Source organism: Contarinia nasturtii, unplaced genomic scaffold (genome assembly GCF_009176525.2).
Source record: "Contarinia nasturtii isolate CC-2019 unplaced genomic scaffold, AAFC_CNas_1.1 Cnas_scaffold_1371, whole genome shotgun sequence".
Classification (NCBI taxonomy): Eukaryota; Metazoa; Arthropoda; class Insecta; order Diptera; family Cecidomyiidae; genus Contarinia; species Contarinia nasturtii.
Window position 1 is genome coordinate 3,989,249 of NW_022198708.1, and position 72,089 is coordinate 4,061,337.

General features: G+C 34.2%; 2 protein-coding genes across 6 annotated transcripts in view; both read right to left on the bottom strand.

The window, feature by feature from the left end:
- LOC116345896 (protein insensitive-like) overlaps positions 1 to 4,267 on the bottom strand; it is a 7,600-nt gene extending 3,333 nt beyond the window's left edge. The window contains exon 1 of one of the 2 annotated variants that reach the window (XM_031775633.1): positions 4,108 to 4,267. The gene's annotated coding sequence lies outside the window, so the exon portion shown is untranslated. Of the gene's footprint in view, positions 1 to 553; positions 771 to 4,107 lie in introns of those variants that run through there. The other variant, XM_031775634.1, reaches the window with a different exon arrangement.
- An 11,019-nt stretch (positions 4,268 to 15,286) lies between these two features.
- On the bottom strand, positions 15,287 to 54,429 carry LOC116345768 (zinc finger MIZ domain-containing protein 1). Of its 4 annotated transcripts, none has more exons than XM_031775439.1 (20): positions 53,730 to 54,383; positions 53,172 to 53,631; positions 21,672 to 21,930; positions 21,232 to 21,556; positions 20,846 to 21,001; positions 20,510 to 20,634; positions 20,091 to 20,374; positions 19,737 to 19,926; positions 19,553 to 19,641; positions 19,317 to 19,379; positions 19,004 to 19,139; positions 18,442 to 18,611; positions 18,320 to 18,360; positions 18,000 to 18,182; positions 17,755 to 17,897; positions 17,487 to 17,634; positions 17,230 to 17,381; positions 16,956 to 17,100; positions 15,671 to 15,982; positions 15,287 to 15,583 (listed from the first exon to the last, which is right to left on the bottom strand). In XM_031775439.1, exons 4-20 carry the CDS (start codon positions 21,541 to 21,543, stop codon positions 15,449 to 15,451), a joined length of 2,784 nt encoding a protein of 927 aa, XP_031631299.1. In that variant the 5' UTR covers positions 21,544 to 21,556; positions 21,672 to 21,930; positions 53,172 to 53,631; positions 53,730 to 54,383; the 3' UTR covers positions 15,287 to 15,448. The 4 variants fall into 4 exon arrangements, with proteins under 4 accessions (XP_031631299.1, XP_031631298.1, XP_031631300.1 ...); XM_031775438.1 differs by adding an exon at positions 34,336 to 34,513 and having other exon boundaries at positions 53,172 to 54,383; XM_031775440.1 differs by lacking the exons at positions 53,172 to 53,631; positions 53,730 to 54,383 and adding an exon at positions 54,406 to 54,429.
- Positions 54,430 to 72,089: the final 17,660 nt, after the last annotated feature.

Below are 72,089 nucleotides of genomic sequence, written 5' to 3' on the forward strand. Positions count from 1 at the left end.
TCCAAAAAAAAATTTTCGTTCTTTTGGTATTGTAAGCATTTTTCTTGTTCTGTTCTTTATGTGCATTATCTTTTGTGAACGAAATGAAGGAAAAACAATCCAAACGAGGCAACGAAATACACCAACATATACACAGACACACAGTATGCCAGTGATGCATAAAAATCGTATTGGTAAAGCCATTCCTTCTACTCAAATCGTTTTTTCGATTTTCTTCTTAAGTTTTTTCTTTCGCTTTGTTTTATTGTTGAATATGCTCGACGTATGTTACATTTCTCGGAATGATGAAACGAAATGGGTTTTCTCCCTCTGTGCTCACCAATGGAAATCTACCTGAGTGGTAATTCTACTTAATGTGTCAAACAGAAAAGGAATATGATGAAAGATCAACGCAAAATGTCAGAACATGCGTTTAACAGCGACATTTTGGGTTCGAACACAAATATTTTACTTGAAACATTTTTTGTGTTCACAAACAATAATATTTTAAAAAATATTTTATTGAACATTTTTTACTTATTTTAAAATCTAATATTGTGAGCATCCCACTTACTTCGAATAATCGCTACGATTCCGCCAATTGGAATTTAATTCGTTCTGCGCTATATAACGGTGTGTGACAACACGCGTACCGTTCTTATTCAAAATTCTGAGTATCTAAATTCAATTTATATACAACAATTTCTCGATAAAGTCACTTGTTATTATTATTTTTTTTTTTTTGAAAAAAGTGGTCAAAACACAGCCGATATGCATAAAGTATTCACGTTTAAATTAAAAAAAAAAACGAATAATTTTTAACAAAATAAAAATAAGTAACAATGAAACAGATTGGAGAAAAAATGGATTTTTTTTAAATGTCTTCACCGGTTGAATTCAAGAGCTAAACTGTAGAGCAGTTGTCAAAGAAAATAGTTAAGTCAGCTTGTATGGGCACAAAGGTGGTGAGAAACGAAATAAGAACGCACTAATGTTTTTTTTAAGAATAAGAGAAGTATAGAAGGAAGGGAGACACCACTACCTAATTGCATGTATTTGGACAATGTCAATACAAATACAATTACACTGATCTGTTGCTTTTTGGTCGATGAATGAGACGAAGAGAAAAAATGTATTTGTATGGGTGATCATTTGGAATGGAAATTCCCTCGCATACACGTACACAAACACACACACACACATGTACTCACATTCTTATAGACCGACCAATATGTATAGGCGAATATGGCAACATTACAAATACATTTAAAGAGAACTGTGTAAGGGATCAAATTCAAGAAACAAACTCGGGGCGAAACAGATTGACAGTTGAGCGAAACGAAAAGAAGAAAGAAAGAAAAAAAAACTATAAAGAAGACTAATTGGAAAATATCGGGCGAATGTTTGTGTCGAGACTGGAATTCAAGTATGGCCACGGTACAGGTAAAATTCGTATAAGGGCAAATTGAGATCGTCGTCGTTTAGATTTTTCGCTGGTGAAATCAAATACAAAATTCGCTGCACACACCGAGATGAAATATGACTTATGAATAATATACGACAAGACAAGAATGAGAACGACAACGTCTTATTCTCGCCAACATTTGGCATTTAATATTGATTGCACGTTGTTCTGCATAACGCTTCTTTAAAGATATATAGTATTTTGTTTGGAATTGGAAATGTGGCAAATGTGTCGATACGACGAGTAGCAACGCGACGGCAACACAAAATTGTTGGGTTAAAAAAAATAAGACAGAGACACGAAGTGGGTATGAAGTGAGATAGAAATGGGCGAAATGGTACGGGATCGAGAAAGAGATAGATCGAATGTAAAGAAGCGTATACAAAATTCTCAATGCATTAACGCTATGCAATGTTTTAAACCATCATTCATTGTTATATGTTTGGTTGTGTTTCGTTTTCTCTGTCTCGCTTTGCATGAATTGTGAAGCTTATTTTTGCCGCCAGAATGATAAAAAAAAGGAACACAAAAATGGAGAATACGCGATTTAGTTGAACTTAAATATGACAATTAAAAGTAAAATGTAATAAAAAAAAACACACAGACACAGACAAACGGAGAAGCAGAAGATACGACAATTCAATAGATTGTATTTTTTGGGTGTAATTTTTTGTTTCTTTGAATTTTTGAAAAGAAGGACATGCTATTTTATTACCTTATTTGAATTGTTGAGAAAAGAAAACATGGCACATTTTACAATAGAAAACCCAAAGAAGATTTTATGCAAAGCAGCACAGCAATTTTCAAGACCAACCGAAAACTTAAGGTAAAAGGTAAACAGAAGAAGTTGAAAACTTTCCTTTTGTTATTTTCATTGTATTATTTCAGTTGCTGTGCATGTTTTTTCATATTTAAGCACCATAAAATCCAGAGTAAGATTGATATTTACATATATTCCTTCTTTTGCATCTTCTTCTTCTTCTTCTTATTGTTCTTCATTTCGGTGTTCTTACTGTGGAGGATTTTCTTATTGCGTTCAGGTATGCATTTCGAACAATTAAGAAAATTTGTTTGACTAATGAAAGAAGGATAGCATTTTGTGTGCTGTTTTTTTGTATTGTTTTTGTGTTTTTTGTTATTCTTATTTCTGGAACACCATACGAATTTTATGGCATTTGCAAAAAATTTTGTTTGGATTAGCAACAGATAAAACAATGGATCTTTATCTTTTCGATTCGCATCTTCTTAGCTCATACTCTCATCCCTTGTCCTGACCATAAAAAAACAACAACAATGTAAATACTTTTTACATTATTTGATGTGTTTTCTCATTTTAAGCCATTTTCTATTCTCGGTAGAAACGAATATTTAAGTTGGCGTGAAATGAAATTTTCCTTAAACTGCAACATATTCTGACAAACAAACCAAAAAATTCGTTTCATGCTTCGTGCTTACCAAATGGCAACGAACATCAAAATATCAGAAACAAAGGATGAGTCTCCATGGCTCTGATCATTATTCAAAGGGTGAATCGAATCGAGAAATTAAAAATATTTCATTTATTAAAGTACGATTAAAAAAGAGGTTCCAATTGGAAAAAAATATTATGCAAAATTCGATTCACTGCAATTATTTTTAGATCGCTATACATGCATTTTATTCCATGTTATTACGACATGCGTGTGTCGATGGTTTATTTTGCTTCACATTCTGCATTCTTACAGTTCAGAAACATGCATTCTCTTCTTTTTTTTAAGTATACAAATCGCTCAGGTGATGGTGGTAATCATCACATCTGCTTGCTTATTGCAAATCAATAAACCCAATTGATGTACTTTGAAATGTGAGAACAAATGAGCAAATCGATAGCGAATCGAATGAAGTAATATTCGCATTGAAATAAAACCGTTTCTCTTTTTCTTTTTTTTCCAACATATGATTACTATTTTTTGCTGCTTTTTTATTTCTCCAACTGACAATTCGTTTTGATTTGATTTTATTAATTTTCAACATAATAAATTCGAATTTTGAAATCATACGTCATTTAATTCATGAAATGAAATTCATTTTAGACATTAAATGGAAAGATAAAAAGTGTAGGTCTATAAAATGAAGCCTAAGAAATGTGTCGGCATTTGTGCCGACTTTATGATGCCGATGCAACAAGTCAGAAAATTAATGTAAAATGTTTGCTTCATTTTTCCTTCTTTCTCTTTATCTATCTCCTTCTTACTCGATCTCTGAATATCTCAATATTTAGCCCTCTCCCTCTCTCTTTTGCTCTTCCTTATCGAATTGAAAATCGATTGTAACATTTCTCGGAAATGAGAAATGATCTTTTTCTACTTTTTCTCTAAGAAGCAGTCTACCTGAATGGGCACTCGAATCGAAAAATTCAAACAAAGTGGCGACGATGAAATGAGAAAATAAATTGAAAATCAAATATACGGGGTGAATTTTTTTGAGACCAAAAAATTCTATTTCAAATACATTAAATTAGATACTTTTCCATTCAATATTATTATTTAAGCCAAAAAAAGATGGGAATTTATTTAATGCAAAATATTTTTCAAAACCTCAAGTTAAATTTCAGCAGTAACAATTCAAATTAAATATACATGAGGATCTTGTATTATGGCATAAAACAACGCTTGTGTACTTACTTTGAAGGAACGCCGCTACTCTGCCGCCAATTGGAATATAATGAATTAACTTGTTGTACGCGCACTGTTGATTTTTTGAATCGACTTTACAAACACCTTTAAATAATATTTTTGTTTTAATTTAAAAAAAAAATTGATATTATCGGACAATGTTTTGTGAAAAATAGCAAGTAAAAATTACAATTATTCAATTTAAACTGAAGAGAAAAAAAACGTTCAATTACAATGTGTTTACAAATGGAATGTAAGAATCACACTGATCGGTAACTCAAGAAAGATAGCTAGCTTCTGCCAGTGGTGATGTTTGTCGTTAAGGATATATATATGCAAACAACAACAACGATGGTAAAAATGAAATACATGTTGCGGCGAAGAATGAGCGAGACAGACACAGCAGAACACAACACTAATTATGGCAACACAACGAAAATGTACATTGTACACATACAATTGCAGTGCAGTGATCGTAAAGGAAGTGTGTATGATCAGTTATACATTAAAAAAAATTCCCTCTCATTATCAACACATATGTGTAGATTTACTCAATGCACACGCATACAGCCAAACATGTTTTTGTTGCTCTGTATGCTGTCACATACAGTGCGTAAGGGATTGCATCGAGAGAAATGTGAAGAAAAGAGGAATGAAAACGAATATATGCATTTAGAAGAACGACTAGGGCGAAAATATAGAAATATACGATGCCAACGACAAATACAAAGACCAATTGGAAAATACCGCGAGAATGTTTTGATACTGGAATTCAACTGCGACGACGAATACAGGTATAAAATTCGTATTAGGGTCGTTTTCAATGTGATATTTAAAGCGAATTAAAACAACAACAATCATACACATAAACAACATTTTATTAAGGACGCATAACACACTGCCATTCTGTCAATCTGTATGTATTGTGTGTAATACAAGAATTTTTTTAGCCGCCAGAACATATACCATGAAAAGAAGGCGCGCGTCCAAAAATTCAATGAAATTTAAAAGAAAAAAAAAACCACCAAAATTTAAAACAGTCAAGAGATAAATTTAGCGAAAAGTGTGACAATTCGCAGATTTGAAATGACATACAAACACATATGAAATACCATTGTGGGCGCAGGACGCTGTCTTTTTTTTTGTTAATAAATAAAAATGGATAATTTTTGTGTTGTTGGTTGTTCCATATTTTTGTCATGTGAATAATGATTCTTTTATTCATGCTCTGTGGAAAAAATGAAGATTGAATTTTACATACACTTTGCCTAGCATTAATTGTTTTCAGGTATGTTGTAGTAACAATTCAACTTCAACACATACAGACACACTCACACAAAATCATCCCAATAAACCCGACAGGATAGGCGACACGAGAGAACAAAAAAAGATGAAAAAATAGCCATAAAATTTATGTGCATTTCACCATGTATGTCGGTTCTCATGTGCTCATAGTCACACTTTTTCCAACAACACAAAATTAATGCAAAAATATGCATTTGCCTGAAGGATTTTCGTTTTGTTTTTCTACCGAAATCATAAGTTAAGGATAACAATTGCATGGACATTTCAACAATAACACCATCACCAACTAAAACAACATCTACCTGACTCGATTTGCTTTAGCCGAGATGAATTTTTTTTTCAACCAAATATTTCATGCGATGACCAAAAAAAAAACATTTTATTTATTCATCTCGACTGTTTAATTTGCCCGCTTGATATCCTATCGTTAAATGTCAAAATTCTAATCAAATTACATTTCTTTTATCGCTCGACGAAACGAATGTCAAGACAGAAAGAGAAAAAAAACAACATCCGATATCGATAAATCGGAGAAAAAGAAGAAAAACTAAGCAGACATGAAATGGACAGAAGAGAATTATCGACATTTCGACATTGTCTAGCCGGTACCCAGTTAATCGAAATGGAAACGAGAACAAAACTAAAACTTATTTGCAACTCGGGGAAATTCCATATATTTTCTTCTAGCAGTATTCTTAGCTCAAGTTTTGTAAATAATTAATAGAATGATCAAACGAATACAACATATTTTACACTTCTATGAATAACGAACAAATATTCAGATTTGAACATGAAATAGAAATCTTGGTAAAAAAAACCAGACAATATATTGAATTAACTGGTCAGTTGAGCTGACAGTACGTTAGCCAGCTAAATGGGCTAAAACAATAGACGTTATTGTTTTAATGATGAATCACTTTTCGTGTTTTAATAGAAGTGATTGTTCATTATAACAATAACTTCTATTGTTTTAGTCCATTTAGCTAGCTAACGTACTTTCAGCTCAACTGACCAGTTAGTTCAAAATATTGTCTGAAAAAAACAGACATTTCACAACGGACAATATTCGTTATTAAGAATGAAATTGAATTGTTTTCGTTCTTCATGCACGATTTGTAGCAAAACGACATCATATAATTTAAATGTTATTGAGTAACTTGCATCATTTGATGAGTTTTGATAATGTAGCATTTTTGCCATTACACCAATATGATGTAATTCAAAAACGAAAGGAACTATATGTCTGCAGTTGCGAATTAACAACCTTCCATGTATATGGAAATTTCCATAGTAGAGAGTAGAAGATGACATCTCTTAAATCATTCACAGCTACTTATATATAAAATTATTCAATAATATATTTATCATTTCAGAAGAAAAAAGAGTATATTCAACATATGATGACTTTTTTTAATTGTATATTTTATTTTTGACAAAAAAATGTTTGAAAATAAATGACTTTGTTTTGTTACATTTGTTGTCTTTTGTATAATTTGAAATGCAAACGTCAAAAATATGTATGCGAAGTTGATTATTACAATTTTTTGACTGAGTTTTTTCATTGAATGAAGATTTCGGCCGAATTGTTTAGAAAATGTAAGCGCAGCAGCACCTCCAATTAGATAAAACAGAGCGGTTCATGTTATACATTTAAAATGCAAACATCAGTCAACCATCAGGCATTCTTACGTTCAATACATGTGATATTTATGTTGGTGATTCATTTTGCATTCTTATACACTCGAAAATGTTGTGCTCTTTCTGTTTTGACTCAGTTCAGCTCAGGTGATTGTCGTTTAGCTGTGGACATCTGCTTCACATGCTCACTCATACTCACATACACACACGACATGCGGATATTTCCGAGGGGATATAATACACGAAATTCAGTTATTGTGAAATATAAAAGGAATGAACACAAAAAGAGAGAGAGAGAGAGAGAGAAATTGTTCAGTTGTCAGACTGAAATTGAGCTGGAAACAAATTACAAACAGCATTGAGATAAAAATTCATTGACTTAAAATGTGCCAAAGTGTATGTTTACATTTAAAATTCATATTCCGTATACGTTCGTACTTCCGATCGATATGTGTATAAGTTTGCCGGCACCAAAATTCTGTGCCGAATCAGATGGCAATGTTCCACTTAAAGATTTTTTAGATTTAGGATGTTAAATAAATCTGATTAATTAAATTAAAAAGTTTTTGGATTAAATTTTGCGAGTCTAATCTATTTAAATCTGTTCCAAAGGGATACATATAGATGTAAAGAAATGGCGCGTCAAATTAGCTCAGTCTATGAGAGCACATATGCTTTTCTTGAAGTTAGAAAGTAAATTAGGATTGAATATGCAAATTCATTCTTTGTGCTCCATTTGCACGGCGTGTATGTACATGTATGTACAGCGAGTGAATGTCTCCGTGTAAAATTCTACAGTTTCTTTGCAGAATAATTTTTTTTTTCTAAATCTAATTGGCAACAAGTTGATATAAAAAGAAATCATGCAAATCACCTCGAGCAGATTTTTCGATTAGTAGACACAATGTACGGAATATGTTGTAGTTTTATCAAATGGCATATGCATTTGGTTTGATTAAATCAGCAGTGGAACAATGGTGAACAGATTTGTTCGCTCCTCGCATTTTGATGATTAAATTTTCATTTAAAATCCTCGAAATGTCATTTATAAAAGTTTGAGAAAATCAACAATTTCAGCTCTGAATACACAAGAAGTGAACAATAATTAATGTAGGCATGCATGCTTGCATGTGTATGTGACAGATTTATCAACAAAGTAAGTAATGCGATGGGTTGGAAAAATGCCGAAGAAAAATGTGTCCCATTATATCATTTCCCGTACGAGATTTGCGTGATTAAATGCTATCATTGGAGAGAGAGAGAGAGAGAGAAAAAAAACAACACAAATTATAAATGATTAGAATAATCGAATTGAATACAACGTTTGTTTGGATTTAAAATAAAGTAGCGAAAACATGTGAGACATCTTGGATATGATTATTTCAAAAATTCATCACATTCGAAAAATTCTTAAAGTATTGCGCTTAAGGCTATGAATGCCGTATAAACCGTAAATTTCGTTGATTTTTACTCAAAATATGTTTGAATCTGTACTAAAACAAAACGATATTTTCATTCCAACGACTCTCGAAAATTTCTCGTATTGATTTTTTTCTTCTGATGCATAACACGAATTGAATTTGTTTTGAAGATTCGATGTGCAGATTTGATAACATGATAATTCAACACTTTCCTCCTTTACTGAAGATAATTTAAAAAAACTCTCTTTGCGGGGGTAAAACGCCATAATAGGCTTAACGTTAAATTAAAATATCTTATCAAACCTGCGAATACATGTTTAATGATACGAAAAAAAGTATGGACAAATACATACTTCGGCAAAAAGATCTTCTCGCCAAAATGTTGACTATGAATTTGAAGAAAAAAATATTCTAAAAAGTTTTAAAGTTAGTAAAAACCTATTTTGTTTAGTTTTTCCATGATCTTTCCGAGGCTTAAATTCATTGTTAAAGATTTCCAGGACTCGCTGTATAGGCGAGGCGCAAAATTGACAATTTTTGCACTGTCATCGTTGATCGGGAGCGTCACTTGTCGAACTAATATATCAACGCTAATGCTTTTTTACGTTTGCAAAATGTAATATACCGCGATTTTATCGAAATAAATAGCTCTGAGATTGCAAGATTTTCAAGATTTTACATACTCGTCGAAAAAAGTTTGCATTTAATCCTAGAACCATCGTTGGTCGATCTCCCTCGTCTTTGAAGGCACTCAGTATCCTGCTTAGGCCTAAACTATAGTTTATTTTGTATGGATTTTTTTTTCAGAAACCATGGCATGAAAAAATATATATGTTATATTGTTGAGTAGGTACGGAGACCGTAAATATAATAAATCGGGATTTTTGTGATGTGTAGTAGAAATAATTTGTTTCATTTTTGTTTAAAATTGGCCTTGGGCACTGAGTGCCCCAAAGACAGTTAAAATACATTTGCTTACTTGCTTGATGATTATTACGTTGCGAAGAAAATCAAAGGTGGATTCAAGAGAAGGGCCGAACGGGACCCAAATACATTTCGAAATACTCTAAATTGTTAAATCGGTAACAAATCGAAATGTTTATTCTCGTATCTATAATTTTATAAAATGCAAATTATAGCAAAGTAGTGGAAATTAAATCGACTGTGATTGATTTCCAAATCTATAGCTGCAATTAATTGTCCAAAGCAACGAAACAACTGCAAAAATATTTGGCTCAGTACTCAAAACTTCGCGAGCTTGTTATTTTTTATTATCAATACCCCTCCCTAATCATCTGTACAAGATGTGCACTTTCCTGTACAACATTTTTTTCCGAAGTGTACAAAGATTTTTTTTTTCGAAGGTCCAATTCGCAAAAGTTTTCAGTGTACTCGTATTTCGATTTTGATGCTATTTTGAATATTCCAATGAACAATACTTCTCGTTAGTTTTAGAAAAAGTGTACGCCATATGTACAACAGAAATCACAAGCGTGTATTAAATCTGTTTTGAACGATCACTGTTTTGGAAACCAATGACACTGCGTATGAAAAATATCAGCAAATTTTTGTTCGACCATTTTTTTGAAGGAAAAAAACATTCCGCAGCCTTTTTTAGTCGTTGATGCAACATTCAAAAGATCACTAAATTTCAAATAATCCAGTATACTTTCATGGCAAATAATGTTGAGATCAGTTAGTTCCATTGTGTCAGTTTCTGTTAAATGAGAAGAATTTCATAAAAAGAAACATTGAAGGAACAATCTACCAATCAGACTATTCTCATTGTAAAATTTGTTCTGCAGATAGTTCTTTTCACTTATATTGCATGTTACAATTGGTTTAAGCAAAAGAAAATAAATAGTCACGTTACAATTTCCGACACATAAGGCATCTATGTCTTATGGCATATGTACGTGTGGCAATAAGAACAAAACAAATATGTGCTCACTGCACACATGTAAGCGACACCAACAATATGTTTTTTTTTAAATTTGTATATTTTGGCCTTTGAAGAGAAGAAAGTGGTCTTTACTAATAAATAGTAATCTCATCTATTGCATTTGTAAAATCGTCACTGACTTTCTTTTCACTTGCTTACAAAAATTCCATTTTGTTTGCCAAAAAGTAATATAAGAAAAACACAAGACCGAACGAGCACACACACACACACGTTTGTTATCCCAAAAATAAAGAATAGTTTGATATATGACTTTGGATGCGGAAAATAATGTCTATAACTTTCAACAAAGTTGTCTTTTAGCCGGCATAAGAAGCTTTCGGAAGCCGGAAAATCAGTATATATTGGAGAGAATTTAGACTTGAGGGAGAAAAATTGTCATACGGGCCGCACAAAATAAACATAATGCTCACACTCAGTAAGGTAGCAGTCGCTTGTATATGAATTTTTAATGATTTAGTATGCACATTAAATTTCCACTTGTATGGCAATCTATTTCAAAAGTATGACAGTGACAGTGGTGGATGCAGTTTGCATGGTGAAACAAGAAAATAGGAGAATTTTTTACTTGTTTTTTTTTTTACTTTTAGTAAAGAACTAAGATCAGATTTAGTAATTTGACATGTTTGCTGAACTAAAACTGAATTCCTTTGGCTAAGTTAGTTATCATTGAAGTCAAGAATTTTCATCATCGGATAAACTGTATTTCATTTGTCAACACCAAATCGGGTTACCTTTTTACATTCTCCATCATCCAATTAAAATATTTGTGTAAATTCATTAATTAAAATTCAAATAAACCGCAACATTTAAAATACAATGGATCCACTTTTATTGAGATAAAACGTAAATTCTTTCATTTTATGCTAAATTTTTTGGCCGACATTTTTGTCCAATTACGGGATCATTTTGGATCATTAACAAAAGTGGAAAAGGGTCATTTGATTGATTTACATAATGTCAGCTCTTTCATTCATGGTTGATTGCAATCAAAACGAACCAAATTGATGGGGTACACTCTCCAAGTGGTCAATTTCATTTTTTATTCAGGAATACCATTTCGAGCGTGTTTATTTTTCATTAAAATTTTTGACGCTTCGTTTGCTATCACCGCCTGAACTTTTGTGCCAAAAAAGATGTAGATAATTTGTGTCTTCTTTTTTTTAATCAAATTTTGATGGTCAATTCTGTTTTTTATTTCAACATTTCTTCTCTATCTCTTCCTATGTCTATCTCTATTTGCCTCTTGTGCATACACACAAAGATTGCCACTTATATTGCCTGCTCCTTTTTAAATGCAAATCTATTGTGGGATGGCCCAGTATATAAAACTCAAAAACAGAAATATATGGCATTTAATGACGATTTCAAAGGCAAAACGAAAAAAAAATATGTTAAAAGCATCGCCATGCAGCCAACAAACGTGGTGAAAATAACAATAACAACAACAATATCACCACCAGTTACAAAACAATGACGGCAATAGTGACAGTGGAAAAAGGATTTTATCCATGGGCTATTTAGTATTTACAGTGAAATTTAAAATTACAGTTTAATCTAGATTTTATCTAAGTATAAAAGCCAAGAAAGATAAGCAATGGTACATAGTCAACTCTCTTTCAAAGTCTCATGTGCCTACTTTTAGCCAACCGACCGAATTTGAAAGGCTTTTTACATTTCTATTATCTCTGTGTCGCACACATTTGCCACTTTGGCGTGTATGTGTCGGTATCAGTTGATATACAGGGATGTAGGCCGGTTACAAATGACGACAACGGTTCATTTACATTTTCTACACACATGCCCTCTCTCTCACTCACTCACTCTAACCCCATCTCACACTGTTTTTCTATTCCTTGCTCATGCCTCTACTCGAAAATATAAACAATGCACAGGCGGACCGGATTAAATAGATTAGAAATTTGCATATACGCTTCCATATTCAAAGAATTTCTGTGAATGCGTATGATGTTATTTAATGTTAGCGAACGTTTTGCATTTTAGCTCTCGTATTTTCTCATTTGGTGTTTGTTTTATTTTTCCTCTGTTCGTTCTTTATTGTACATTTCCGAAGGTTTTTTCATTTCGAGCAACGGTCATGGTTAAGAAGCAATATGTCGAGCGTTCAATATAGCACCTGTAAAAAGGTCACTTCTTCGCGCATAAATGTGTTGGCCAACGCATTATTCGTCTTTATTTCGGAGATTAAATAGATCAAGATGCCTCCCATTTGCAAAATATTCGATGCCGATCGATTTAGAGTTGAAATATAGTGGTACCAAGACAGTTATCACAACAGACAATGTGCCATATAGAGTGTCAGTAATGGCTTACCTTCACATTCAAATGTCTAGAATAGATTCAAATAAAGACACCTTATCACATATCGAACACATTTAGTTTTAAAATCAATGATTCTACTTTATCTATTTCATTCATATCATGATAGTGACGAAATCACATCAATGTCAACGGTGACATCGAAGGGGTCTAATTTTAAAAAGTATTCTATCGAAAATAGAGATTTGATATGAATTCTCGACGGATTGAATCACAGGTAACGATAATGTACCTAAATCTGGATAAAAATTGGATAATCTCAGTAAAAATTTTCGCTACGATATCGGATGTATAGTCGAATGTCCGCACATGTCAAAGTCGAAACTCGGGACTAGGATTAAATAATTGTACCAAAAAACAAGTCTTCCACGATTTCCACGAAGAGAAACCTTCTATTTTTACAATTGGTCGTAGGTCTGCACAACGCAATTCAACACTGACGGTGGTGATTTTAAATTTTTGATTCATCATGGCTGTCATTGTAAGCTGTAGTGGACTTCTTGTAATAAAAGTAACACACAATCATTATGTCCACTATAGAGGATATAGACGATTTTAAGAATTTTTGCAATTGTTAATGTGCACTACATCCAAACGAAATTGTTGAATAATTCTTAACTTCGTTAATTTCTGCATACAAAGGGGGTCTCAAATTACCATTACCAATATACTGGCGATAAAACCCCAAAACCTTGACAGTAATATACGTATTATAATGATTTTGAAAATCGAAGGGACCCAGTTCAAAATCATAGACATAAGTCCAAAGGATTAACCGTACAAAGGCGCATTTTCTATATTGCGCAGTCATGAAAATTTTGCACAAAGGTAAAATGTCGAATTATTGGTGTACCATTTCTTTTGGATACTATTTAATCGTTGTTTATCTCAAAGGTATTGCCAATTAATTGAAAATGCTGTCAACATATCGAGCCCGGAGCGACATAAATTCCGATAACAATGCAAACAATGCAATATGTCTATGCGGGCGATTAGTAACAATGTATTCGATTAATTATAATCATTCAAACGTTCATCCATGAGATGAAAGCTAAAATTCCGATACGAAATTAAAAAAAAAAACAATTCAACTGTCGTCTGCAAATGATGTCAAAAACTGTTGGTAATTTACCAATATGCTTCGTTGTGCCAAAAATATAAAGCTTTTATCGATTTTCATCGCCCACCGTCGTACGTCCAGTTTCAAGTATGTTCTTGACGCGTCTCAAAGCTGTAACGAAAACCAAGATGAAAATTATCGTTGATATTGTAATGACGATTTCATAGCCGTTGGCCTATTAAAAGTTGTTAATTGCAAAAAGAATACAAAGAAGAAAAAAGACGTCATTTCAATTACTTTAGATTTTAATTTTTTTTTTATTATTTTCCATTTCAATAATAGTTTTGTAATTATTTCTCCAAACCATTTCATAACAGAGATTTTTGAATATTTTTTGTTTGTTGTTGCCATCTTTGCACTTCTACTTCTCGATTCCATTGTTATTTTAGTCACTTTGCCTTTTGTGAGTGTTCGTCTTTCTCATTCAAATTTAGTTCAATGAAACTTTTAATGATTTTTGTTGTTGTAATTTTATTAAGTTTTGTTGTTGTTGTGTTTCGTTCTTTTTTTAAATTTTAAATTAATTGATTATATTTTATTCATACTCCTTTAGAGGGTACTCTTTTGTAGCCTGATATATAAATAAATCATAAAATTTGTATTTATTAACAAGCTGTATCACACATAAAATCTTTTGAAATTGTAGTTATTCTTTAATCATTCCTAATTGTGTGTGTCTGTGTGTGTTTTGTTTTTTTTTTTATTTTAATTTAATGTGTTGTGTTTTTGTTTGTTGTAAATTTAAATTTTTACTCGTTATTATTAATTCTTAATTTTATTAGCGTTACGATTTAAACTTCGTTTTGTTGTTGTATTTGCTTCATTTATTTAATGATAAACATAAACAATTTTTCTTATTGAATAATTTTTCGTGTTTATCATTTTTAGCCATAACCTAAACACACAATTGATTTTCAACGGATAAATTAAAATGCCAATTGTGTGTGTGTGTGTTTGTTTTTTAAGTGTTTCTGTAGGATGAGCAGTTATATAAGGAAGGTAAAATTAATAATATACAAAAAGAAACAGACCGGTTCCGTTATAATCTATAAAATAAATTAAACATTTCCAGCAGTGTCTATTACAATGCATTCCTTCAATAAAAAATAAAATAGCATATTTTCGACCAAATTAAATTCATACAATTGTATTTGCTCAACAATATTCTCTTTTCGTCAATTTATGTGTTGTTTTTCCATAATAATTTGTGTTTTTTTTTTCTTTTGTTCAGGTTAATATTTTTAGTCATTTTTGTTGGGGTGTAAAATGTTCTTTTTTGTTGTTGTTGAAAATATTTATATTTTCGTAAAATTGATTTATTATCGGGTGTGTTTTACTTCATTTTTTGCGATTTTCATTTGTGAAATTGGAATTTCTTTCTACAATAAATTTTGTTTGTTTGAAAAAAGCGAAAAAGAATCGTATGACATGCATTTTGTTTGATGGTATTTTTTTATGTACTATATATATTTTTAAATTTTGTTTGTTTTTATATTTCATTTTGACTATGAGCGCATATTCGATGTGATGCCTGGCCGATTTATTTGTGAATCGTATAATTGCAATTTAATCGAACAGAGCTGCCAAAATGTCATCGTTGTTTGGATTATTGCTTGAACCGCTTGACGGGGGCGTATTCAAATTTGGTGGATCCAAATATGATAATAGTTCGATGGGATCTACGACACTATCTGGTAGTAGCTGGAAACAAGAAAATAAAACCATTAAAATGTTTGAACATTGAAAAAATATTCGAAATGAGAGAACAAAAACGATTTTTCCACTTACATTCAAATCATTTGTACTGCTACCGTCAATAACAGCAGCCGGATCAAAATTGAGATCAGAATTAAGATCGAGCAAGCTGCCAGTGTTACGGGAGTTTGCGAGTGTATTCGACGATAAATTATCCATTAAGTTTTGATTATTCATATTGCTTTTGTGTTGCGGTGATTGATTTTGGGCCGGTGATGAATTATTCGCATTTATGTTACTGTTATTATTCGTTTCATTGTAGATGGATGAAACGCTTGGAGGTCCACCTGGTGTCAATGGATGAGTTGCCGCTGCTGCTCCAGGTGTGTGCGGTGTGTGTGGCATCTAAAGAAATTTATTCAAATAAATACTTATTAATTTGCAAACTCAAACGAGATAAGGAATATTTAAAATTGCTTTCTTAATAAAAAAAAACAGTTGTCCGCTTTTGGGTTAAAGTGCCCTTGAGATGTCAATATATTTCATTTTGGTATTTAATTTTTTAAGAAAATCTCATTGCCCTTCAATCCATGAATGGCATGTCAGTCTTTGAGTAAGTTCCAAATTGGTTAAATTTTCGGTACAATATAATATTAAACTTTTGCTGAATGCTTTAAGCCTCAAAGAAAAGCTTCAATTTTACATCAAGCTTATTGCAGTGGAGACGGTTGAAAAGCACGGTTTGCATGGTAAACATTTCGTTTTCAATAAAGTCATCTAGTATCCATCACACTTGCAAATTTGTTGATGTCCTCGCATGTGGAACATGATTTTACACTGCCATATATTTTATGTTTGCAAAATTTTCCGAATAGAAATTGGATTTGGTACAGTCTATTCATATCGAAAAATCATTGCGCATGTCATCTAGCCGAGACGAACACCATCGTAAAATGCACAAAGATCGAGTACGTTGTGTGTTCGGTTCTTTTCGATTGTTTTATTTTCTTGCTTTTTCCTATATGTCTTGCTAGTGCCTTCTTCTTATTCTGCTGGTGTCTTTGTTGTTATCTCCGCGCCGTATGAATGCGAAATGTCAACTCTATGTCTTCATTCAATGCAAAACCGTAGTGGGTGGAGTATGGAATTGAAAATGTTAGCGTAATTGAGGATGTGCATTTGCGCATCAAATCGTTTTGTTTGCAAACAATTTCCAATTAAATTAGTGTTGCAGTGGTAGTGACTTTAGAGAGCGTGACACAGAACCATACATATGCAGATATAGATTTTTGTAACTTTTACATATGCCAATATAATTGCAATCGATATATATCCATCGTCACTCATATTCAATATGAACATGAGCATATTTATGTACCTCGTTTATTGTTTTTTCCATGGCATTCAATGGATCAATAGCGTTCACAGATTCACTTAAATGTGCTAATGGATTTCCATGACTATAGTCTCCCGTTGGTGCCACACTTGTGCCAGATGCCGAACCGTTGTCATAATTTCGATTGCTATTCGATGTGAATAATGAGCGAGTGAAAGAGATAGAGAGAAAGAGAGCATTAAATAAATTGAGTCATGAGAGGAATATGACATATGATTCAAGTGAATGTTTAATTAAATTCGTTCAATTGGCTTACTTTTGTCCTATCATGCTGCCGCTCGCAATTGAGTTCATGTCAGGACTCATGTAGGGGCTCATTGCCTGTGAATTGTCCCATGATGGAATTTGTGTTGAACCAGGCGATACCACATTGCTTGACAGCCGCTTTGTTTCACTATCCTCCTCCGTCTGCGAGATAGAAAAAGAATGACACAAAAAAAAACGAAATTCATCAATTTAACATGCAATATGCTATGCATACGTGCATAAAACAAATCAAAAATTACAACATACCTTAATATTGGTTGCGCCAACATCATGAACTGATTTCCAATTACCATCCGAAAAGATAGTGACCTCCTCAATTGTAGTTGAGCTCAATGTATTTAAAATTGCCCAAATATATTGATCGATTTCAAGTCCTTCGGTTAACGCCGGTTTACTGCAGAGCGCAAAGTAAAAAGTACACACAAAAAAAAAACATGAGCAAATTGTCGAAAATGGCTTTTAAAATTTCATCACATTTCAGGTCATACACATCAATGATGACCGAATTACTTACTTGCACACAAGACATCGCCAACTACCACGTTCACGATTCAAATGTAAATAGGATTCTAAATCAAAACATTGAATGTGTTTGCAGTCATGACCTCGTGCCGGTAGTGTTATCCGTTTAAATGTTATGGGACACATTAACGAAACCTATTGGCGCACAGAAATAAAAAAAAAATCGAAAATCCATTAGATTTTGACGAGAAGATGCAATATTCCATAAATATTTATGTGAGCAAAAATGTAACAAACCTTAAGCGATGCTTGATCTGTTGTTGGATCTTTATTTTCACTGGTTAGTGTTTGACTAGAATTGAAATTTCGTTTAATTTTGGCAACACACTGGTCCACCGATACCAAACTCCGACGTAATAGACCCTGCAGCGCATGCCGTATCGTAGGTCGATGAACTAATTGTAACACAAACAAATGAGACTGCAACGGAAGAAGAACAAACAAAAAATCCAAATGAATTTATGTGAATTAATTTTGACAATTCGGTTGTTGTTTTTATTTTCTGTCGCAAATTGTATTATTTTCAATGTGATTGATTGATTAATTAATTAACTTACGCAACAACACGCGCTAACTGTAATCTGAATGGTATTCCGCCCTGAAAATATTTTATATTGAATGTAACAACGTTCAAATAAATTTTTATTATTCTACATCAATTTATTGGAATTTAACACACCTGGTTGGCAAACGCGTTTCAAATACAACGGTCGATGGGAATTTTTATTTTCGCCGCGATCAATAATCAACGGCGTTGCGTTCGCCGACACTTGAACGCTTGCGGGCCAATTTGTGTTCATTTGACGATCCTCATGATGAAAACACTTCAATTGCACCTCTAGATCCGATCTGATATAATGAAACACACCAAAATAATTACACATCTCATATTCAATCGAGATTTACAAAATAAAGTCAATCAAAGACCGAGGGGGGAAGGAGACAACAAAAAATCACAATGTCATTTTTTCGAACGAAATTAACCCAGTTCAATATAAATTCGAATCGTTCGCATAAATAAATTTAAATATCAAGTGAATAAAAAGAGAAATAATAACAACATTTTTATTTGTTAGAGGTTTTCCAGAGGCTACCCAATTTCATCATTCATTCAACTTGTTTCAAGTGAGTCATGATTTAACATTATCAGCCATTATAGAATCCACTCATTCTCGTTTTTTTTTTTTGGTTTTCTTCGAATGGCAAATGTTCGTTTCTATTTGGGGTCAATAATAATTTACCTGTTCAGCAACGTATTGTATACTATGGGTTTCAATTGGAATACATGATTACTGACGGCCAAATTATGCTCCAATCGAAATGGTGGCAAAATAATGCCATCACGTACGGGGAAGGTAAGTCGCAATTCATCGTCTTCTGTGAAATTGAGAAAGTTTTTAAAAAAATGTTGAAATTTTAATGAATGCCAATTTTATGTGCATTTTTTTCGAATATTTATATGGATGGTTTGCATATTAAAAATGCATTTGCAATTGCATAATCACAATAAACAGATCTATTTGATATTGTAAAAGAAAGCTGAAGTGGACTTACTTTGCATAAGATGTGGTTTGATATCTGGATTTGGGCTAACATACGGAGTCAATGATGTTGCTGCTGGGAATAAAAGCATACACACAAACATAAGTGAAATGAATTTCAGCAGAATTTAATTCGACACATTTGATGATAATCTTCTCATTCAATATGTTTTTTTTTGTTGAAACATTAGAGTTTAATCCATATATGATTCGAAATCAAGTGCAAATACGTTTATTTCATTTACTTACGTTGATTGCTTATTGAGGGTGTTAATGGTGGCGTTGGATTTCCAGGTACTGGACTGTGTTGATAATTTAATCGTACGTCTTGTTGGAAACTACATGGTCGAAGAGTGAAAATGCCAAAAATTAAAAAAAAAAATGATGTTACAACTATCACAAGCGACCAATGATTGCTTTCTTTAGTTCTTACCCCTGAATGTTTTGATAGCCCGCTTGATTCATATTATTCATGTTGTTCATATTGTTCATGTTATTCATATTATTCATGTTGGCGTTCGGAACGGGATGATTATAGTATTGTGTTTGATGATTGTTCGTCATCATGCCTGCTGCAGCTGCTGTTGCTGGTGAATTGCCCTGGTTCATGTTGTATTGTGGAGCTGTCATATGAAAGTGTGCTATTAGCATTTCCGAAATCGATTGTAAAAACACAAAGCTTAATGTGCGTGCTTATTTGTGTTTTGGTTTGCATTTGTTTTTTCTTGTTTCCGCCTGAGTGCAGCACTCAACATTTAATTACAATAATATAAATAATATATTTTACCGGGTCTTTGTTGTGGCATCATTCCCGAACTTGGAACACGAAGATATGAATTGTTGGCAGCGGCGGCGGTGGCCATTGTATTGGCACCGGGCCGTATGTAGTTTTGATGCATTGGTGACGGCACTGGTCCGTAATTTTGTTGGTTATGCTGTTGATACATTTGATTCGGTCCCATATTTTGTGCTGGTGCCATTTGATGGTGATGATTCATTGGATACATGCCACGTTTTTGTGCCGCATGCATTTGTGCTGTGGGATACGGTGACATTCGACGCGTTGGATACCTGTGTATTTCGTAAATATATATTTAGTATGCAAGGATATGTTCATTCATTCGCCAGTTCATCAGAACGGCAATTAGTCTGTGTCGACAGCGACATATAGCGAAATAGATCTAATTAGTCCAAAAATTCATTTACCCATTAGCCATTCCTTGCATTTTCGCCATTGGATTATTTGTTTGCTGCATGTCATTCATTTGATTCAATTGTGCTATTGCATTCATGTTCATATTAGTATTGGTCATTTGATTCATGGGGTGCATCTGTGAGTGGAAAACAAAAGACAAACATGTAAATAAAAAATCCCACACACACTCACACACACACAAAGAGAGAGAGAGAGATTTTTCAGTGTTGATTCATGAATGTTGACAAAGAACAAAGATTATCTCAATTGGGAAAAGCATATACACATATAGACATGTATGTGGATACGTTTTTTTTCCCACAAATTTAATGGGGAAAAATGTATACCTGTTGATTCTGTGCATTTAGATACTGCCGTGATGCATTGTTATAATTCATTCCGTTCAGCGGCGCCATATTATTCATTTGAACCATATTGGCATTATTCTTGCCATTATTCATGAACGAATGATTGTTTTGATTTTGCATATTCATATTGCCTAACTGCCAATTCCAAAGACAGAGAAAAAGATTGAAGAAGAAAAAAAAACGAAAAAAAAACATAAGTTTTACACAACATAACAAATTAAAAATGAAATACAAATACTGAAGCTGGTCTTGATTTGGACCAGCAATCTAATTATGCCAAAATGGCATAAAGAAAGAGAAAGACACACATAATGATAGAGACTAAGAGAATGATTGACACTTTGTGTCGCTCACCAAGAACTCACCTGTGAATTGAAACACATATCCATGTTTTGTTGACTTCCTGTTACAGCAACCATATTTAAATTACTTTGCACATGGTTATTATTTACATTAAAGTTCAAATTGGTACTAGAATTGTGTACTTCAGAACTTTTCGGATGGTGTTGTTGATTTTGTTGATGTTGCTGTTGTTGTTGGTGGTGGTGGTGGTGTTGGTGGTGTTGATGAAGGGTATGATGATTTGGATGTTGCTGTTGCAACTGCTGCTGTTGTTGATAAAAACGTGATTGTTGCTGTTCGTGTTCGTACTGATAGTTTTGGTCAAAGTGATGCATTTGCGAATTATATCTAAAAACGAGAAACGAGACGAAACATTTGAATTTGTTGGAAACTTTCCATGCGAAAATACACACACACACACACATACAACGAACGAAATGAGTGTATTGCATATTTAACTTACAACAAATTCAGGCTAAAAATTGGATTCAATTTTTTTGCATAATTTTCTTTCTAAATGACAGAATTAAAATTCTGGGAATTTTCACACAGTGCCAATTTGTTTGAGCGTCCAGGAATGTAAGTGTTTTGATTGACTTGACTTGGCTTGGTTGGCGTTGTTATTATGGTTTTTATTATTATACGACTTCTGATAAATTGAAGGCATTAGGGACGCTTCAGCGATTGATGAGAAACCCAAAAATTTCATACCGCGAACAATCCTGTAAAATGAAACGAATAATAAAAAATTAAAACAATACAATGGTTAGTGTTTATATTCATGATATATGAGGTATGTATGGAAACAAAAATGGCAAAGTATGTTCGTTAAACGGCATTTTGTAATGTGAACGTTCGACGAAAAAAAAACTCTATTGAAAAGTGTCATTTAGAACGAAGGTGACATGATTGGGTTTATTTTCGCAACAGCGAGCCAAATGACACATAATCATACACACAGGGAGAGTGGAATATAGTTGGCTACAATCGTACCGATATAAAGAGAAATTATCACATTTTAATTTCGCAACCATTTTTTTTACTTAAATTCTCTCTCGCCATTGAACCGAAATGCGATATATATATAATATTGTGTTGGCATTTCGAATGTATAGATTAATATATGTATGTCGCCCAGTGAAACACATAATTGCATACTTTGGCACATTTATACATTGGCTACATACATTTTTACTGTTTTGATTTCAATTGCGTCGTCGTCGTTATGTTACGTAACACAAAAAAAATTGTTTAATTGAAATATCTGCGTGTATTTTGGTCAAAAAGTCGTAAAATCAATATGAATTACTCTCGGCAGTCGAGGTTGAAAACCTGGTGGCGTTTTGGTCTCTCTGTATGTGAGAGTGAAAAAAATATGCAAGCATCTGGACTGTAGTTTATTAAGCATTATGCACACAAATCGATTTTAAAAATCGCATCAGTTTTATAATTTTACCCGCAACATTTTCGGTCAACAACAGCGGCTTCAACAACTGACACAAAAATTGCACAAACACAAAACAATTCAATTCGAATGGGAGAACAGAGAGATGTGGAAGAAACAAAATCTCTGTGCCAGTTCAATGCAATCCATTTAACTATCACGTAATCAGCATTTTTACTGACTTTTTCATCGGCAATAGGACGGTATGTGTGCGACCGAAACAACACACAAAACATTTAAACGCATTGCAGAATGGTAAAACAATTAAATGTCAAAAAAATAGTTAAACGTGTGCGAAAGTGAATATTAAATGGAGTCACAAAGGATTTTGTTATATTCAATCTGTCGATTGAATGGTGTGTGCGTGTGTGTCTGTTTGTATGAGTTCATGCTCATGAAAAGATATAAAAACAAAACGATTTCTACAAAATGGGATGTGACATAAAAATGTCGGCCGCTTATTCATAAAGTGACAATCTTGCGATCACCAATTTGAAAAAGCGAACATTTTTCACGTGAAACATATCCATATGTTTTTGTTTTCTTTATTCGATTTCGCTTCAAAACGTAAATTTGTAAGAAATTGGTGTGCACGACATTTTGCACACATTACATTCACTGATAGTCTCTTATTGTATCGCCATGTCTCGGAAGGTCATTGTTCCAAATGCGAATCAACAAAATAAGTCGCACACAATTCGGTTGTTTTTCCCCTCCTTCTCTCTCTCTGTTCTTTATTTTATTTTACATTCCAGCTCGATATCGACACTTGCCGCCAAACCGACAAGCTAAACGAACATTTTATGTATTAGCGAACAATGCAATAAAATATCACCTTAAAGCCAATTGATGATAAATTTTCATTAGAATAATGGAGAGATTTGAATAATGGCATTTTAAATTAAGTAACGACTGTCAAGTCATTTGCTTGATAGAGCTTACAACACCGTTCTTTGGCAGGTACATAGATATGTATACTCTTCCTCGTCAATTAACCCAGATTGCCCGTCCGATCGTACACTTTTCACAACCAGGGTGAATTGAACTCGTTCGGTGTTTTTTTTTCGTTCATTTCTTCATTGTTTTTCTTCAAAAAACATCAACAACAACAACATTCAATTCAATTGTGCGCGATTCGGTTGATCTAATTTTGAGTATTTTTGTGAAATTTATTTTGTAAGGTTGATGGCCAACACATTTCAATAATAAAATAAAGAGCAAAGCTTGTAAGAAATTAGTGTCATTTTGGAGAGAGAGCTGGTTATACATGGGAATTTGTTTGTTATATATGCCATTTACTGTGAACAAGTAAATCTGTATTATCTCTCACACTTTCACAGAAAGTAATTTCATCTGTTCGAACAGATCGCACAATATTTGTCTTTTGATTTACTTCATGCGACCAAAGTCCAATTTAATTACCACGGTGAAATACCATTGAAAATAATGAAAATGTTCAACAACAATCGAAAACAACTAAAATACAAACACTTTTAATATTCGAAACATTTAATGAAATTTCCGAATGACATCCATAAATGGATTTCATTTAAAATTTCAATTAATCTTACATAATTATGTACGGTTGTAATTAAAACTTTCATTACGTTGAAAATGTGATTTGTAATGAACAACAGATGAACGAATGAAATACAATAAAGAAAAAAATTGAAACAATATTATATGTTAACATCATCGAAATGTGCGCTGATTTATTTACATCAGTGTGCATTGAGCGAGGAAAGGTGCGCAGAGTTGAAAGCTAAAACATAAAAAAAAACACCGCATTGAAAATATTTACTGTGTAGTCCATCAGAGCAGCAATGATATTATTATTATTGTTGTTGCTTTTTATTGCACAAACACAATCAAATCAAATGCTGTGATTCATTTGTAGTTACATTGATTTGGTTTGAACGCGCTCTGAGTATGAGTTGGAATGTGAGCTTGAATGCATGAAGATGGAATACGGATCGACTTAAAGACGATAATAAACGACATAACCGGCAAATAGCGCAGCAAACGAACGAGAAAGAAGTAGCGGATATGAGAAAAGACAAAAGACAGCGCAGCAAATCGCAATGATTTGATGTGTTTTAAGTATGAAAATTGTATGCAAAAAGACCAATACAGAGCTCATTGAGTTCGTTGTTTGCTGAACAAAGAGACAGCGAGATAAAACCGCAAGCCGAATTAGTGTACCACTTATTGATTGTTGTTAACTCTCACGATCAATGTTGGTTGAATGTGTGTGTGTGTGTATGCTTGTGCTTATTTGGAATGAGCCCGATTCGTTGTGTTTTTGGTTGCATGAGCGCGCGACTCAGAGGGTGCGAGGATCATTTGCCGCACTTTATTGGTGAAAATGACAGCGATCATCGTTCGCTTACATATGCATTGTGGCATTGTTTCTTATGATTGCCATTGCGGTTGTCGTTGTTGTTTTTTAATATCTTTCGTTGTTGCTGTTGTTGCTGTTGTTGTGGTTTAATGTTTCGCTTGTGAATGTTTTGTATTTGTTTGTCGATTGTTTGAAAGAGTGCCGAGAATTGAGTTGAGTTGATTTGATTTTCTTATTTTGATTGTTACTTCTCTCGAATGTATCACATGGCCAATTCTACTGGTGATTTGTGAACGTGGCGAAAGCATTAGTTGATGTTTCCAATTGACTATTCATTAGACAGTGTCGAATATAAACATAAATGTGGAGAGCGCACAACGATTTGTTTCGTTTGTTATGGTTTTTTTTTTTGCTTGTTTCTTCTTCTTTTTCATTTTTAACATTATCTGTGCTTTTTATTCACTTGATCGTTCATTCTATTCATTTGAAGCGGCCAACAGTTAATGGCAAAATAGTTGAAAGATATTTGGAACGACGTGAATAGACAACGGTCTTAAGCGAAAGAAATTTATGAAGAAATGAAGAAAAAAGAGGTATGAAAATTTTTCATTTTTGCTGTTTCATCATCATCTCTCGCTCACCGCCAACCATACACACAACAACTAACTGTAAAAATATTTGATTCAAGAAACGATTTTTCTGCTATAGCCACACACGTACTGCACACACACACTGCACAATTCAAAATATTGTGGAGCAGAGCACACACACGGAGCATAGCAGATCCGACAAAATGAATTAAGAAAAACGAACGAATACGAGGGAAAAATAGAACGAGAGAGAATGGGATAGATAGATTAGAGAAACAGAGAAAATGTAAAATAATGCAGCCAATACTGACTATAAAGACAAAAAGAAAGCATACACAAGCGACAATAACAACGAAAAATGAAGGGAAAAATACACATGAAGAGGAGAGCAAAAAAAAACAAATCGAAGCGAAAAAAATTGTAATTGTGCTACTATTATACATTTGGTTCGCGCGCGCATACGCACGGGTTCATTGCACGATTTTTTTTCGTCTATTATTTTTATTCTCGTACATTCCGTTTTCTTTTCGCGCTCTCTGTCGTTTTTTTTTGCACTGGTGAACAAAACAAGGCGCAAACAAAGCGTGAACCCAATACACGAACTGTGTGCGTAACATATATGCGATTGGTTGACCATCGTGTATATGTATACATATATTCTCATTATGAGTACAATGGATGTTTCTCTCAACTTTGTCCATGCTTTTCTTTTCGGTTCAACGAAATCATTTCGTCTTTCTTTCTTTTTTATTCAAATATTTAATATATATATTGGATGGTGATCTCGATTTCACATTTGACCAAATTTTTATATTCAAAACAAAGTATGTGATCACGTCGTCGCCGAAAGTGTCTCGACTCAATCATAATTTTTCGTCTTCCTCTTCTTTTTTATGTAAATCGTTAAAAAAAAATACACACAGCTTACAGGATAAAAGGAAAATGAAGGTTTCGATAAATAACCGAAAATCCTTGATTGCTGTTGCTCTTCTTCGGACATTTTAATGATCTCGACGATCAATATGATTATTTTCATTGCATTCCATCCGAAAGGTAACTAATAACATGTTTTTGAACTCGCATAAAGCGTTTCACATTGGTAGACATTTAATTGGTGACTCCTTCGAAAGATATAGAATGCATCGAGTGAATGAGTGTGAGAGAGAGAGAGAGAGCATGTGTAAACGAGCCTCAAGATGCCGACAAAGCAGAAAGTGCAAGAGTGAAGAAATAGCAACGACAATCATACAAACATCTCTTAGTCTTTTCGCATAACGAAAACAGCAGAAGAAGAATAGGAAGAAGATTACGATGACGATGACGACGACAAAGAAGAAGACATTGAATCGGAAAACCGGGATTATATTCAAGTCATCTCTCGTTTTTCGCTCGTATATTGATGTATTCTGTGCAACCGATTCCACTCATCGCGTCACAGTATAATCACAAGTTTGGCCTTAATAACACCGAAGTTCGTGTTTGTTTGCATAACATCACACAACAATTAAAGAAGACTAAACGTTGCACACAATATATACGGCAATGAGTGCGCGCACCCGCTCGCCTAAACGAACAACGATTGAATGGTATGTGTGCGCAAAGCGCGTATATTTCAATGCGCTTGATGCGTTTGATATGCACAAATCGCAAAACATGTCGATATGTGAACGAGCTACGAGCAGAGCACAACACACACACACACGATTGAAATGAACGAGATCATCTTCTTTATTCAGCGGGAACGAAACGACAACAGTAAAATAAAACACGATACAGAAGAAGCAATGTAACAACACAAATCAGTGAACGAAAAACTATAATGTATCACACGAATGTGAAAATGTGAAGAAGAAGAAAAGGTGAAGGCTTTCCGCCCAATGCAAAGAATCACCATCAACAGAAATATGAATGCGTTAAATGCTCTCGCTTCAAATACCAAAAAAAAAACAACAACGATTTCTTTTTATTAAAAGACAACAGCAGACACACACACTATAAAAATGAAGAAAACAACACAAGCGGAACAGAGACAGGATTCCAAAAGAGACCGAAAAAGTAATACATCAAATAAGACCAAATAACCAAAATGAAATCGGCTCAATTCGATGAATTTTTCGTTCTTTCAATGAACAGCACCAAATCAAAAAAAAAGAAAAAAGAAACAACAACAAGAGAGAATAACAACAACAACAAATCAACACACATGACAACAGCACAGCGAGAAACAACAATGAGAACGGGAACAAAAATATCAGAAAAGAGAGTATGTGTTGATCAGCGCAACGACAGAGTAAGAGCGAAGAACATAATGAAGAACGAATTAAAAAAAGCATACAGCGAAAATGCAGAGAGGAACAAAAAAAATTCTGCTTATAATCGTACCGAGTGAATAAATGTTTACATGTGAGCCAACGACATCGTTGTCAGTGTTCAACGATGACGGCGATTAACACGATGCCAAACACACTAAACGGAATGAGTTGAAGTATATTATAACGAAACGAAATTAAATGAGAACCAAACAACAGAACGAACAACAACAAAAACCGAAAATATTATGGAACACAAATGTAGAAGAATAAGAACAAGAATGAGAATTTAAATAAAATAAAATACAGAGAAGACAACAAAAAAAAAACAACATACTCACACACAACAAATGAATAACGATGAAAGAACGTGTGCGCGCCCGCGCACACATTCTGCGAGAAAACTGAACATGATTTCAATGAAAAACTTGATTCAACGTGCAATGTACTCCATTTATTTTTCTCATTCTTTATATTAATTCTGATTTTAGTTTTGTTTATTTATTTTATTTATTTATTTTTTTCTTTCTTTTCGTTCCGTCTCACTTCTGCCATTTGTGTCTGTGCGTATCGCTTTCGAGTGCATCATCGGTTGCATACGCGCCGAAAATGACAAGCACAAATATGTCTGCACACACAAATTAAGAAACCGAAAAGAGTTGAAACGAAACATAAAAATTGCAGCCCAATGACAGCATAGAGATGGTTTTGCATCAGCATAATGTGTGAGCTTGTGTTTGTGTGTTGTTTTCAATGTTGACACTTGAGTGATATCTATTGCAATGCATCAATGTGCAGCAATTGTATTGGTTTAATGCAACACTAACGCCGTACACATTGGATATTTGGTATTTGAATGGAACTATAATGTTTGCTTGAATTAGAAATACCAAATATATTGATTTTGACCAAAAGTGACAGTTTCATTTCACATCGAATGGATGGCTTTGATCAATTTGATAGCACACCAATGTCCAAATATACAGGAAAATATGTATTCCATTTTCATGATAAAGAAATGAATCAAAGTCAAACAAACCCAATTTGGATCAAGCGGCATACACAACAAGATAAACGACTGCTGGTGTATGATGGCCAACTGGCCATTTTGGTGCAATGAACATCAATCGTAGACCCACCAGAAGTTAAGACAGCCACACAAATTTCACATCAAAAGAATTACATCGAAAAATATTTTCTATTGAAGAATATGTGCGGTTCGGCTGCATCCGATAACCACATAATTCACTTAATCAAAGATGGTTTGTAACGAAAATTGTATATGTGTGTGAGATAGAATAACAACCAGGCAGTCGACTACCATACCATTTAAATGTCTTTTTGCACACTCAAAAGTTTTCTTAATTGTATCCGATGAAAATGACAGTGTTCATATTTACATTTGAATAATATTTTACAAAAAATCAATATCAACACGTTGTGGAAGTCGGATTTCGGTGTTAGAATATGAAATGCATTTGATGCCACTGAACATTCCTCTCAGAACTATAAAATGGAAAATGAAAACAAATGGCGGTAAGCAATTTTGCCCGATGGATTTGGGAGTTTTATCAGGTCGGCCTCACCTTAAATCCATTTCGTTTGTTTGAACGTGTACATTGGTATGAAATGTATTTTTGTCAGTTTCATTTGAGATGGTTCGTCGACTAATACGCTACGCTCTGGTTTGCTTTGCTTTGCTCTTTTTTGGCATAATGTGCTTTTCGAGTGTCAGTCTACATGCATGGAAGGAAAATGTTTGTCGTAACGTGCAATGGTTTGCAATGCATACGATTGCCACAAACAATATTCACTCGGCGAAGAATATACGTGGTTACAATTTCCTTGTGTATAAACTTATTTGTATTAAGTGGCCTCTCGACTAACATTCCGATCGGAATTTTGTTGTTGTTTTTTTTTTCTCTTTCTCTCTCTTCTTTCTTTTGTTTTTCAATGCGCTCGGCCGAAAGATGTTGTTGGCTTTTTAGTGAGTGAATGAGTAGTTTCGATTCGTTTTGTGTGTTGTGCGAACGTGCAAGAGTTCGAGTTGTGCTTTTGTCGCCTCTTTGTTGGATATTTTCTTGTGCCATCATCTCATTACACTCAATGTGTCTATATGTTTGTTTGTGTATTGTAACAGTGCGCGCAACTGCGAATGGCGATTGGCACATTTCTCATCATTTTCCCGCTCTTTGTCTGTTGACGCTTTCGGGTTTTGCAATTATATGTTTTGTTACTCATATTCTCTCTCGCTCTCATTCACTTTATTTTGTGTGTGAACGGCATATTTTAACGATGCTGATATATGTCCATTTCATATAATTCGGCTTCGTTTTATTAATCGTTTTATTTCATTTATGCTTATGTGGTTTTACTTGGCACTCTCATTGATTCTTTGTGACTTTATACTTTATCCATGGGACCGCATAGACTGTTGTGAGTTTGTTGTGTAAGTGCATATCCGTCCATCTCTTTCTCATTTTGTGTATATTTGGTATTTCATTTCCCTAGGCATAAGTAATTTTTCTTTTCCCTAAGTTAGAGTCTTTGCCACATTTAACAAACAACAACAACAATGGCAACAACAATAGCATCAGCTAAAGCATTACATTTGCCGTACGTTTGGCGTCTCATTACATATCATCGAGCGAATGAATTAGCAATGGACAATTGATATGCTTGCTGTTTTCATTCTGTGAAACTAACAAATTCGTTGATATAAATATATACACACATATTATATATATAAGTGCATTCACTACAGTCGGCTTCGATTCTCTTTTTCTTTCTTTCTTTCTTTTTCCTCTCTCTCTTCCTCTCTCTCTTTCTCTCTCTTTCTCTATCGCAGTCGGTTGAATTCTGGCTTTAATATTGCTCCGTTTTGTTCGTTTCATCCTTTTTTCTTTCTAATTGCTTTGCTACGTTATACGTTGCTACGTGCATCGATTCATCGGTTTGCTATTGCTGCTGTTATCCGCCGGACAAACAGTGAGAAATGTTGGAAAAAGCGAATTAAAAACATTCCGTTGTCATTCCAAAAAATCGCCTAACTTCTTCCTGTTTCAGATAAAGTGCATTCGATAATTCGATTTCGAGCAAAGTTCATTGGTGTTGCACTCAATATATACTAACTGCTAAGTATTTTACTTCGCTGTTTGTGATGCTGGTATGTGTGTGTCGGTATGTGTTGTAGCATACTCTGATTCTCTGTCGTTTTGCCGATTTTCATCGTCAATCCCAAATACGGTGATGCTCACACACCGAGACTTTGAATTGTGTGGTTCATTGCATATTATATTGCATCGGTCGTATCGGAAAATGTTGCCATTCAAATGGCAAATTTGAAAATGCGCTTAAGAAATGACAGACCCATGATATTCAGTATGAATTTATGTAAATTGTGCATTTGACCAGGGATTATGCATAGCTTTAGGATAGATTATCTAAATTTGTTTGAATCTGTTGTTTTGCTCTCTGCCTCATTACGATTTTCAATCGTCTATTTTTTTTAAATGGAATGCACACGTAAACTGCATACAATTTACTTCTCTATATCAATTTTTCCACTGTTGCACAATTTATACGATATATATTTAATTTCTCATTCTCTTCATAACATACACACACACATACATGTTCGAAATCCGTGAGTGGTTCAGTCAATAGATAAAATCGCACAAATTAAACAACGGCCAAACAAATGCAAAACAGAACACGAATGCGCTCCAATCTCGAAAACAAAGCAAAAAAATCGGCACAAGTCAACGGAGAGCCAGAGAATAATGGCACACAATGTGAGTGTTGGTTGCGATCGGTCGTAATGAACGGCATAAATAGTTCAATGGTTTGGCTGTAATCTCAGACGTTAGAATGAGATGGAAATCGGAAAATGTTTTGAAAGTGCTTAGAACACACATATTTTGTACAATTGTTATTGAAATATTTATAGAATAAAATTATCGACTGTGTGAAGTAACCGTATCAAAATTCGATGTAAAAGTGTGTGCGTGTATGTAAGATATATAGAGAAAGAGTTTGATGTGTTATTTGCAAGAGCGTACACAACGTATTCGGTAGATTCACTGATGTTGTAGTGTTCGACAACAACTAAATCGTCGACCTTTCTCTCTTGCTCGCTGCTTTTTTTTCGTGTGTGTGTATGTCTTTTTATTTGATTCATTTGCGTTGTGTGTGCCTATGTCTTTTTTCCCTCTATATGCGCCCGCGCGCGACTATGCATTTTATTTAATTCAGATATCTTCTGCATGATTTAAACAGAAGAAGACAAAAAAAAACAGCCCAGAGTGAAAAAGACCTGAGATGCATTTCCTTATCTCGCGCAGTCTCTTCTTCTTTTTTTGTACATATCTGTGCTTAGTTTCGTTCACTATAAATTCCAAATGTTTTCTCGTTGGACGACACAACTTCGTCCATTTCATTCTCTCTTATGCATAATACGCTGTAAAAAGAGATGAGAACTTGTTCACACACCATCCATCTATCCATCCACCGCACTCCGTGAAAAATCAGAGACTTTTACACACATATATTTTGTGTGTTGAATAAACATCAATAGCTCAAGTTCGATTGCTCTATGTGCAGCAGAAGCATCATCATCGTCGTCGTCGTTGATGTGCCGTTGTTACGTGGATATAGTATGTCTCTTCAGATATTCTTATTATATTTCATTGTTTGAAAATGTTCAGAATCGTATACATAGAACCGACAAAAATCAAAAATAACTTCTCGATATGCGAGAGAACGCATCGCTGTGTGACGTTGGAAATTGTTCAAAGTGAATCACGGAATTTATACATCGAGAATGCAAACATCAGTGTGTGTGCCTCTCTCTTTCTTATCTCTGTTGATGATGCTATGTTCTCTCCCAAACGATTCGATCGAAGCAATTATCAATGTTCGTTTGCAGCAAATGTCTTTGCTTCTTTTCGAAATGACTTTGTTGCTGTTGATTTTTTTGTTGTCGATTGCCTTTACATCATAGTTGTGCAAAATTGCGAAATGGCTCAGACGATCGTGTGTTTTTTTTTTTTGCAGACAAAGGCGTTATCGATATATGTAAATGTTCGCGCAGTATTCGAACTGTAGAAGCGCAATATCAAATGTGTGTACCTGCAAGACACTCGCACTTTTTTTGGTTCGGTGCGCGCTTCTTTCTTGTTTTATTGTTTATCTTTTTTTATCTCTTTGTCTTTCGTATATTCACAGGATAGTTTGTGTGTGTGTGTACGCGCGTTTGCGAACTTGTTATGAAGGGCCAATGATATTGTTTTTTCCGTTTTGCAGCAAACGTGTTGGCGTTGGTTTGCTTGATGACTCTCATGTATATATCCAACTGTTTATGCGAGGATTTTTGCATTTCTGTTGTGTTTGCTTGTGATTTGATTCCATTTCAAACTTATTGCACTTCGTTTTTTTTTCTTCTTCCACATCTTTTGCATTTCGTTCGGTGTGTATTCCATATGAAACATTTGCCCACGAAAAATGGTTGTTATAATAAACACGATAAACGATATATGTTCCTTTTTTTCAAAAGCGGCAAATGAAATCACTTAATCTCTCTTTCTCTGTTTGCATTCTTTTTATTTTTATTTTAAGCAAATAAATACAAAATCAAAATACGAAGAATAATAATCGGAGCTCTGAAAAATAATACACATATTTGAATTTGATTCTGTTAAACGCATTCTATTTTCTGGTCTTGTTAAGTATACCTTGGATCACTTATTCGATTGTCATGTGTGATACATTTTTTTTCATCCTTTGAATGGCTAATGAAACATTAATAAAACGCAATGAAATAAACATTTTGTTTGTGAACTAGAAATAAAAAAGTGTCGTTTTTTTTTGTTGCTCACTTTGATGCGCACTCGCTTGCGATACGAATATTCGATCGAGGTTATACTATGGAGGATTTCAGTAAATAAAAATACAAAGTGCGTGGTCTCCAACAGGAAGTGAGTAAGAGAGAGAGAGAGAGAGAGAGACATCAATTGGAGAACCTTAGTTGGTGCTATAATTTTTATATATTCGACACGAAAATCATTCGAACATACTTAGTTTGATGGCAATCCGAGGTAGACAAATGTCTATTGAATGCTATTGATTAATTTCATAACGAACTCTCTATCCAAAGAAAGATAACACACACGCTCAATTCAACCAATGAAAATTGACGATATATTCATGCTCATTTATCGATAAAGCCCATCAAAATAGCCTATATCAACGGCATCAACAACAACAAATTGTTTTCACGTCACACAAACATTTTTTTTTTGTTTATACATGAAATTCAAAAGAACGAAGAAAAAAAAGTTGTAATTATATAATTATAGTTTCCGAAGGTCAGTCGCAATTGAAAAATGTGAACAAAATCAACAAATTGAATAGCGCACAAAGTGAAATATTGAAAGCGTACGTACAATTATTCAAATGTGTTTGGCTGCTTATTTTTCTCCTCTTCGTTTATTCGTTTGTTATTTCGTCCGGGACACATCTACTATGCGTGTATATGTTAAAGCTCGTGATGGAAATGTAGGTTCGAGAGAGAATTATTGTCAATTTCGTGGCAATTTTTTGTGAATATATTGAGCACATATGCTATAAAAGAGCAATAATGAGGGAGAGAGAGAGAGAGAAAATGGTATATTAATACTATCCATTGAGCATTTATCTATATCGTATTCGTGAGATATCAACTAATATATAATTTGTAATTATTTGTTATTCCAATTCAGAGCTTTTGAGTTTATAGCAATTCTGTTATTATGATTTTTTATTAGAATTTTCTTGACAAGCTTTCGATTTTTGAGTTTCTATTCCATTTAATTCCAGTTTTTTTTTTTGTTCTGTTGTCTGAATGTTTCGAAGCAATTTCGTGTGTACAAGGGCTTTCTGAATTCACATAATTGTTTATTTCTGTACAGTAAAAAAACAATATTTGAAATAAAATCAAGGTGTGCAGAGTTCGACTGTTAAGCAATACAGCAAAAACGATAACAAATGTAGTTATAAAACTTCAAAATTTCAATAACAACTGAAAATGAATATATCGTTATTTGTTTCTATTTAACCGAAAACCATTTTTTGGGGAAAAAAAACAGAGGCAAATGTACTCCAGGAAGGCCCACAATATTCATTGAACAATTATTAAATAAGTGTATGTATGTGAATGTGTATTTTTTTCCCCGTTAAATGGCGCACACATTTTTTGCCTTCCTTGAATTGCGTATATCAAAATGCAAAACATTACAGATCACCGTTTTTTCGGTAAATTACGATTGAATTTTCATCGCATCACGCGCTCAGGTGAATATTCTAACATACTTGAATTTCATTTGACATATATTACGGCTTGTATATTATATACTTTTATATAAGTGTTTCCTATTTTTTTTTCCTGAATAATTAAATGCAGATATAAGCGAAACAAAAAAAAAACACCCAGTCACATTTGTACGTAGATACAATTCGATTATAATCAATAGTATATACCATAGAAATAAGTGTATGTAGCGAGTTACGAGCTATATTTCACTCAACGTGAAGGGTGTTTCAATAGAAGCGATTTCAAAAAGCGACACTTTGGTAATTCATCATAAACTTTGATCTGTGAAAATCATGAAAATCCATGACACTCCCCAGATAGATGTAAGAGAAAATCGATTCATCATGTTAGATCTGGACGCTAGAAATTGAAGTTGAAAATGTGGAAACTTCAAAAGCTGTCATTTTTTGTTTGATTTTTATCGTCTTAATACTTCACCAATAATCATTTCAAGCATTCAAAGTTAAGACAGTGATGTCAAATTTCATGTGGAAAGTTCACAAAGTAAGGGTTTTCGATAGGGTTTTCGATACACTTAGTATATGAATTGTCCAAACAAACCTGAATTTCAAAATACTTCCTATATTTGTCTCTTTTTACATTAAAAGTATCAATATAAAGTTACAAAAATAAATGCATTAATAAAATGGCAATATCATTGCACGCCACGGCCATTCGATTATGACGAATCAATTGTTTGAGCAAGCCATTGTCTTATCAACAAATGACAATGTTTATATATTTGCTGTGATATATGTCTGTGTGTGCAGTGAGCGCGCATTTTTCTTTTGTTCACTGATTTCGAAAATATGTGAAACTGAATGAATTTAACAAGAAATAACAGCGCACATAAATTCATTGTTTTTCTATAAATGGCCATTCATTTGACACCTAAAGCGTACAAAACATAAAATAAATGGTCTGAATCATATTAAAATGTGCTCCATATGTGTGTTCATATCGTAATGCGTCAATACAAGTAAACAGAATAAAGGTGTAAATTTCGCACCAATAAGAAGAAAAACAAAAAATCAGAGTATCGAGCTATTCATTAGAATATATGTGTCGCAAATAGCAATTATGTGCCGAACACGGCAGGTTCAAAGACAACAAACACGATCGACAAAATATCTATGTGGATATGTTTGAAAACACACACAAAAGTGAAACATTTACTACAAATCACCTGATGATAATGCGTAGTTTTCACCTTCACGTACATATATGAGTTCCATTTACAAAAAAAAAGAAGATTATTTGCGCAATTACTTTATCATTCACACCGAACCAAATAACTTAATGAGAATCTTATTCCAAATGATGTGAACAATAACAAAAAGAATTATTTCTTATCTTTTCTTCTGTTGGGTTCGGTCGGTAATAAACCGTTATATTGAACGACTTTGAACAGAACAAATTAAAAAAAACGCACATAGACTGCTTGCCGATTTTTTTTTTAAACAGTGAAACGATAATTGAAACCAGTTGTCGGCTAAATGCAAAAATTATTTGATCGCATTGACTTGGTTTTGTTCCAAATCTCTAATTCAATCGATAAAATGTGTATATGTGTGTTTGTTTGTTTTTCATTTTTTTTTTATTCTCGGCTTTTTATTTCGTCGTATTTTCACAAAATCATAATTACAACTCAATCGATTTTGTTTTTGTTGAGTGTGTGTTGATTTTGCGTTTTTTTTTTTATTTCTTCGCCGGGGTCTACGTGGTTTTATTTCTTCTTTATTTTGTTCTAATGTGCGCTATGTGCTCTCGTCAAATATATGTACGATGTGCTTGGTTTACGCTTTAAAAAAAGGAAGAATAAGACACATAAAAATGTTCATGTGTAAAGACTTTAAATCGTTATATGTATATGAATAAATATTGACGATTGTATGAATGTACGCTTCACCAACAGCACCGATATAAACTACTTTTTTTCTGTGTAAAAATAGCTCGGTAATAAATAATACGGTAACTCTTAGGCATATGTCGAAAAAAAAAATTGAAGTGAGAGATGGCAACCAAGGAATTAAAATGTACACACATCGAATCGGCAATCAGATCAAAAAACAGAGACAACGTGAGAGCGAGAGAGGGAGATTGAGAGAGGGAGGAAGAAAGAGGCGCAAACGAAAAAGAAACAAGGAGGCACAATCATCAGGCGAAACAGTACGCGCACAGGGAATGACTGTGTATAGAAGAGCGAAGATGGAAAGGGAAACAATCGAAAATAGAATTGAATATTAGTTTGAAATTAAAAGTGCCTTCAATTTTCTTTAAATAAATTAAAATGTTCAACAGAAAATAGAAAAAGTCAGCATTTAAAAATACGCAATTGAGTGCGTGTGCACTGATCAGAGTAATTCTTCTCATGACTAATGCTGTGAGAGAAACAAGGGAAAAAGAAGCGAGATATTCGTTGTCTAATGATTTCAACTGCAACACAAACAAGATCACACTCCACAATTTCATCGTTGGCCGCAACGATGATCTCCAGACTGACAGATCATTTTGAATTTTTACACGATATAGACTTTCGATGCATTATGCTTCGGTTACCATTGGATTTGCTTGGGTTATTCTCAAAGTAAGAAATATTTGAAGAAAAAAATTGCCAACTTTCCATACAATTTCATCGCTATTTGTGGAGATTCGAAAGGTCTTGGTAACTTCGGTTTTTTTTTTTTCGTTTCGAAGGGAATTCAAGGAAAAGGCAAAAAAAACGTACGCATTTTGTGTTGCTGTTGTTTTTCTGGAAAAATCGAAACATTCACCATGGAGTGATGAAATTGTATTTTTAGACATAATTGTAAATCGCATACTCTCATGTCGATCGTTAAAATTGTATGATTCTTTATTCATTTGACATCTCAACATCTCATTACAATATGTATCCACAGACTCAGTGTGATGCACTCAATCCATTATGTTAATCATGCCATTTTTTTTTCTGTTGTGCACGAGAATGAATGGAGGCTATTTAAAATAACCTTAGTATTTTATTGTTGCAATTTTTTCTTGTTGTAGTTGTGAAGGTGAAAGAGATGCCAAATAAAAATGAAGTGCATTTTTCTTTCGCAATGATTCTCCCACAAGTGCGTTGCTCAGTAACAGTAACATATTAATAATTGGCATTTTATGATCATAGCAAGAGAACAGTGCACACAATTTATGATCATTTTGTAGCGTTCGATGTTATTTGTTCGATCGACAAAGTCACAGCATTTGCCGGCGTTTTATATTTCGCCGTCTTTTGTTCGTTTTTTTTTTTTTTTTTTGGTTTTTTGCATCTTAAACATAAACCAAAGTAAAAGCGTATTTTCTGATGCATTGTTGCATATGCATGTAATTATAGGGGGACAGCGACAGAGAATGTGTGAGAGTTAGAATTCCTATGAATCGTATAAGCTTAGATCAGTTTCTGTTTGCACCAGATTTCGATTTGTCGGAATTTAGGTTATTAAATAAGATGTATACCGCAATGAAACTGACTTCGTTATTTGAAAACATTCTGAACACTTTTGTCATCATTATTTGATACGTTGATTTTTTTTCGCGAGCTCTCTACCTTTCTCATTCTGTCGCACTCGTCAAATTAAGATTCGAATTGGTAATTGTTCGTTACAATTTTCAATTTGCAGCTTGTTCATTGAGCGAATTTAATTTATTAGGTGCGTCATAACGATAAGTATACGCATATGCATACATGTCACATGTGTTATGGAAATGTTGTTCTGTTTTGGTTTTCTGTTCTACGAGATAAACAATATTTTTTGTTATTGTTGCATAAATAATTGCTGGCTATTCGACTCGAACCATTTGAAAACGAAGAAAAAAATTGATGAAAAAGGTTAAGATTCAACAATCTTGCACTTTTAAAATAGATAACCGATAAATGGCATGATATACAAAATGTTCGAGAACATGAAACGACAACGTTTGAAATGAAAATTATATAATTTGTTCTAGACATGAAGCGCTTAGCTTGTTAGAACGTATGTATGTGCGAAGCATGTGCGCTCGCGCATTTGTGCACCAATGTGCGCTCATCAATTCAATTGAATGCACATCCAGCTATCGTCGTCGTCGTGGCAGTCGCGTTGTTATTCCATTTAATATAGTCTCGATACTCATTTGCGAAAAAAAAAGATAATAATATATGCAACAACAACCGCCGCACAAATTTAATAATTATAGGTTTGATCATTGAAAAGAAGGTAAAACTAATAGACTGCAGGACAGTCACATGATTTGTATGGAACGGACCGCACCGAATCGATGCAAATTATTCAAATATTTTGTTGAGAGCGTTCTCCGCGCTTTGGATGTGCTGATTTTTTTTTTTTTTTTTTTTCAAATTTTTGTTTCTTCATTATTATTATATTTCTTTTGTGTTCCGTTTTGATCCTGTTGTTGTCATTCATAATGTTTTTGGTTCATGTATTTGCGTCTATAATGCACGGTGACATGTAAGGCATTGTCTATATCTGAATTGAGAGTGCCACGAACAATGAATTGAAATTTTCGAACCGGAGATTTGTATTACACATTGTTTTTCTCACTCACTGTGTTCTCCTTCACTGTTTGCGTCTCTCAATTCCATATTTGTCACACTTTGATTGCCGTAAATGTAGATGTTTCTTAGTCGTCCGACAAGAATAACAATAAATTGTCGATGAGAGGGAGAGAGCGAAAAAAAGTGTTGCATTTATAATGAAGATCAGCAAAAATCATACATTCAACCGATATGTCTAACATTTGGCGTCAGACACACACTTCACTATTCTGCCTACCCGATACTTGTGAGTGCGATTTGTTTTTTTCCTTCTTTTCTCCTTGCTGTTTGTGCATACATGTGAGATTTCATTCCACTTCTTTGATATCACAGTGTGTTTTATTCTCTCTCGCTTAGTGCTCACTTCTTTTTTTTTCTCGAAAAAATAAAGACGAAAAAATTGTCAACCAGTACGAATATATCGTACGGTATGGCACACGATATGCAGTAAATGACTTTGTCTAATTATGAAAAGTCTGAAGGTTATCGGTGACGCTGACGATGTCACGACAGAACGAATACACACAACTTGGCTTTCGTGCTTGTGTATGCGCCCGCCAGAACCAGTGAGAGAGAGAGATGGAGAGAGTGTAGCGAGAGAAAGAGAAATAACTCGAAACACCGAATGTGCGACAAGATAATTTCAGCAACAACAAGAATAACAACGCAAAGCAAAGCAGAGAAACAACAAAATAAGTCAATACACCGATGAAAATGACGGGAGTGAATAAAAAAAAAAACTTCACAGAAGAACAAAAGAACCTCGACAAATAACGTTCGAATATGATGAGCACGCTTTCGATTTTTGGAATAATATCATCAAAAAAAGCGACGAATAAAAATGGTCACATATTTTTTGTGTTCAGTCAATATTGAAAAGTGAAAAAGTCTACAAATATCGACTTATATGCGCAAACAAATTCAGTTGAATATTTCATTGAATTGTCATGGCTTTGGAATTAAATGCACCGACCTCCTCAAATCGATACAAAAAAAAAAAAAACAATCAACAACAACATAATTTTCGGATCTATTGAATTGGATAGCAACAACATATCGGGTTTGAGATTTCAACTAACAAACAGTGAGAATGAGCGAAAAAAAGAGCGACAAACCAGAAATTGTTTGATTAGTCAATGACAGTTGCTGTGTCCTTGCCAGTACATTTAAGATAAATTTAAATACCGAATCACGTATTTAGATTCCGAACGATTAGGTGCACTAATGTCACATGTAAAAGAACTGCTTAAATCAGCACAAGACACAGCCACCATGTGGTGTGATGGCACGACAACCATTCAACGCTTGTAAACAATACTAGTGATTGGTATTGGCGCGTACATGCCATTGCGCGACACATATGCGACTGAACAGAGTTCAAAGTTTTATGCGGTTGCAGACGATTTGGCTAAGTTTTTGCAACGTGTTCCATTCAATCAATGAATCGATCTTCTTCTCTCCTCTGCATTTTATTTATGTTGTTGATTCAATTCGAAGATTTGTCGCATTCTTACCAGTCGCATTGATTTATATTTTATCGCTGTTTGTCGACCTGTTTCCATTTCGAACATGGTTTACGATGAATTATGGACGATTGATGGATGAGATCGCCAAAGATCGATACCCCATATGCATTCAGAATGGAGAGATAGAGACACACAATAAAAAGAGAATGTGGCGTTGTTGTCATCGATATTCCCATTGATGAGGGATTTATTTCAAAACACCTTCAAATTGTGTGTTATTTTAAATTCATCGAGAGAAAAAATAAAATTTTTGCCCAACTCCCGTGTGCGATCGCACCGGAAACGCGTGTTTTTTTTTTTTGATATGGCTTTTTTTCTCTGACTCTAAGAACCCTGACTTGAATTCCATTCACAATCGTCTCAAAAATCGAAAAAAAACTAGGGTAAGTTTGTTTTGTCTACTCGATTTGTGAACAGGATGTCATAATTCCTCAACATCAAAAGAATGTTTTTCTACCTTTTTGTATGTGTAAATGTGTGTATCTGTGAGTGTTTGTCTCTCATGTTGTGTTTTTTTCGTCAGTTTTTGTTTTCTTTAAGTTTTTGATGAACTCAGCAACAACACAAATTTTTGAGCACACACAAACATACATAACAAACTGTAGTCATAATATCATGATCGCATTGAAATAGCGACGTAAATTTTAAATTGATTGTGAACGTGTGCGCTTGAATAACCGAAAAACACCTTTTGCAGATGCATTTTTATAACCGCCTTAATTGATGTTATTCATTCTTCACATATCATCCCGAAGCCATGAGCACATGTCATTTGAAAATAATGCGCTGTGAGCGCATTTAAGAGCAGCTCTTTTTCGATTCTTTCACATTCGGTTAATGGAATTATCATAAATAATTTTTGATTCTTGAGCGAATGAAGAGAGAAGGAGAGAGAAATTTTCGTGTATAAAAAATGTGTTTTCATTTTTGGCAGGTTTGTCAAAACTATTATTATCATTAGATATGATATTTACAATGAATTTGTTAATGTCATTATAAGCGCATACATTTGCTATGTGAATTGTTATTATTGTGTATGTTCGTCCAGTTCGAGTGTTGTGTTCTATACTATTGTTGTCACTTGGGAATTTCGGTCGAATCAAATAAGTGAAATAGATATACCCGTGAATTTATCGGTGTTTACTGATGTCTCTGCTGTCCCATTTACCGATTCCACGCCTAATAACCTTTACAAATCAGATTTGTGATCAATATTTAACAGATTCGAGGCAACAAATCGACCGAAAACGAAACAAAATACGAGAAAGACAAAAATTTCGATGTTATGTACATTCATTTTTCGACGGACGCTTTGAAGTACAATATTAATTACATTGTTTTCCCTTCTCACCGTTTTGCTGCTGGTGCTGCTGTTGTTTGCTTACTTATTGTTTGTGTTTTCGAATCAAATCGAAACGAAAACTGTATATGCGATATTCAAGTTGCGACGCGTCAAGTAGATAAATCACGCGAGTTGCTGGAGATGTGTATTCGTTAAAGTGTTCAAAACTATCCCGTCAAGTAGTATACATAAGCATTAACCTTTCCGTAAACCTAATTTTTCAACATTTTCGTACGTATTTCGGTGTATGTTTTTTTTTTGTTCTTTCCCTACCTCCCTCTCTGTATCTATATTTCATTTATCGTTGCCATCGACGACGTACGAATTGTATATTTTTTTCATTAAATGCGACAACAAAACAAACCGTGTCGAACTATTGTGTATATGGAGAACATAGACACCACAGCAATATATTTTTATACTGCCATTCAATGAGTATGGATACAACGATGTCGACAACAGCGAAGAAGACGGCGACAACGACGACGCCAGTGAACAAATTAAAATATAAAGAGAAAAAAAATACATGCACAAACAAAGAAATCATGGAAAAAAAACGTTTAATTTAACCTCAAAATATGAACGAATGAATAACAAAATTTGAAGCGAACAACAGAAGAAGCAGAAGAAGAGAAAAAAAACACTCACACACACACAGCGACGATACACTGAAATAAACTGCTAGAGAAAAACTTATACAAATTATATAAAAATTTAGAAAAGCACATTGAATGAATGTGCTATGGCCTCTCTTTATTTATGCTGTTGTAACATGTATTTTCAGCATTATTTTGATACAGTTACGTATTTTGTTCCATTTTCAATGAAATGCGATCAACAACAACAACATTCAACCGACAATCGCTGACAATGAGTGCGACTGCGACAGCAATGGCAGTATATCAATATCGGGCGACAACAAGAAAGCAGCCCAAACAAGAAAACCATCAAAGACACACCATCGTCACGGACACCAAAAGAACAGAAAAGTATTCAGAACATGCAAGCATGACCGGTCGAACACATGCTCAACTCAGCCATATACCCAAATGAAGAATTTTTAAACAGCATATGTCCATATTTAATTATTTATTGAAAAATTGGTTTGGTGGAAAGCGCAATAAATATTACACACCGGTGAAGGAGAAAAAAAAATAAGGCGCTTACACACAAATTCCGATGAATACCCGAAAATAAAAATAATTTCAATTGTAAAGAGAAATTAAGCTCAAAACACAATGACAGGAGATGGCGAGAAAGAGATAGATAACAAAAATAAAAAACAAAAGGAAAAATTGACCAAAGTGAACGAATTGAATATCCAAATTCATGGATAGTAACAAACGGCCAAGGAGTATGTGGCCACGAACCGAATTGAAATCAAAAGGAAAGGCGAGCATATGCATAATAAATACGTGACCAGCCGAACATCGATGATGATGATGAATCAATGGGCCACAAAAGGTATAAATAAAATGCACACACACGCGCGCGCGTAACGAGGCTCAACCGAAAAAAATGGGTAGCAAAAGACTCAGAGATAAAAAAAAATGTAAGAAAAAGTCAAAAAGGAGACAAAGGACACCTGACATAAATGGCATGAACAAATATATCTACCACCGATGTCTTATTTCGATTATACAATGGGATTGGCCACAGTAAAATCAGACGAATGTACCAACTGGAGGCACGTGCACCATAAAAAAAAAACGAGAAACAGATTGAAAATTATACGAAAATCATACTAATTGATTTTCAATTTCGGTGCGTATATTCTCTTATTTCGTCATCTTTGCTGCATTCTGTGTTGTATATCTTGAAGGGCTTTCCTCGCTTCATTTCGAATGTTTGTAATATTTTCGAAACTCGATTTCGAATGTGCCGTCATTATCAACAACCATAACACATTAAAGTGCATTTGGCGAGCACTCTCAATAATTGGCACAAGAGATAATTTACAGAAATTTTGCAATTGTTATGCAGACAATCTCAATGTGCATTAATTCGAACAGAACCCTATCAATATTTCATAGAGTTTGTGATTTTGAGTTTTTCTCCCGCAAGACAATAACAAATCAAGTGAATGGAGGGAGCGAGAAAGGAAAATTCCATTGATTTACTTTGCGATTACTTGCACACTAAATTGAAATCAAATGAGAGATGAAATTGTGTATCGATGCTTGTGGGTCGCATTCGTATGTTGTTGCCACGCAAGAAACAACAAAATAACAAAAAAAAAGTAGTAATAATAAAATTAAGTAACTATAAAGTGTTTTGCTTTTCCCCACAGTCTCTCTTTCTCTCCCCCTGTGTGTCCCATCGACGTTGCGACGCGGCTCAGCCAAGCTCATATTTCGATTTATAGAAATAAACGATGGCGAATTGAACGATTGGCATCATTGGCAAAGTAGAAGAAGAGAGATAGAGCAAAAAAAACGTTGCAATACATGGCCACTATATTCATTGTATAATAATGTATGTTTATTTTGATCGTTCGAATCGCTTTATCCGTGTAGAGCCGTGTGTTCACAGCACATACAAATTATTTTAACGACGACTGAATCGAATGCGAATAATCGCTTTGCACGATGTAACACTACATCTATACAAATAACGATATTCGGAACTTAGAAAATCAAACAAAAACCAGTTAGGTACTGGCTTTAAGCAATAAAGCAGCACAATTCAGTCTCTCTAATTTTGTCTCTATCTCGCGCTGCTTTTTTCCCTACTTTTTGGCTGCTGTCTACGATTGAACGCTTCAATAACAAGAGAAAAACAAATGAGTTCAATTTGTTTCGAAGACCATTCGTAAATTGAATGGCTAGATGATTTGTATGAAACTATAAAATTTTACCGAAATATATTGGGAGGAAATTGATCATTTCAGAAATTTTGGACATTTTTTTTTGGTTTGGAGTCACTTTTCGGTAGACTTTAAATCGATACATTTGTGGCACTTGAAAAACAATTCTTTGCTCGTGTGGAAAAAAAACGTGCCATGGAATCCAATATCCATAGTTTAGAAATTCATAGCAGCTTGCTCTCTCTCTCTCTCTAGTTTCTCTTTCATTTTAAAAATCTGATTTGTTGAATTTATTGTACGATTTTCAAAACGTGTTCGTCATTCACGATAAAACCATAAACGATTCTTTTTGCAATTAGATGAATTCAATTTGCAAGACAATTGTAACAACCGAAAATGAGAGAGAGAGAGAGAGAGGCAAGCACAAAAAATAAAATAAAACAAATAAGTAGTTTTGCAGCTATTGTGATGTTCAATATTGTTTAAAGGTAGACGTGACATATTTGGGCTCATATGCAAAACACAAACAAGGAATTATTATATTCGCGGCCGTTTGTCTGATTTTATGATATGTATATGAGTGTGTATTTTGTCGACATAGATCATTGTTTAACATGTGCTGTTTATGTCGGCCCCAAACCAAAACGAAAAAAAAGCTAAATAACGGCGACAGCAGCCGCGGCAAACAAATTCAAATGAAATGCAAAGCCTCGATCAAGAGAATTTCACGGTGCAACTGTATACAGGTGCAAACGATATATTGGAAATAAATAAACCTCAACAGACGGTTTTTGAAATAGAGAGAGAGAGAGAGAGAGAGAGAGAGAGAGAGAGAGAGAGAGAGAACAACGTGATGTCGGTGTTATTTTCGGTGCGATGTATATTGTGTCGCCCTGAATGCACCCGAGGTGCAAACACACAAGCACATTTCTATATATTATATTTGTACGCTCGCATCAAACGTTGTGTATTGTCGACGCTATGAAATTCTATAATCATTATCATAATCGAATGCAGAACGATTACAAAAATAGTAGTGGTTCATTTTGTTATTGTTTCTATTCGCTTGTGATTTGTTATTTGCTGCAGTTATCTCTCTCTTTCCTTCTTATCCCATTTCTCGTCATTTTCTTCTCGGTCTATTGCATTTTTCGACGACATTTTGTGCAACACATTTTATGTACACACGATTTACAATCATAATAAACTGATTGGTTTGTTCGGTTGGCTGGTATAATTCAAAAATTGAGCAGATTTGTAGTTTGCTACTCGAAAGAGTACTTGTGTACATGTGACGCGCACACGGTTCGGCTATATTTTTTCGTATAGACAAAATGTTCGAATTCGGTATTCGCTAATAAATAATATATGGCTTTTCAGTATGTCGGCATGTAGTCGTCGTCGTAGTTGCCGTCTATCGTCGTGAATTTGAGTTGTTGTCGCGCGCGCTCTAACTCTCGATATATGCATTGCACTAATGCTGGATTGTACTAATGCTGAGCAAATTGTTAGCATATATACAGGGGGGATATCGTATGCGACATTTTATTAGCCAATTATAATAAAATGGTTTATATTCGAATGTTTTGTATACGAAAATGTGATAAAGGAGTTAAATGCAAAACAATGACAAAAATAACGCAACAAATTATATCAATAATATTGGGTGTTGAATTCACGCAAAAAAAAAAAGATTGCTTTTCCAATAGATCAGTTCATTCTCTTACATACATAAACCATAATGCATACATAAACCATAATGCATACGGAAAATACGAATAAGCCCACGGCATGAATCGAATACCAAAAAAGAGATTTATACCATACTGACAAACAAATCGATCATATAATATTTTTGCCATGCAAAAACATGTCGCGCATACATGCACTAGACGACGTTATCATTCTGTATCATTTAACCATTAAAAATGATACACATTTTTGAATGTGCGCTTTGTTTGCACCTTGTTCGCTTGTAGGTTCTGGTCGGCGCAAACCCCGAACATTTACCCATTCATTCGCTCAATCATTTGCTCATTCGGTATGACCGTTTGTTCGCGAACGGATAATCACACGCGTGTGCGTTCTCTTTCTCACACTCGAGACACAGTACACACTCATCGGCAGTGCACTCATCGACAGTGTACATTGGCATATCGGTTTTAATTTGAGCACATTTTTAAATGACCGCTTATTCACTAGGTTTGAACAGCATGTGTGAGTGTGCAAATCAAATTGCATCGAATGAAGTTCGCGCAGAGCGCCGTTGATTTTGTGTGAGGAAGCAGCAACTCGATGCATAATTATAAATTATTATTATAAAATCGTCATAATTATGCATCCATATTAATATTATAACATCTGAATGAATTTATATAAATAAAATACGGTACGAACGGGCTTTCCAAAAAAGAATTGAGAGACTTTTGTCCCCTGTTTTGAAAACACATACAGGCGCATCGCGATATTGAATGTTGTTGAATAAACAGGCTTTTGTATTTTTAGAAGCGTTGATTTCGGTCTTTAAACACATCATCAATTCGTATTTGGTCACCGTAAATTTTACGTTTTGCTAATAGCAATACAAATAGCATATCGTAGATATATGCATTTGGGGGTTTTGGACAAAATTTTCATTGCAAAAAAAAACACACACACACATACACATACAGAGAGAGATAGACCTTCGGCGATTTAACATATAGCCTGCCTATGTACAAAAACGATGCAAAATTGTTTAAACGTATACACACTCATTGAATAAACTACTCGTAGCAACAATATTATAGTGTTATATGGTAGTGCAAAAAATCATTGTCATAATAATTACGTTTGATTCGCGGTCGCAATGCATATAGTGACTGCATAAAATTATAAACATATACATAGGGATTGAGTGTGTGCTTGTGCTGCTGTTCGCTTCTGCTGTGTTTCTTGTCTATATGCTTTCATATTCATAACAATCATTTCGACAGTACAATTGACGAATACGATGAAAACGAGAACACGGTATTGCACGCGGTACAATATGAAGTGTAATGCTCAATGTGTGCGCATAGTTTGAATCATTTGGAATTATTATTGTTATTATCATGGAATTGGCTGCTGTTGCGTTGGTTTTTTTTTCTCTCTTCTTCTTCGTTTTTTCTCCTGTTCTCTATTTAGTTGAACATTTGCTTGCTGGTTTATTTTTTTATTATTTTGCAGTGGCAACAACAGCGACAGTAATTCCTTTCCACTGTGAATTTTCAATTGGGATTGTATTCCACAATATATCAGTATGCCGACGAACGAAATGAGGTAAAATAAAATACGAAATATAAAATCGTAGAAATGTTACTTAGTCGTACAATCACCGCAAATCAAGTTCTTTCTTTTCAATAACAACGAAAACTACTTGAATAATAGTAATCACAAAATACACAGTCTCGAAACACACACACACACACCTTCAGTTCAGAATTGCACATACACACACACAAATACAGCTGCGTGACATGCAATTGAGATAGGCACCGTTTTTTCCGTTAAGCAAATACACGACAATGTTTTATATATTGATGACTGCGACGGCGGAAAAATATACGGTATCGTAAAAAAGGTGCCTTTTTTAATGTCATTTTGAAAAATGTTCAACTACACTCACAGCCGATAATACGATAATATTTTGCTGTAATATGTATATTTCGTTGTTATTGGCATATTTTTTGTGCGAAAATCACATCGCGAGATAGTGATCGTTGAACATACCAATGGAGAGCGCCATCCAATGTGAAAATCAAATCAATGGAAAATACCACTCGATGTTTTACACATTTAAATAATATTCAAAACATATCCCATATATTCAATAATATGCAGTTTTAATTTATCGTTTGGCGTTTAATGTGAAGCTGTGTATGTCTACTCTTTTTTCGCTCTCTGTGTATACTGTTTAATTCATTTTTTTTCGCGTATGTTCATGTGGTGCTTAAATTGAGCCCCCTTTTCCTCCTTTTCCCATTCAATGTTGACTTTTCAAAAAAAAATTTGGTCCCACTGATTCCACTGTTTTATACTCTTCGAATGGCATAATTTTTTTTTGGTTTTCATTTGCGAAAATATGATATTGCCTTCAATCAATGAATGTGTGTATGTAGCATTTTTTTTTGTTTTTGTACAACTCTTATTTGAACACTCGCGCGCGCGTTTCGAAAATACAATGCAATCTGTGAGTGTGTACGCGCATTGCAGAGTGTATATTTGTTGTATGATATCCAAATGTGTATCACGACTATAGCACATAAATTGCTGGCATATCTTTAATCCAGTGGTTTAAAACGAATGCCGCGCACAATGACTGAATGATGCAGTTCAGCGCGCTGTTTTAAAAAAAAAGGTATCATAAAAAACCAACAACAGCAACAGAAAAAACAACACACATCAAACCAAAGACCAGCTAAACAGCACACGTCGCACAACATATTGCGAGCAAAAGAAAAGCAGTTGTTCTGCCCGTGCACATTGGCTATAGTTTTTTTTCTCGATCTCCCTCTCTCTCTCTCTCTCTCTCTCTCTCTCTCTTCAATTTGAGTATGTGTCTGTATTTTCCTTTCATTTGTTTTTCATTCAATTTTTTAATAACATTTTTTTTTTCTCGTCAAAATGTGATGCATTATTATTCTGCTATTGAGGTTTATAAAGTAGCTGTGGGGATGCCATGATGCAATTCAATGACTGAATATTGTAATTGTATGAGGCGGCATTTATAAAAGTAAAGATTCGTCTTTGGGTTTCCTGTATTTCGAAAAACATCAGATTTTTTTCAAAGTGAGCAAAACAGCTCAGAAGGTTAAAAAACGAATGATTCGATAGAATTGCTTCTGTATAAAAAAGACTGAAGGTTGATAATGATGCCTCATTTTAAGAGATTCCTTTTGTCATACCAATTCTAACAATCAAATGATCATAATTATCATTATCCGATATTACGAATCCCATTTCTACGAATCCCATTTCTATTAAATGTTACCTGTTCAACATTTTCATTGGTGCCATTTCAATAATTTTGTTTTCGGTGACCGTTTCGGTTACTTTTTAGAATTAACCCAAAACTGATAGACATTCATTCAAAACGTGCACGACCAATTCAGTTTCAGGGGATCAATGACAACAGTCCACGTGCTATAAAAAAAAAAACCAAGATACTGACTCACATTTTAAAAATGTACTTTGCTAACCAGAGGTCAAGATACCATATATACGATATAATTGTTGTTGGCTGGGACAAAAGTCGACTAAGAAATAATTCGGATCGCTTCTTGTTCACACAGAATGAATTGGGAAAAAAATTGAATCGCGATAAGAGATGAATGGTTAAATGAAACCTATGCAAGAAAATAACGGCAATAGGAACGGATAAAAAAATGTGCGTGTGTGTCTGATGAGAAAAAAAATATCAAAGAACATTTCATGTTTCGCATGAAAGAAAAGAATGGAAAAGTCGTTGGCGAATAAGATGGAAGGTTACTTTTGCCTTTTTATTCATCCACTCACTCTCAATCATTTGACAAAAGATACATAAAAAAAAGACCGAGAGACGGAAAGCATGAACAAAAAAACCAACAAATAAAACACAATAATTTGCTGGTTTCATATTTTCTTTTTGTTGCACGTACCCAAAATAAGTTTGAGAGTCTACGGAGTATCCAATAATATATTCGTTTACAGAGAGTGTGTACGCGGCGGATTCAATTTCATTATATATACTTTTTTCGGTTTATTTTTGACTCGATTTTTTGTCTTCTTCTTCTTCGTCATCGTGCAACAAAAGGATGAAGAAAAAAATATGAATAAGCCCGTGTTTCACACGGCATTTGTTGTTTTCCATATACATACGAATAAATCGAACGCATGGTCTACGTGTGTAAAGCGGCTTGTCGAAGTGCAGGGATTTTTTTCTCTCGTGTTATCCTTATTCACTCTTTTCAATTCTCTTTCTCTCTCTCTCTCTCGCTCTCTCTTTCTCTTGGTCTGTGTCTATGTTCGTCTTTTTTTTCCGCTCTCGCTGGATTTTTCTTTATCAGACCGACGAAATATATAAACAGTGAGAAAAAAAAAGAGTTTTGCACACACATAAATACATAGTGGAACCAATACCACTGTATTAAACATGCTCACCCCTTTTCGAAATAGAAGTATAGGTCCGCTCGCTGTTTTTTTTTTTGTCTTCTTTCCTTTCGCCACTCTTTATACACATATCAAATTTTGAGCAAACCGAAGAGGATTTTTTTTTCACAAAATGTATAAAAAGCAATAGCGACGAATTTTCTAATATCGTCTCTTTCAACCGCATTGCCTTAGTTTTTTGTGTATCGTACATTATGGGTATGCAAACTATGTGTAGTTTCAAATAGTAAGTGGATCCATAGTGAGGATAAACACCAGTACATGTAAATAAATAATAGAGCTGCATGATCAGGAGCATTAAAGGTATAGACGAGCATATATACACAAATTAAAAAGGCGAACATACTCGATTCGGAATATAACACAGAAAATGAATCGAGAGAAAGAGAAAAAAAAAATTATAGTTAAATCACACATGTACCAAGAGTGTGTTGAATGTGTATATTGACTGAGTGCTATATAACAATAAATAAAGAAATGAGAGCGACCGGGTGAAAGAAAGTAAGACTGAGTGAGCAATAGTATTGACGATATGGTATCTTTGGAAGAGAGGTCAAATTTATTTGTTTCAAATGTATTGCTTTCGTATTGTCACTGTTATATATGTACATATTATGGTACCATCATTGCATGGCATGGTATGGCATTGCTGTTGCCACTACTTCTGGCTCTTTTAGTTTCCATTAGTCAATTTACTCACTGTTTATTTACGCGCTTTGACTATTTCTCTCCCATCAATTGAAAATGGTAAGACGAGGAGGATTCATGAATTTTGTGTACATATTTTGGTCTATACTGGCGCTCTATCACCGACATCGTTTCTACTGTCGTTACTGTTGCTGCTCCTACTACGATGCTCTTGTTATGGTCGTTGTGTTGTATTGTTGTTTTTGTTGTTGTTGTTGTTGCTGGGTATTTTTGGCATTGTAATATATTTCGTATATTGTGTCTCCTTACTCCTGTTTTGATATCAAGAGCAAATAGTCCCCCACACACACACACATACATAATGTATGCATGTGTATATAGTATGTATCTTGTAAAAGATATTGTCAGAGCGATATAATGGAAAATGTGAATGGAGAATGCGAATCGAGAAAATCAGCATGAAACGTTTGGGCGTTTAGTGAAAGCCATATGTACATGTATTTTGTGCAATACAAATAATCAAATTGACGACGATTTACTCGAAGGATCGACGAATGTATGTATGGTTTTTTTTTGTCACAGCACATTCACTCTATTACAAAGGCAACGAATTAAAAAATCGCAATTCATTTGATACAAACAATTTACATACATTCGGTTGTTTTTTCTTGAACCATGATGGAAATGCATCGATACATACACATGATTTTAATATAAACAAATGCAAATATGACAGTTCATTCCACGTGAATTTAAACAATACGTTTGCTTTCGGTTCATGACACTTTTCAACAATACCGAACGACAAAAAAAAAATTACGTTGAAACTTTCCCGGCAGTTTGAACAGATAAAATAAAAAGAAAATAAAACTGTTCTAAAACTTACCGAAAATCATTATTTTTGAGTGTATCCGTTAAAAGCCGCAAAAGGTAAATATCAACTGAACGATTTTTTTTTAAATAACAATAGAGTTGCTTTTTTATGTCTGTGTTAGTCTTTAGCAGAAGTTAGATAAGCAATGTTCACAATTGATGTTCATATGGAATTTAGTTTAATAAACAAACACACCATAAGCATTTCTCTATTCCTTTTCTGTTATGTTCATTGAAAAAAGCGCGCTTTTTTTTCAAGTTTTACTCTTCTTTCATATGTTCATTGGTTGTGTGCTGTATTTTGTTTTCATATGATGTTTTCTCTTTTCTGTTATATTCATTAACTCTTTTCCATTCATAAAATAGTGAGCCAAATGGATAGATTGTTTTATATGCTATTTAGAATGTGGTTAACGATTGTGCTTTTTGTTTTCTTTTGGTCCTATTCGTTCGTTAGTATTGTTGCTTTTCTTCTATCGAGAAACAAAATGTATTTCTACTTCGTTGATATTTTTATTTTAATAATTATAGAATTATCACCACTCGACCAAACAATAAAGGAAAAACTCACTCAAATTTCACTCTTTTACTCATGTTTTCCCTGTCTTCGAACTGTATGCACTCTGTTTCATTGCTCTTTTTCTATTTTCTCAATTACCAATATTAACTGTCACTTCTATGTCAATCGTTCTCACTCTTGCTTTATCAACCGTATGTTTTGTGGTATAATTATTTTGAAATTCATGCATTGAAACAATAACATTGGACAAAATTCAATACACAAAAATCGTTTCAATGCAAATATTTGTTTGTCGTTTTATTAAAAGACGGTGTATCAAAATGAAATGTATATTAATTTAAATTGTTATCGTTTTTTTCTTCATTTTCTGTTTCATCGAAGTTAGTTTTTTTTTATATTTAATATTGCCTGAATTGCAGGCCGAATCATGAAAAATAAATAAATTTTGTGTAGAATGTGTAATGAGTGATTAAATTGGTATCGTAATCAATCGATCAGCGGAAAACGAATACATATAATTTAGTGTGTGTGTGCGTGTATGTGTTTTCTTTATTTCTTCTTTCGGTTTCAATTCGAAGCACATTTAATGAAAATCAAGGAGATTTTTCCCGATTTGTTCGTTTATTATTATTTTTTTTTTCATAAATATATATACATTTTTTTTATAAAATCGACAAAAAGTTAAATAATTCACTAGAGATGTACTATCAATTTCAAATACACACACCATATACGTCCATTTAGCACACGATATGACAGCAGAAAAATGTGTATAAAATAACAAATTGTTCGACAACTGGCACCCACAATATCGAAAACGTTTATCTGTTCGATGTCAAAAATGAACTGAAACTACGAGGTGTAGAGCTGAAATAAAATGTTCAAATTATCAAAAAGAGGCACACAGAAGAGAGCAGCAAGCAAGCAAAACCAACGGTGTATACAAAACACTAACAGCAGTAGCAACAGCAGCAACAGCAGCGGCAGCAACGGAGACGTCGGCAACAACAGCAGCAGTAACAACAACAACAATAACAACAATACGTACACATACCTCGCATCGCATAGTACTTTGGGTTCGTCGGAAATCGGCCTCTTGTCGCATTATATCGGTTTAAATATTTGTATATCGACAATATGTAAGGCAAACTATATACCGAGGGAGAAGTGAATAAAAAAAGAGACAGATACACACATACAGAATATATATGTACTGAGTGCGTTGTGAGCATTCGACGTTCGACCGCTTCGGCACCGTTGAACGTGTCGACCGAACGACATGCGATGTACGACGTGCGATGTGCATTGCTTTAAGTTACATACAAACAAATGGCACTGAAAATCTGTTTGAATCAATGGTAAATGTTCTCTTTCGCCACCACACCATTTTATAAACACATGAAATGAATATTTTTTTTAATCCCAAAAAATAATTTGAAAAGAATGTTTATTTACAAAAAATGTAAAATTTGAATTATTGTAAAATAAAATAAAAAAATTTTTTTTGAAATTTTTTGAAATTTTTTGACGGATAAAGATGTTGAATCCCATTGTGGCAAATACCATATTCATCGGTTGATCTTATTGTATGTATCTTAAGAGAAAAGACTATCACGGCATCAGATACATGCCGTACTTACATTTTCGAAATCATTTTTAACAATATATAGAAGAGCGCTCAATCATGACTATATGGTTTGTATGCTTATACAATATACGTATTGTATGAAATGAATGCGATGATGATATTACTTTGGTCACCATACTCTCTAACACTCTCTTGTGCACGCAACGATGATATTATTTGATGGAAAGCGTGTGCGCACATCAACAGTCAATGTACAGTTTCAATATATATAAACATATATAAGCGACGTACGGACAACGGCCGTAACGCAAATGAAACGCACGCTTTACATGTACATTATATTGTTAATCATACGACTGTCTTTCTTGACGGCAACTACGACCGAACAAAACGAAAAGTGCGAGCAAAAAGCAACGATAACGATTCAAAGAGTGAAACACATTCAAGCTATTTAGTAATAAGCTGAAAACCGAAAACAACAACACACAGATATAAACATTCGAATCGAGTAACAGCAGCAACAGCAGTAATAACATCAGCGGCGTTACAGTTTGCTTACCGTCATCACTGCATATATCCACAGATATAACATAGCATATGAATACGTGTGACGATTAAATAATAGGGTGGATCGTAAAATAATCTATTCGACTTGTAGTTTCCAATTGGTTGAAATGGGATTTTTTTTGTTGTGGCTGAATAAATGTGTGTGTGAACTACTTTGGTGCAACTCAATTTGTAGATACGCAAATGAACAATTTTGTTGATTTATTTGTTATCGGTTGAATCGTATAGATATTGTAAAAATTCACTGTGAACGCAAACTTAATGCGATAGCCAACCATATTAATGAAGATACCATATATATACTTATCTGAAGCACTTAGTGTAAATATCATTCCATTGACAATAAATGACACCCATTGATTTTTATTCATATACGAGACACATATGTATGATTTTTTGTACGTTTCTATTCAATCTATTGCCAAGAGTAAATATTATTCGTGTAGTTGAAATTATTGCATTGTTTAATGATTTTTATGGAATTCATTACTCTTACCCCCAAAAAATTATGCCCACTAATTGGCCAATGACAGATGGCGCACACACATACATACACAATGCAACAATCATTTACTTCTGATCAGCATATAATCTGTCACTTACATTATTCGAAGGAGAGCGGAGAACTTCTGCCCTACATTTCAAAATCTTTAAAATTCAGTTTCGGTTTTACCAAATAAACACAAATCTGTATGCAAAACTGTTATTATTATTATTATTTGTGAAAAACAACAGACACTTCGGTGCTTGACCTGGATTATTTGCTCGTCTCTCTCTGTGTGTGTATCGGCAATGTTGAATCTGCCCGATTTTACTTTCGCATTTGATTGACATCTGTAATTGACGTCACACTGTTACTTCGCAACATCAGTGTCTTTTTATTGACAAGGTCCATCCAATGACATTTTAGGAAAAAAAACAAGCTTTTGCCGATGCAAAAATAATCTTCGTCGTCATATTTTCTGTTGCATTTCTCTCTCATTATCTCCCTCTATTTGTCACTTGTCCCGAAGATCATATTTGCATAAGTGGTTTTTAAGCTGTCAATGTTCAATTTTGATGAAATGCTGGATGGACCTTAACGTTGGCACCAGCAATCAATTCGTTCCCAAAATGTTCGCTAAAAGGAAAGTAGAAAATTGCAACGAAATACATGGTCAGTTGTACAATGTAAATGCCATCGTGATGAATCATAATAGACACAATTCCTGTTGTTATGCAATTTTCACCTATAGCGTTTGGAGGGATAAAAAAAACAGGGATATGTATTGGTGCATATATATTGAATCGAATATTGTCGTTGGCAACGATGTGAACGAAAACACGAAATAAAGAAACGATAGTTCGCGCTGGTGTGTCACACAGCGTTGAATGGGATAAGGCAAAGCATATTTTGATATAATCAATTCGTAAGTGGAATTTGTGCGAATCGATTTGGAATAGAATTATTGCGCGCGCGATTGACGAGTCTCGCAGCTAAACAATTTGAATTGTCGCGCCGCTGCTGTTCTACCGTCACCATCATTGTCACCATCATCATCGTTGTCGTGGTTGTCGTCGATTGCCGACAAAATATTATTATGCTTACATATGAAATTCATATTAATTAATAGCACAAGCGTATAGTAGCACTTTGTATGTGAAACCCTAGTAAAACCAAATATTCCATTATCCCCGCAGGCGTTGACTTGAATTGAATCACATACATAAATAGCAAAAAGGCGACTACAAGAACATTTATAGCACCAACGGCCACAATGTGAACAACAACCACGGTTACAGAGCGACAGCAAATAGCTGGCTGATCGAACAGCAGTGAAGCAATAACAACAACAACAGCAACAGAAGGAGAAAGAGACCGAAAAAAAAACAAGTCACCCAAATATCGAATAATCATTGGTGACTATACTTACATCTATTCATATAATACGGTATTAAATGTGTGCAAAAGAACGAGTGTATGAACAAAGCAAAGTGAAGAGAAGAAATAACAAAAAAAGTATACACACTCGTAATGTACGCTATATCATAGCGTCTATTCGGAATGAATCTCTCTATTCTAGTGTCTATGTCTGCACATATTTACATTATCGTACGATCCGCGCGCGCTCGTTCGCTGCATACATGCTGTATTACACACTGTGGTGTACGCTTTCTGTTGATTCAAATGTGCGTGAGTGAATCTCTCTCTCTTTCTTTCTCTCTTTCTCTCTCTCTCTCTCTCTGTATGTATGATTTGGCATTACGTGTATGTATATGTAGTACGTACTCGTACATTTTTTAAATTGTTTTCTTTTTTTTCGTTGATATTTTATTTTACATTTTTTCCCTTCTTTCATTCTTAACTGAGGTTTTCTCATTTAGGTTATTCTTACCGAATGTTCTCAATATAGCACATACACTCATTCAGTACATAGCGAGCGAGCGAACGAACGAGAACGAGCGTGTGAACAAATAAACGAACGAATGAACGACTGTACGTATGAAGCAAGAGAGCAAAATATTGAAGACTGACTAGAACCTTTATACACGACTTGACGATAAGTGAACGCTTACGTTCTTATATTGTTATTATTATTTACACAATGGCCACGAGAAGGGGATCGAAAGCACGGACAGATTGTTTTACACATTTATACAAATGCCATACATGATATATGACATCGGAAAATAGTCAAACTGCCGAAACAGCACAGCCGAAAATCGTTGTAAAATCATCATCATCAAAATCATCACCCTTTCACATCGAATTCGGGCATTTATTTTTGTTATTCTCCCGCAAATACCGAGAATGGAATACGGATTAATCGCTAGAGAATGAAGTATTCAATGCTCGAAACTGCCACTCTACATTAATCTTGAAATCCACAATGCTCTTTTAATTTTTTCAATTCGCGTAAAGTGAAAATTCGTGGCAATTTGAATGATGAATTTTCAATGAAGAGCTTGCTAGTTTGGTCTCTGCTTTTAAATTCAATAACAGTAATAATAATGGAAGCATATTACCTTTCATTATATTTAACCGTCGGTTCATGGGTTCGAGTTGAATGGTGCAAAATCATTTTGGTATAACCAATAGTTATTGTATGTGCAATATCATCGTAGAAGTGGAAAAAGCACACTAACACAGACGATCCTGAATGCAAATGCACGCAAAAACGAACAACGACGGACGCTTTGCGCGAGAAGAAGAAGCGAAAAAAAAAGAGAACTGGGGGTTGTGTGTATTTGTTTGATGTGTGTGGTGGTAGAAATTCTGATTCGAAATGGTTTGTTTCGTTGCAAAAACGGCACTGTGTATAAATAAATAAACTTCGAATACCAGTGCGAACACTTGACGGACGAAGTTGAATAAAGAGAAGGCACTCGAGTCATTTGGCTCGAAAACGTTGCGTATGCATGTGTTTGTATGTGTTTTTGCATGGCATTTTTTTCCTCTCTGCTGCAACCAGTACTATTCGTTGTTTCTCTTGCGTTTTTTGAATGCATGTATATATGCTTTCGAATCTGTATATAAATATGTGTGTGTGTCACATCATTTCTGTCATTCGACGCGTATGCATTTGTACTGCATGTGCTAAGTGCTCAGAGCGTTCATATCGTTCATTGTGAATGCAATGCTTCTTCTGCTGCTGCAATCGCTGCTATGGGAAATAACTTTCGACTTCGGCGTGCACGTAGATATAGAATAAATGCAAGCGCACACGATAAATGTGAAACTTCATTGCAAGAGATGGGTTCTTTTTGCTTCGGCTTTTTTTTTTCTCCTCTCTTGTTCTTGGTGTTTGCGTGCATAGATCCTAACGTTATTGAATGAATAGTTTACAGAACATTTTATAGTTTCGCAAAGTTTTTCTTTTTGCATTATTCTCTTGCTCTCTTTCCCATTTCGTTCTTTCGATTCAATGGTCGTTTTTCTTCTATTTATTTATCCATGCGTTTATTTTTGTGTGTATGTATGTACGTATTTGTATCTTTTTTGCGCGCACTTTTTACATAAAAGCATAAAATATAGTGCGCATACCAAATACATAAAGTGTACGAATGCTTTTCACATGTTGGAAACGTCTCTATGCTCAATCAGCGACTGTTTTAACTATTTTTACTCATTTTAATTGGAAAGCTGATGCACACAATATAAGAACAAGAAGAGAGAAAAAATTGAACGTAAATGTGTTTTCCTCACATTCTCATGTCGTTGCAAGCCACTGAAATTGCAATGAACGCCGTTCGGTTGTTTTGTTGTATTTCAGTTTTCGTTTTTTAATTCAACTAAATTTGTTTTGTTTGTTTCCTTGCGAGACTATGAGGCTGCGCTAAAAAGAAAACTATCTACCGTCCAGTAATAAAATGATTCTGAAAACAGACACTGCTACATTCCGTACAGTGACATCAATTCGGATCTCTCTCTCACACTCTTTCTCTTGCTCTCTCTCTCTCACCCTCTTTATATATATTTATATGTGCTTGAAATCGCTGGATGACAGGATAGTTATCTATATTGTTGTGATATTACATTTCGCTTCTTCATATCATTTTTTTTTCTTTTCAATTCTCCCATTTCAACGTTTTACACTGAGACAGGTTGTCTCTTGTTTGTTCAAATAAATTTCGGTTATGCTACTCATGTTTGTTTGCATTGAATTCATTTCGAACAAATTATTGCATTCGATTTGCCAATTTTGTTCATCGTTATGTGTGGTCTTGGTATATTTATTTGAAGCGCTTTCCATCGATCAAAACCATGATCACATATTTCGATCACAAAATCGATTTAATCATCACAACTACCCTTGAAATTTCGTTTTTTTTTTCACAGATCATGTAATATGATCTTTTGTAAAACAAAAAAACATTGACTATTTTTTACTATGAATCCGGAAAAATAAAATTCGGAGAAGTGTAAAACGCAAGGGACACATTTTCGTTTGTGGAAGAAAAATGCACGAGACTTATTGCTCATCTGAATAACGGAAGCAGTATCCATGTACAAAGATGGAACATAAATTAATTTGTTTGATGACGTATGTAAATGCCTAAAAAATTTGCTAAACCGATTAGTCAAAACAAACAGATTGAATGTATTCCAGACTAGTCGGATAGTTCATTGTCTCGGTATGATTTATATGATAAATCAAGTTTTATATTTCTGTTCAACCGACAAAAAAGAGCGAACAGATAAAGTACATTGTTGATTCATGTCTATTTTTGGAGTATTTAGTTATATGATTCAATGTGTTTTTGTCATTGTTTGTTATTTGCCTCTCCGAAACGATGTCTACAGATTCAAGAGTGTATTCATTTAAAGATTGTGCCCCAATGTATATAATAACAGCATTATTAGTGAAATATTAATCACTATTGAGAGAGTGTTGATCGGTGTCCATGAGAGACGCCTTGAATGTACCGTAAATTATATCGGGCTAGAAAGAAGCAATGAACAATGTTCTTATAATTAAAAGAAAAATTAAAATTTCATTTTCTTTTCTATGCCATAATTGTCTTGATTATGATATAAGACGTCTTGACAAATATGAATTTTATTGTCGTAGATCGAGACATTTTTTACTCTTTTTTATCAAAATAAACGGTTAAAATGTTTTGTTTTTTTTTTCAATTCCGAATTGAAAATTGTCGTTGACTTTTCAACTAACAATTTTCGGTTTGTCATAATCGACTCGGTGATTAGATTTGTTGATTTTCCGGACGATGTGAATAGGGCGAGCATGAGCACAATTCTCCGATGGGCATTGAGATGTGCTTACTGAACATAACTACTTGCATTCACCAATCGTTCTCATTGAACAATTTCTCATACAAATAGTATATACAAAAACACACATATATATGAATAACATAATGTGCTTGCATCATTGAGTGTAAATATACTAAACAGTAACAAACAGAAGACGCGCGGGTTGCCTGTGTACGATTGTTGTTGGTTTTATTTTGTCGGTTTTGTCATACGACATCGAAATCATCGTTTAGGTCACGTATTCATTCTCGTCGAATATTCTTCATTTGGTTGTTCCTTTATTCATATTATTTATGATTTTGTTTTGGTTGTATATTAGGGGCGGCGGATTCAATAATCCAACAAATTTGCAATGCGAGTGGTAAAATGCGCACGTTGCATCACATACTCTCAATGCAGAATGAATTTCCCGTGCGCTTCGTGGACGATAAATAAAAAATGACGAAGGGATGGTGAAAAAGAGAATAAATAGAAAAATCACACTTTGGTTTATTTGATTTGGAATAACGCATATTGTTGATTTGTGTGTGCAGTGAGTCTTTTGTGGGGTTTGTCATCATCTTTTCGTCATTGTCGTCTTTTTACATTTAGTGACTTTATGTAGACGCGACCTCTCTCTCGTATTCTCACCCAACCAATAAATAATGAAAATATATATATTATTGTCATATTTATATGGCAAAGCATAATAAACAAGGCGAATCGAGTGACATAGGAAAATAGGGAGAATTGGGAATGCTATGCTCAAGTTGCATAACGCATACATTTGACACCACTTGATATAAAAGATGCCTCTAATATGCTCATATACATGTAACAGGGCATCAATTTCCTGAAGGATGAAACTGAACATTCAGATTTGAAATTGAAAAAACCGATATTTTTGTTTTCATCTTCATCATCAAAATTGTTCATAACATTTTATCAAACTGATTAAAGTTCAAATGAATAACGCTTCAGACGATGACAATTATTGTTTTTCACTTCTCTCTGTTTCCATGAATGAAAACATTAATGCAGGCAAGTGAAAAATGAATTTGCAATGAACGTTATTAGAATTGAACCCTGCTTATGCCGATACAGTATACTATATACATACATTTTACATTTAAATAGAATTCATATCGGAGCAGCAGCGTATAGTATTATTTAATTTGTAAATCAATTCAATGTACACAAAACATAATGTTTGTTTAATGCATGTCCATTCAATCACTTGAGTGGCTCTAATATAGGCAAAATCGATCTATAAATGGAATATATTTGACTGAACCTTAATTTATGCAAACTGACCAAAATTGCACATTTCTTTTAAATATATTTTATTAGGTCGAATGAGAAATCTCAATGACATACATGGCAATGATGGCATTTTCATTTGGGAGATCTCCCATTACCACTTACCTCGAGGTAAGCAATTTAATACATCGAATTATATTGTGATGTTAATGGTACCACTTGAAAATGCAGACGATCAAAAGAATGCAAAGGGTGGTTTATAAATCGATAATTTTGTTAATCATTTGTGATAAATTTATCTTGGTTGCTTGAATATCTATTTCAAATATGCAGTAATATGAAATGCATAGATGAATACAACGCAACCTAACGGCAAATTTAAATCATTCATGAGATTGAAAGGTTAATAGTTCAATTAAAATTGGAGCTGTGGCCATAGAAAATCTTAATTAGAACCACATAGTTTCGATATCAATAAAATTGGAAAACACTCATAAACCAAACCTTATGTGTCAACACATTATTCTCGATGCGATGTATATGAACATTATATGCAAAATTTTGCGCGCAATTTGCTAAACAGCATAATATCCCTGCATTTGTCATGTAGAACCAACAATCGCACATTCATGAATGAATGAATGAGAGAGAAAGCATACATCATTGTTTAAATGCATTGTATACTTATAAATATATATTGTATAAATTTCATGCGGCATGTAATGCATTGATTCAAACCATTGTTGAGTATAGTTATTGTTATTACATTTTGTGAGTATTTGTGCGTGCATATGTGTATGTGCATACAATATAGAGGACAAGAAGTGGAAGGAAAGAGAAAGAGCGCCTTCTCCATTGCTATATTAGTGTGAGCGTGAGCGGATGCGTGCGCGCTAGTTCGCTCGCTTGCATTCATCTACAATTCAGGACTACTTACTTAGTATTGAAACGATTAGAATGTTAACACTAGACGTTTATTTGTTTATATTGTTGTGGTGTATTCACAGAATTAACATGCTCAACTCTCAGTCTCTTTTCTCTTCATTTAAACAGTTAATGCTATGAAACTTGGTAGATTAGGGTGCATCAAATATTCGCTTTTATTTTACTTTGAAGAGACATTATCACAATCTACAAAACAGAAACAGCTTCAAATGAAAATGATGAAAAATCGATTGGAAGTGCTAAAATTGATTTCGAAGTTGATCATGCCAAATGTTTGTTGTATGATATCGTACCACTCTATTACATATCATCAACATCGTCATCGCACATTCACTACATCTATTATAAGTTATGGGTAATATATAGTGTATGCTTGTATCAACATTGGATATAACCATGGTATGAGTAAGTAAGTGCATACTTACGGAGATCGCGTACAATGCCAAAATGAGCACACATTAAATAAATGTACAGTATACGCGTCGTCGGCTGGTTTTGGAAATTAATGTCTGTGATTCGAGTGGATGAGATTCCCACGGGTTGGTTATGGATTTTTGTTTCGCATTGCTAACGAATTGTATCTGTGGCGGGCGCGCAAAACACATCATATTTATATTTATGTGTATGTGCGTGTGCGTGTGTGTGTATGTGATATGAAAAAGCAACTCGATAAATGAAGAAGTAACGAACAGCAATGGCATCAGTACTGAAAAACAACACTGCAGCGTGTGTGGGTAAACAAAACCGATGGTCCTTTAGTCGCAAACAATAACAATATATGAGAGATCTTGTAAATGAAATTTCATTTGTGAATCTGTTGCGAATAACATTGTATATTTGAAAGTATTTTCTATGAATTTGTCGTTTTTAATTCGATGAAATTCGTTCATTGCCATTGGTATAGTAATTGCTTGAAATGATGGAAATTTGTCGAATGGAAAAAGAATAGAAAGTTTATTTTTTTCGCATTCTTAAATCCCATAAATAATACGGTCAACAACAAATACTACTTTTTCGTTTACTTATTTGGTTGAGCGGCAAGCAACATTGACACCATCGAATACAAAATCCGTCGTAAAATCATGTTATTGACTTCTATTGTGTATTGGTGGTAGCAAAGATGGAAATGATTTCAAATTTATACGATTTTATCCCCTTTTGCAATTTTGTTGCTCAAAATTAACCATTTGATGTTGAAGAAAAGCACACATAAAATGAAAATCTTCCTTGCGTATGTGTGATGATATGCCGAACGAACGATGAAACGGGATGACTAACAAATTGTTTGCAAAAGAATCATTTCTTGATTCTCTCTCCGTCTCATCTCCCCCCGTCTCTTTCTCTTTCTTTATTTTCATTTTATTGGTTGCGTTTGCCGTTGAGGCGCAAATAAAAAAGAATGTAAAAATGTTCCCGTTTGACAGCGCGGCAGCAATGATGGTGATAGCAATGATGATGACAAATCTTTAACGACGGACAATGAAAAGGCAGTGCCAAAGAGCGTACTGACTGAAATCGATACGTAATCAAGTCGGAATGGAACTTGACTCGCTTTGAAGGAAATTATGATGCTTTCAACTAAAGAGAACAGAGAGTGACGAGTGCAAAAAAGAAATGTTTGCAAAAAGAGTGAGATGAAGAAAGAGAGAGAGAGAGAGAGAGAGAGAGAGAGCGAGAGAGAGAGAGCGAGAGAGATAGAAAGGCAGAAAGAATAAATGGAGGAAAGAGCAAGAAGCGTGCGAGCGAGTGAGCGCGTTTGTATGCCTTGATCTGCTCGGTTGATATAGCGTCACATTTTTTACCAAAGTCATAAAAACAGTATGAGACGTGCAACGAACCACATAAACCGTAAAGAACCGTAAAGACAACGATGTCGGTGAACAGAAACAAAACGACAGCAAACGATGGCGATGATATTCAATGTTGTTGATTATGAAACGACAGAGAGCGAGCGAGAACGACAGAAACAGAGATAGAAATGAGCAATAGAAAATGCGAGCGAATAGAGGGTATGTGTATTGCTGTATGATTCGCTGTTCGATACAGACATACACATATACTATATGTTATACCTTCGAATTTTCCATTTGGTGTTCACTGTTGTTATTTATATTATTTCTGTTTTCAGTTGATGTTGATGTTGATGGTGGTGGCGGTGTTTCTGCGATAGCTGTAACTTTTTGTAAGAACCGTATCCAATACGTCTATCTTCTATTCATTTGAAATTATACCATTCTATATTGCAAGAGTGCTTTGCGTAGATCGCGCGATCATTTGAACATGTTTGAATTAATAGGTTGCAAAACACATTCGAAATTATGTCTATCGACAACATCGGGTCGTGCATTGCACAGTTTACCATGCCGAGCAGTAACTAAATATTGTATCTTTATGGGCCTTTATTATACCGTTCTCCCTCGACGTGCATTGGTATTCGTTCACAGCCTCATTGTATTTATGTCGTTCAGTTAAACATTATAAGCTTGCCGTGTTCGTCATTGCTCGTTCTCGTTCAATGTTTCTCTCTATATATCGTTTTTTTTTTCATCTTTCATTCTCTATAGCCATCTCAACTGCCGTACGATTACGAATTTTCGAAATATTGGTCTGGCACATCCATGTTGGCACATAAGAATCATGAAAACAATGATAGAGTGATAAGCAGTACAAACAATCTAATGCTGTACGCACAAAGACCATACATACACACATGCACACACTATATAAAAGACCATAAATAGCTTGATGGAATTTGCAAGAGCGAAGACAAGATGAAGTGATGAGAAAAGGAACACAAGGGAAGAAACAAGAGAATATGAAAGACCTCGTTGTTGTTGCCTGTTGTTGTCGGTCGTCTTACGTTTACGCTATGTTATGTCGATAGATGCTGTTTGTGTGTGCGTTTGTCGGTGTCTGTATGCTGTATTGCTTGATGCCTATTGCACCTCATGCTTGGTATTGCTCTTACTGCTTTCGCTAAGTTACTTTAGTATTTATCCAAAATGCGAAAGTTTAAGTGAGCAAAATGGACCCGAGAAGAATCGGTAACTAGAGGATTGAGCATAAGAATTGTGGAATAAGAATGAAAAAAAGATTTTCCACCCACTTAATTATTACACCACAATCTCATTCTGGTTCAAATTGCTCTGTGCGTGAATGTAGCGCTACACCATGGTTTGTGTATTTGTGTTTGCCGTATATGTAAAGGAGACGAGAATATTCGTATATTGCGTTGTTTCCATCCCGTTGTACATAAGCATAAATACGTTTGAAGTGCGTAAAGATTGTCTTTTTCAATGTTTGTTTTCGGGTCGGCCGCAAAGTAAAGTTAATTCACGACCCAACACCAACTCCTACGTTTACGAAAATAATAAATAATACTCCTACGTTTACGAAAACCTTTAAGAATCATATGCATGCCGATATACTTATACATAAATAAAATAAAATGTATGTACATTGTACAATTTGCTCGTATACTTTGTTTTTCATTTGTTCTCTCTCTCTTCAATAAAAATGACTGTAAACTTGGCATTATCATCAGAATCGTTTCTTCGAAAGCCAACCGAATGCGACAAAAACTTCACCGATGTTACTGATACGCTTATTTATATAGGCACACATTCAGCCATTCAGCCCTTCAATATTTCAGCACATGTCTTCTGGAAAATTTCTTTGCATATTTTTTGCACTTTTTGATCTCTAGTATGATTACTTGGAGACTTGCAGTTTGTTTGATTTGACACGGTTGTGAGCACACAGAAAAGATCATGCACGGCTAAGTAAAACCAATAAAGTTTATCTACCTACCAGTGAGACTGACATTAAAAAAAAAAATGCTAATGCAGATCACAATTTTCCGTCTTGAGGTATGTTTTCGGTTTGTCAAAGGTCTCCCGACGCGAAAATTCACGATCACTCGATTTCCATATGGAAACAAAGAGGTGAAATCAAAAGTTGCCGCTCGAATCTACAGTGTGTGGCATTCAGTGCGTGATTACACTGTGCATGTGTGACAAAACAACAAAGGACGTTTAAGGTCGATTCGCTCACAAACAGATTGGCTCGTACTCCACCTGTACGCACGTTTTCTATGTGTCTCTTTTTTCTCCCTTCCACAATTGACTTGAATCATGTCGAATTTACACAGCAATGGTAAGCTTTTGATCATTGCTGCTAACGAAGAGAACATAAAATGTTTGTCTCTTTAATCATTTGTTGGTTCAAAGCTTTTGCTTATATACGAAAAAAGGTAAATCTGACTTTAAATCAACAGAATATTTTTTTTTCTCCGTTTATTTATATGTCTTCGAAATGGAATAATAATGTCGGCGGAATGGATTTTTTTCGCCTATTTTATACAAATTGAAATGAAGTGAGTGTGATGGAAAAAGCTTCATTCGAAACAGAAACACAAAGTTAAAGAAAAAAGCTCACCGGTGGAATGCATAATGATCGTTGGATATTCCGTGAAAATGGCGATAAGTGACTGAATATCATGGATTGTGCAAACGAACGTATTCTATCTAATTGAAAAAAAAAGAGAAAGGAAAAAAGAAGCTCAAAAACACACACAATTTAATATTTAAAAAAAAATCCGTATACTTGCATTAAAGATGTGCTTCAGTGCGTTATATAAAATCATGCATGTGCTATAGCATTTCATTTCTCTTTTTTTGTGTTTGCGATTCATTCTCTTGCCTCTTCCATGATTCCCTTGTTGATAATGCTTAGCGATTGTTGTTACTTTTGTATGTTTTATGCGATTCATGGTGCTATGGTACGTGTGTTTTTCTCTCGCATACACACACTTCATACGAACATAGAGAATACCGACCAAAACGCAACAAAAAAATTGTGTGCAAATCTTTTGCTAAGTACATACACTGGAATCTCGATTATTTGAGATGGAGTTTCATTGATTGTTCTTGATATTGAAATTCGGTATCCCCGGAGGACGAGGCACATCTTAAGTCTCACATTTTTGCGTCGCAAAGAATACATGAGACCGCTCCATAGCTCCCTTTCTCTTTCTCTCTCTCACTCTATATATCTCTCTCTTTCTTTTTATACGTCTCTCGTCTCTCCATGATAGGTGCATGTCATTGAGGTCGTGTTGTATACTGTATAGATTTAGCATATCTGTATGCTTTCGCTTGTGCTTCGTATTTTTTTTTTTTGCTTAACTTTAGCTTGTTGGTTGGCTTCGTCGTCCGTTTGTGCTCGTGTGTTCGCTATTTCACTGTATGTAACCGTATGTAACTTTGTTAAGCTCATGGAAAGAATACGAGAATACGATACAGAAAGAAAAACGGATAAAAGACGAAGTTAGCATAAATATAAAAACTCACTTCAGATAGATAGTAGCGCGCACGGTACGAAAGATATGAGCGAACGCGCCCAACAACAAACAAATATTCGATATATTCGAGCCGAATATACAAAAGGAAAATGGAATGGCAAAAGAAAGGACAGAAAAACGCAAACGACGATGATAAAGAAGAAGAAGAAGAACATGCAAAAAAAAAACACGCTCACACACTCACTCACAAACACAAACAAAGAAGAATAAGACGATAAAATAAGAAGAAATGAGGCAACCAAAACAACGAGACAAGGAATATAGAAAAGAATAACTTTGCAGTAAGCGCACATACGTATCGTCTCGCTTCGCTTTTGCTTTGCAGTCGCTTTGTCGTGCTCGTTCACCGCTCGCATAGCCAACACTCTCTCACATACATAGGCACACATACATTTCGTATTGGATCGGATTGGATTGCATTGGATCATGGGGTAAGCAATTATTATACATATATATTACGAATCGTTCTTTATGAAATCAACCGATACAAGGAGTGTATTGGAGAAGAATAGAGAGTACTCACAACGCTTTATGGTAGGCAACAGCTAGATAATGTGTTTGCGTGCATCACATTTATTTTGTTTTTTTTTTTTTATTTATTTTTTTTTTTGTGAGTACTTCTTCCTTTTGCTTTTTTTCTACTACAACGAATTGTTGGAATTCACTGCTGACTGCTTACTGTGTGGTATACGTCTTTGTACAATTACAATATGGAAAATATACGTCTATATCTTTTATATTGTGTGATGAGTGCCAGGGACTGTTTCAATCACATGGTACAGCTGTAAAAGGCATTTGGTGTGCTGTAATTACATATTATTGCGTAATGTGATACAAAGTTCATTTCATTAAGACATTTTGAATGTCGCCATTTAATGTCGAACTAACTGGGATTGCAGCTCAAAGCAAATTTATTTATTTTTAGTAAAACAAATTTCGGGTCAGGTTAAACTTATTCTAAAAATATGTTGTTGTCTTTTTTTCAATTTCAAATTTTGGAAAAAAATGCTTTGTCGAAGTTTGACATCAGTTGGAAATTGATTACTCACCTCAATCAATAAATTAGTTTTCTCACGCACAGAGCATGAATTGCAAAGCAGCATGAGTTGAATTCGATAGTACAGTCCATTCCTCGAGTCGTGAAAAGGCAGTGCGAACCATACCATCAATGATATATTTTATTTTGACCATGCATATTCAAAATCTTTTTACTCTTAGATTTCAAAACTTGAAAAAAACTAAAACCTCACAAATATTGAACGTATTCTCATCGTAGAACTGTATAATAGTCAAACTGATAATTAGTTGAATGTGCAAAGAATGTCTATCTATCGAAGTTCAGAAATTTTATGCATATTTGTGTTCTTCCACAATTGTGTATGCAAATTTATGTTGGTTTTGCAATGTGAAGATATCAAGCAACTTTTGCGTCACTGAATACCCCCTTTTTCAGTATATAATACATATTTTCCATTCCTGAAGAGTGGACATATTTATAATTTTTTTTTTGAATTTCCGGTGCGTTACATTTGTGCACACAAAGTAGCCTTCCAGGAAACAAGGACAATAACCTCTTAAGGTTAAGCTTGCATGTTGCACTGAATGGGATGTTATCGTTCGATTTTAAATAAAATGAAATTAAAGTTTTTTGTTTGGTCCCTGGTGAGCAATGTGTGTTGTTTTTCATTTCTCATTCGCCGATGGATAGAATCAAGATGGACATATTGGAAATATAATAGTCCGTGCATAAAAGTTTCTTTTTCGTTAAAATTCACAAACATATACACTTGCACACGAGGTGTATAACAATGATGATAAGAAGCAATAACATCAACAACAACAAAATTCAAATAAAAGCGAAGTCTTTGCGCTGGTAGCTGCAAATCGCCGATATACATATATAAATATATATTTTGAAGTAGCACAGAGAAGGAGAGGTAGAGAGAATGAACGAGAAAGCATAATCACACGAAACTGCACAAAAAGAACATTTTCTCGTTTGTGAGTTGAATTTTAATCAGAATAAATATTGTATTATTTTGGTCTGGTCTAGTGCGGTGAAGATTGAATAGCATTCTGGCTGTGGCAAAATGCGTGGCGTATGCATAACACTGGACAGTAAAGTGTGTGTGTTTTATTGAATGTGCCGAACATTTGGAAATTTATACAATACGTACCAACACGAGGAGAAAAAGAGAGCGCGAATGAAAAGAGCAACATAAAAGTATCATACAAATAGCTATACATAACGTTTGCGTTGTTTTTCTGGTCTTCGTGTTATTTTATATTCGTTTCTCTCTCTATCTTTTCTGTATTGTTGTTCTCGTTCTCGATCTTGATGTGTTCTCATTGCTGTATTATGCCTTGTGTGCGCGCAATTTATCTTATTTTATTCGGTGTGCGTATACATTTTTTTGCACTCCGATTTGTTCTTTGTTTTGTAAATGACGAGAAAAAAAAATACACACCAAAACTAAGTTTTTGTCTCATTCTCACTCTCTGTGTCATTTACACGTCTCGGGATCATCTTATTGGATCTCAGCATGGAAAATGGAATTCAGACGCCAAAAAAGTGCGATGGATTTGTTTCAGTCATTTACGAGTAGAAAATGAAGAGAGAGAAAAAAATCATATATTCAAGCATTTTTTTTTTCTTCGTGCAAAATGAAGAACAATGAAAACGAAAAATTGAACAAGATAATGCGTAAGCTTGTCATTGGCTTTTGATTTTTTTGCATGGGTCTTGGCACCAGGTAATGCTTAATTTTAGATTCTTTTCAGATTTCATCACTATGTTTGTATGTGTTTCTTCCATTAACAGCGTTCGCCGCGATTTCACTTCCATCAACGGCATTCAAATCATTTTTTTTTTCACATTATTTAAATGGTAGCATTTTTTTAACGTCCTGAAATGCGTAATTATTTCGTTTTCCATATTTTATTAAAAGAGAAAAA

What these genes read in the sequence shown, in the direction of transcription:
- LOC116345768 (XM_031775440.1), bottom strand. Translation starts at nt 21,543, where the DNA reads ATGCATCACTTTGACCAAAACTATCAGTACGAACACGAACAGCAACAA. An exon ending in TAAATGCACAGAATCAACAG is followed by an intron (nt 20,635 to 20,845) that starts GTATACATTTTT and finishes TTCCACTCACAG; the next exon opens with ATGCACCCCATGAATCAAAT. An exon ending in CAGATCAAGCATCGCTTAAG is followed by an intron (nt 17,898 to 17,999) that starts GTTTGTTACATT and finishes GTGCGCCAATAG; the next exon opens with GTTTCGTTAATGTGTCCCAT.